General features: G+C 38.0%; 4 protein-coding genes across 13 annotated transcripts; 3 read left to right on the top strand and 1 right to left on the bottom strand.

Moving 5' to 3' along the window:
• Positions 1 to 11,970: 11,970 nt before the first annotated feature.
• LOC112198729 (proline-rich 33 kDa extensin-related protein-like) lies at positions 11,971 to 12,444 on the top strand. Its single transcript, XM_024339850.1, has one exon. The coding sequence runs from the start codon at positions 11,971 to 11,973 to the stop codon at positions 12,442 to 12,444; it is 474 nt and encodes a 157-aa protein (XP_024195618.1).
• Positions 12,445 to 16,093: 3,649 nt separating this feature from the next.
• On the bottom strand, positions 16,094 to 17,356 carry LOC112198728 (protein ALP1-like). Its single transcript, XM_024339849.1, has one exon. It carries the CDS (start codon positions 17,354 to 17,356, stop codon positions 16,094 to 16,096), a length of 1,263 nt encoding a protein of 420 aa, XP_024195617.1.
• A 10,451-nt stretch (positions 17,357 to 27,807) lies between these two features.
• Positions 27,808 to 28,815, top strand: LOC112200516 (MLP-like protein 28). 3 transcript variants are annotated; one of them, XR_002936344.2, is made up of 2 exons: positions 27,808 to 28,148; positions 28,283 to 28,815. XR_002936344.2 is itself a non-coding variant. In XM_024341555.2 (2 exons), exons 1-2 carry the CDS (start codon positions 27,967 to 27,969, stop codon positions 28,570 to 28,572), a joined length of 435 nt encoding a protein of 144 aa, XP_024197323.1. In that variant the 5' UTR covers positions 27,808 to 27,966; the 3' UTR covers positions 28,573 to 28,815. The 3 variants fall into 3 exon arrangements, 1 of the variants encoding a protein (XP_024197323.1); XR_002936345.2 differs by having other exon boundaries at positions 27,808 to 28,157; XM_024341555.2 differs by having other exon boundaries at positions 27,808 to 28,111.
• A 14,684-nt stretch (positions 28,816 to 43,499) lies between these two features.
• On the top strand, positions 43,500 to 47,063 carry LOC121052910 (release factor glutamine methyltransferase-like). Of its 8 annotated transcripts, XR_005810202.1 has the most exons (6): positions 43,500 to 43,940; positions 44,468 to 44,578; positions 44,650 to 44,767; positions 44,856 to 44,997; positions 45,243 to 46,060; positions 46,575 to 47,063. XR_005810202.1 is itself a non-coding variant. In XM_040518941.1 (4 exons), the coding sequence occupies exons 1-3, from the start codon at positions 44,957 to 44,959 to the stop codon at positions 46,046 to 46,048; spliced, it is 360 nt and encodes a 119-aa protein (XP_040374875.1). In that variant the 5' UTR covers positions 44,714 to 44,956; the 3' UTR covers positions 46,049 to 46,060; positions 46,575 to 47,063. The 8 variants fall into 8 exon arrangements, 4 of the variants coding, with proteins under 4 accessions (XP_040374875.1, XP_040374876.1, XP_040374878.1 ...); XM_040518941.1 differs by lacking the exons at positions 43,500 to 43,940; positions 44,468 to 44,578 and having other exon boundaries at positions 44,714 to 44,997; positions 45,243 to 45,477; positions 45,965 to 46,060; XM_040518942.1 differs by lacking the exons at positions 43,500 to 43,940; positions 44,468 to 44,578 and having other exon boundaries at positions 44,714 to 44,997; positions 45,243 to 45,477; positions 45,965 to 46,060; positions 46,540 to 47,063.
• Positions 47,064 to 63,342: the final 16,279 nt, after the last annotated feature.

Genomic DNA, 63,342 nt, shown 5'->3' with positions numbered 1-63,342 from the left:
CTCACACGAATTGGGTGAAGTGGACGCCAAGAATGAAGGAAAGTTGGGAAACTTTCATGGTGACCGTAAGTAATTCTGCGTCTGATGGTGTATTGTCTATGGATACCGTTAAGGATAACATGCTTACTGAAGAAATAAGAAGGAAAGCTGTGGGCATAGACAATAGATAAGGAAAGCTCCTTATCACAATGGGTAAAGACAAGAATTCAGGTCGAGGGTTTAATGGCACGTGTCACTATTGTGGCAATATGGGCCACATGAAGCGGATGTGTCGAAAGTGGAAATAGGACAAAAAGAAAGGCAACTACCAAAATAAAGGAGATACTGACATTATCTTAGGAGATGTTTTTACAGTTCAAGAATGTCTATATGTTGGTGACAAGGGTCACGATTGGTTCATGGATACCGATGCAAGTTGTCATGTTACTTCCAACTTAGAGCTTTTTTCTACATACGAAGCATGCGACTTTGGGATGTTAAAGATGGGCAATACAAGCTACTCCAAGATTTCGGGAATGGGAGATATTTGCATCGAGACTAATCTTGGTTACCAGATGACATTGAAGGATGTGAGGCCTGTTTTTGATTTTCTGGTCAACATATTGTCTTCAAGTGCTCTTGATAGATAAGGTTTCCACCAATATATTGGTGATGGAAAGTGGACGCTTATAAACGGGTCGCTGGATATTGCTAAAGGAGAGTTTTGTCATTCCCTGTACAAGACATATAGCTTGGTATGCAAAGATGTCTTGAGTGCAATGGGTGATACTTCTTCACACATATGGCACCACAGCGAAGGCCATATAAGGAAGAAAGGTGATCTGGAAAAGAAGTCCCTAATTTCCTTTTCTAATGATGAGTTTTCTGACCAGGGAGAAGATGGTCAAGAATTGTTCCACTAGGAGGGACATGGTGATGGTTATTTGATCAGGGGAGCTACATAGTCCAAACATAAAGTTCTGCATCAAGTCAGCTTGAGCAGACTCATGGAGTCACGCCGGTATTCCTCCTTCATGGTCTGGAGAGGGAGATTGTTGGGTTTCCAGCGCATGAGTCTTTCCTAAGACAATTGTCTTAGAGTATGAGAATTGTTTACCCAGTAGGTTTTAGATTCCTACTGATGAATGGAGTTCCAATAAGGAAGGAAAATCCTTATTGATGTAGGATTACCTATAATCCTTGTTGATTACAGAGAAGGTGAAGACATAATTGCCTACCACCAATAGGAATAGGTTTCCTAATCGATTAAGAAAGCTAATATCCTTATGGCTATATAAGGAGGTTATGCTTTAGGTTTTTAATCACAAAGACAGAGAGCAAAATGTATTCCATTCTCCGAGTTAGAGAGTGAGATAGGGCAAAGAAGAGAGAGATAGGAAGAGAAGAGAGAGTCCTTGTTTTCTTATTCTTTCTGGTTATACCCATTATAAATATAGTCGAAGATCGTTTTTCTGCCCGGTGGAAGTAGGCAAAAATTTTACTGAACCACCTTAAATTTGTGTTCTTGTGCTCGTATCTTTATGGTTGTTTCTCTTGGTGTGCTGTGCCTATTTTTGTTTTCGACTTCACATATTGACCGATTCTCAACAACATCCAATGGCTTAGATTCCCCTACTGTGCTCATCATTGCGCTCTTCTTCACTTCACCGTCTTCCTCCTCTCTTCTCTATCTCTTATCGACAAATAAAAGAAAAAAATGGCTACATTCATTTGGACCATCCCAGTTCTTCCTTGCTCTAAATTCGATCCTCATAAAATCAGTTCTTTCCAAATTTCTTGTGACCCAAAATTTGAGTGAAAATCCCATGTGGGTTATTCTGCCTTTTCAATTGAAACCCAACTCAAAGCTTCAATCTTTCAATATGGTGTGGTTTGGTTTTTGTTGAATTAGTTTGAAGAGGAAAGAGAGAGGGATATATATGAAGAGAGGAGAGAGAGATAATGATGTTGGAACTACAGATTAATGGACGATGTGAGGAGAGACTAGAGAGAGAAGCCAGTCGTCGTGCGTCTAGGAGAGAGAGAGGGTAAGGCAGAGGAGAACAGATGCATCCGAGTTCCCCGCCCAGCGCCTAGCCAAACGCCCAAGCTGCCCAACGCCCGCCTAGGCGCTCATCGAAACGCAACCCAATTTCCCTTGTCACCTAGCCCAAAATCGGGGCTGTCACTCAGCGCCTAATAAACAAGTTCAACCATATTAGAACATTGACTAATATGGTCGAACTTGTTTATTAGTTGTATACAAAAGCATACCTTTCATAAGCAACAAGGTGAAAGAAATAGAATTTATCAAAATCTACCGTTGGATATTATCATGATAAGAAGAAATCGATATGGTTAAAATTTCAGCTATATTCGTTGTCGTTTGGGTCTTGATCTAATAGGTCAACCCTAAACCCTAAGTACCACATACATGAAATTAATATGCTCATAACCGGTCATTTGCAATGTCTTTTTTCAATCTATCAGCTCTCCTACTCTCACGGGTATGAGCTATATCAACCAATATAAAAATTTTAGAAAATTTATCTCCTAGTGATTAAGCTTCCCTTAGGAAAGGATAAGTGTATAAAGGGTTGGCCGCTTTGTTTGATGTCAAAATGATGACATATCAAGTTAATTTTTTTACATAGTACGTACTAATACACTATAAAATAGACGGTTAATGTCAAATTTATTGATTTTTAGTTCTGAATTTTTGGATGGCACAAATTCCTTATATGCCTACTAATATGGTCTAGGGCTAAATACAAATTACTATCATCTGGTTCAGGTCCAAAATCAATTCAGTTCTGAACTTCTAATTTCATCAAAAACACCCCTGCACTTTCAATTTTGATCTATTAGGTCTAATTTATTAGTTTTCCGACAATTGAGTTATTTAACTTGTTAATGTGGCTCATATATGGCCTATGTTTTATGATGTGGTGTCGAGGTGGTCTGCATAGTCAATTTAGGAGTGAGTCCTACTATTAAAAATAAATAGTTTTTCAACAAATAATCCAACTATAACTTGAACCCATAATATAATATTAATGAATTGGACCTATTAGATCAAAACTGAAAGTGCAGGGGTGTTTTTAATGAAATTAGAAGTCCAAGAACTGAATTGATTTTGGACCTAAACCACAGGGTACTAACTAGTATTTAACCCTATGGTCTAACTTGTTTATTAGTTGTATATAAAAATAAAATCGAAAAGGTGGAGGAAATACAATTTATCAAAATCAACCATTAGACGTTATCATGATAAGAAGAAATAAATATGGTCAAAATTTCAGCTATTTTCGTCATCGTTTGGGTCTTGATTTATTAGGTCAATCCTAAACCCTAGATACCACATGAAACTAATATGCTCATAACCTGTGATTCACAACTTCTTTTTTTGATATGTAAGCTCTTCTACTCTTGTGAGTATGAGGTATATCAACCAATGTAAAAATTTCAAAAAGTTTATTTCCTAGTAGTTTAGCCCCCTTGGGAAAGTATAAGTGTATAAAGGGTTGACCGCTTTATTTGATGTCAAAATGACGCCAGATCAAGTTAATTTTTTTTTTACATAGTGCCTATTAATACACTGTAAATAGATAGATAATGTCAAATTTATTGATTTCTAGTTCTGAATTTTTGCAACGCACAAAATCCTTATATGCCTACTAATATGGTTTAACTTATTCAATTGTTGTGCGCAAAAAAAGCAACAAGGTGGAGGAAATAGAATTTATCAAAATCGATCGCTAGATGTTATCATAATAAGAAGAAATGGAAACGGTCAAAATGTCATCTATTTTCGTTGTCGTTTGTGTCTTGATCTACTAAGTCAACCCTAAATCCTAAATATCATTTGAAACTAATATGCTCATAACCAGTCATTTGCAACTTCCCTTTTCGATTCATTAACTCTCTTATTCTCGTGGGTATGAGCTATATCAACCAATATAAAAAGGGGGGTGAAATTTGCACACCCCTAATTGCAAATGGCACACCCTTTCATTTTTTTAATACTATTTCATCTCACAACTTTTTATACATCCTAAAATACCCTAAGGTCAGATTTTTTTTTTCTTCCTCTCTCTCTCTCTCTCTCTCTCTCTCTCTTCTCCAAAACCACGACCATCTTCTCTCTTTCTTCTCCATGTACGAGCCCAAGTTGGGTTCCTTTTTCTAGCTGCAAGGTTAAAGAACAGAGACCCATTTGCAGAGCCATGGATTCGAGGGCTGCGCAGACGGTGTCGATTTGGGCGAATTCGACGTATCAAAGACCTAGGGAAGTTGATTTGGACACCCCGAATCCTCTTTCTGCACCCGGACTCTTCTCTCTCGCATCTGCCTCTTCACGCACACTAGCCCGTGAGTTTAATTCCGCTGCCACAAGTCAACAATCTTGGCAACTCCTCTCTTTGATCTGTCGGGTACCACCCAAAATTGCTTCTCTCACATTAGTCGACAACCTTCGAGCCCACCGGTGACATGAGGTAACTTCCAAACTTCGATTCCCTGAAATTCCACCACTACTAGTCAACTTGGCACGTCCGGGAACAATGAGCATTGCCCCGGCCACCGTCGCCAACCTTGGCCTCGGCTTTGACTTCATTGGATGCCCCGTCGACAGCCTCAGCGACTTCGTCTCCCTCACCATCGACCCCCAAGTCCTCCCCCTAGAGATCTCCATTTCCGAGATCTCCAGTGACCACAACTCCAAGAAGCTGAGCAAGAACCCCATCTGGAACTACGCCGGCATCACCGCCATTTAGGTCAACGGGGCCTTTTTTTTCTTTTTTTTGGCCTGTTTTTTCTATTCTGGGCCGCAGGCCTTGTTTCTTTTTTTTTTCTTTGTTTTTTTTTTCTCTGGGCCGCAGGGTATTTTTTTTTTGGGGCCAGCTCTTTACTTTGGGCCTGGTCACGTTTTGTTTTGTTTTTTTGTTTTTTGTTTTTTGTTTTTTTTTTTTTTCCGTGTCTTCTTTCCTCTCTTCTTCTTCTTTTCTGGTTTGCAGATGGATGGTTGCAGAAAAAAGAAACTCGTGCAGATGCCGGTCTGAACGAAGGCGCGGGGCTAGGCAGGGGCATTGGGGTGGGGCTGGGACCGGTGCTAGAGACTAGCGGATCCTGCTGGCCAATCCATGTGTTGAATCCAGCGACGGAAGATAAGAAAGTGGTTGGAGTTGGCGGTAGAGATGATCGGAAGGTGAGAGAGGAGAGCAGATCAAGGTTGCAGAGTTCAAGGGGTGTTGGGCTGTGACTGCAAACACCGGACTTGCAAGGCGGAGGAGCTGCTGTGATGTCCAGGCAGAGGCGGAGGCGCTGCTGCAGCAGTTAGCTGGGCGGTGTTGCAGTTCACTGGGTTGGGCTGGAGTCCCTGTGTGGGCTGGCGGGGATGAAGGATGAGGCCGGTTTGGATTGGGTTTGGCCGGCTGTGGGCTTCGCGGCTGGGAGGAGAAATATTATTTTTTTTTTTTTTTTTTTTTTTACAGGAAGAAGAAAGAAACTAGAAAACTAGGGTTTTTTCTTAGCTATTTGCTCTGAGCGTACTGATAACGTGTAAAAGTAAATCGAGAATTGGAATTGGTCTACTCATTTCATTTCATAGTCCCTTTATATAGGGAGAGAATTACAACAGAAATATAAATTACAATGATGACATTAAATGCTAATTGATGGCTGTTAATCGCTAATTCCTTAATTCCCTCTCCGTCAGTCACTTTGATGAAGGCACATAATGTGTTTTTCCTTTAACATTTTAGACATTTTAGCTGAAGCAAATAACTGTTATTGTTTTTTTTTTTTTTTTTTGAAAGAAGGGCTGGTGCAGCTACCCTCAAGCCTTGATTAATGAAACTGTTGAATACAAGGGGGGGACATTGAGCCTAAACCTCTGATTACAATAAGCAACTAGAGTATGTCCCAAGATAATATCAGGATCTCTACACAATACTTATATTATAACAAGCACCAACTAGTAAAGAGCGCTCTATTGGCTGCTCCATTTGCTTTGAAATAGCAGTGACATAATGGAAAGATAACTCGATATGTAACACGATTACAACGTAGCATAATTGCCAGCTTTAGCACAGCTTTCCTACTATGTTGCTGCCAGATGATAAATCTGACAACACTTAGGGGGGTGTATTCAATCTAGATTTTAAATGATTTTGTCTAATTTTTTATAATCCGTGGATTCTGCAGACTCCACGAGAATCCACGGATTGTTTTAATTCCATATAGATTTTAATAGATTTTACTGTATTGTATTAACAAGATTTGTTTGGATTTTAACAGATTCTACTATATTGTATTAGCAATTTTTTTTTTTTTAACTTGTTACAAACTCATATTACGATATCTTATATCTCAATTCCCAGGCGTAGTTCCCAGGTGTTTTCTTCATATTAAGGTTACATTCCAAACCTATTCATACATGTATGGATTAGTAAAGCAATTCAACTTTGAGCGCCATTGAGTAAAAATGCAATATTAAACACCCTAATATCCGGTAAAGCTCCAGCGACGGAGATCTCCATCCTCAATGTACTCAAGCACCATTTCCACATGATCCCTGTCCTCAACTTCTAACAAACTTGCATCCATTCCCTAATTTCAAACAAAACCAAAAAGAAACTTTATCTGAAACATCCCATTCACCTATACCTAAATTGCAAGTGAAAGACTCAAAACTTCAACTTACATCATTGCATTCAATATCAGCAAGCTTAGCAGATTAGTAATCATACACAGCACCAAGAGCTACTCTTTTAAGGACATCTTCTGGAATGGACTCTGACCAAGGCAGATAATTGGCCATAAGTTTATATACTAGCAAGATTTGCAGATCGACAATAAATATCACATTTTCAAAAGATTTGATCTTTATCAACTTATAACTTTTATTTTCATTGTAGTAACCCAAAGCAAGTAACCAGCATACATGCATGACTTTATTTAGTACATCCATTTTCACATTAGACATCGGGTTTCTTAGAACAAGCTTGATTAGACACTGCTACCATTTTCTCTAGGCTGATCCGGCGTTGCAACTATTGGTGATATGCTTGCGTGTATTTCATTCTGCATATGTCGATAGCTTCCCACAGCGACTCTCATAGATTCATATCTGCATAGGAAAGAACTCCAATTCAACAACTGAGAGATGCAATCAATAAAGTGTGTAAAGAAACATGAGATTCATCTGTTCTGTTTCCCCGTGTAAGTGTAGAGGAACTCCTTTGTGTGACTCATATCTCCGTATCTCCATGCATGATCATATTATTCTCATTTTCAAGGACATTATGCATTCAAATTATAAACAAATTAAGTTCCAAAAACATCTAATAGTGTGAAAAAATTTCATTGCTTGTACCCTTTTATATTGAACCCCAAAAGTCTCTTTCCGCCAATCATTTGCGTCGCTGCTCAATGTGAATGTACCAAAATCACAGAAGCAACAGAGTACTGATTAGCTTTTAATTCAGAGTAATTTTAGAAAGTCACTAGTTAGACAGCATCATATAAACAAAAACTCTACTATTTCTTACCAATTCCTCCATCCAGGAAATACTATACAAGTCTTCCAAACAAGTACCGAATTCTTTAGAAACATGAGGATCACCATGACAATGTGTTGCATAACTACTCTCTTCTGAATTTGCTGTTGTAGTAACATAAATGTTCGTATTCTTTGGAAGCAAACCCTCAAACATACTCCCAGACTCACAAGCTTCAAGGTAAAACACCTTTTTCTGAGTCAAAGCGTAAAAAAGTTCTTAAGTTTATAATTCAACAAAAATAATAGTTGAAACCTATATTGAGGCTAGATTGTATATCAATTACTACTGAAGTGAAAACTCTCACCATGCTTTTGTAACCTTTAGCAGCATGCTTCTTTTTCAGCACATGTATTAGATGATTTAGATATTTAGCATAAACAACGTCAGTACGTCACTGTCACTAAGCATCCTTAACTGTGTAGAATTGAAAGACAACTAAGCTTTAATAACATGTGATCCCAAAGGCATATGTGGAGCACAATAAAACACACATATGCTCAATCTATACACAGTTTTGACAACTAAAATATACAAGTTGAAACTCTATGAGTCCATGATGCAAATCTTCTGAAAATTGGAATGGGAGGTTGTACAAATATTGGTATATTCATCCATGCATCACTTATCAGCGATCCTTACCCACCCAATCCTAATCACCCAATCAACGATCCTTACTCACCCAATCCTACCAATACAAAGCCAAACAAAAGTTTCAGCTTAAAAAAGAAAAAGCCCCAAAAGAAGTGAATCAGTATTTCAACCATCAATATCAATCCAAATATTCAGAGTCGAACACGTAATACGCAGACTTGGTACATGAAATTCTTAAGTAAATCAAAAACGTTCTTTCCATGTCAAAAGAAGAATGATCTGTCCACATAAATTTTCTAACTTGATCAAATAATCAATATGCAAAGACAAACGTGATTTACTAATCTGCCTAATCAAGCAATGTGGTTTACAAATCTGCCCAAACTAGCAAAACAAGAATACCTGACAAAATGCATTTAGAGGCCAAAATAATCTTCACAAGTGTATAAAATATCACTGATAAGGTATAAAATCACTTTGACATTTGAATTATAGTTATTGTTCATCACATGATCAAGTATTAGTTACTTATTTGCCATGCTCCGTTTTGTAGAACAGATCTAAATAATGGGATCGCCCAGATCATTGAGCATACCACTAAAGACAAAAAAAAATAGCATACCTTCAGCCAGAAAAGCACATAGAGCAAAAGAACTGCTGCAATGCCAACATGGAATGGAATACCAAAGGTGACTACAACTGCTGACGTAGGGAACTAGGGAAGTTCTTCAGATTGACTCCTAAGCGCAATAGCCGTTTAAAACATAAATTAAGGTTAACAAAAAATTGCCCAATATCACAAGTAAAAACGAGTAAAATTAATATAGTCCTCTCCTACATCTCTTATGGTCCTTTTATATGTCAGTGCATAACAACCAATCTAGGTACCTCTTCAGATCATCTTGGATTTTCCAAGAGGTTTAAGCACAAGTTGTAAATAAGTTTTCTGAGCCAAAGAACAATAGATTAAGGATTCACTTGACTCACCCCAACCAAAAATCCAATCAATGGCAAAACCACTGCAATTAACAGTGAAGATGTGTATCAAAAATACCTTTTCAACAAGTGATAATTTCCCCCAAGTTTCACAGGTTGAGGTCACTTCGAGGTCAGATGTCGAGGTCAGTTCATCTTCTCTCTTTGGCGTCTTTTTCATCTTCAGAATGAGAGAAAAATGAAAGACGTCAAAATCTCACGTCTAGAGGGTGGATTTCTGATAGGGTTTGGTATTTATACCAAGCATTTTAAAATCCTACAACATCAAGTATCTAATAAAATCCTTCAAAATCATTAGGCTTTTGAATACCATTAGAATTGAGAGGACTTTTTAAAATCTTGAATGAATACCTCAAGATTTTAAAGGACTTGTTAAAATCTTGATTGAATACCACAAGATTTTAAATGACTCTTAAAATACAAAACAATCCTATAGACTCCTAATTGAATACACCCCCCTTAGTTTCATCCTGCCACTAGGCTGTAGCAACCATTTGACAAAGCAAATAACTCATTGCCAACCTAGAGCAACTAAGGCACATTGAGTGCATTCACAGGCACAAGGCCCTATTAGTCTTACACAACAAGTGTAGACACTTATTTCACGCCAAAAACGTGACCAAAATAAATAATTGTAGTAAATAAAAACAGAAGTAACATAACTAACCAAGACCAGGCCCAAAAAGAGGGCCCAAGCCCAAGCAACAACCCAGGATAAAGGAAGCTCACAATATGCCAGCCGGGTCTGGCCCAAATCCACTACAGCCATCGCCTCCGGACCTTGCAGAAGGTCGCCCCGCAGCTTTCGCCAAGCCACCGTCAGCGATCTGTCACCCTAGATCAGAGCCAAAACCTGCAGAGAAACCATCTTTGTCACACCATGGAGAAGCCATGTGGAAACCTGCCCACCCAGATCGGGATCCAAAGATCCGAACCAGATCGGGCTGCTCAGATTAGCCCCCGGCCAAGCCTCGCAGAACGCCTCACCGCCGGATTGCCTCCAAATCTGAGATTGTATCCGTCGAGTAGACCATCAAAGAGAGAAACCAGAAGCCAGCAGCCGCAATTTCCCCTCCCTCACTGACATCCACCGTAATCTCACTGATCGGAACGAGAACGTTGATCGAGAGACCCGGCCTCACACCCAACTCACGCGGAGTAGGCAATGGCCCGTCCGACGACGGCGTAGGGGCACACCGCCAGACAGGGGGGAAGACCTTGGTTCTTGCTCTCAGGCGCGTACAACGCGTTCAACAAGTCATCAAAATCATATATTAGAAGGGGTAAATTAAGATATAACTGTTATTGTTAGAGATGCTTAAAGGTACCTTTCTTCTACTAATTCAGAGTCCAACTTTAGCTCTTTAGCTGAATTTTATTTCCTTTTTCCGCCAAAATTGGGATTAAAATGTCAGCTAAGCCACCGACCCTCTTTAATTTCTTTCATCCTCTATTCTTCCCAAAAACAAAGTCCAATTTAGTACTTTCTTTCTTTCTTTTTTTTTCCGTCTTTTTTGTTGTGAAGGGGTTAGATATATAGCTATGATCAATCACAATTAACCTAGGATATGGCTATTTTTTCCACAAGTATACATCAAAGTCACCAAATCTATGTGGGAAGTCAAGAATGACGGAGATATTCAACAGTTCAAGACAAGGGTTTTCAACCACATAAGACGACTTAACCAGACACGATAAAGCAAATCCTGGAAAAACAACGATTTTCATGACCATTGCTCTACACTTCACATATAAAGAAAAAGGAATGGAGACAAAATATTACCAAGATGTGTTGTCGATTTTGTATTTTCCCAATTTAGTTCAAGATCTTCGCAAGGATCTGCTCCATGCGCATATGTAATTAGTTTTGCAAAGAAAGCTAAGTAAAATCACTAATTTGGAAATCTGTCAAGAGCCAGTTTATGTATTCATAGCAGAAAGAGTATAGAAACATGACACAACGGGAATAATAGCTTTAAATGATGGGAAAAAAAGGTCAAATGTCCAAATCATTAATGTCAAAACTTTACCAATAATATATGAACATATAATCTGGATCTGATTGGTATCTACTATTGGCACTAATCCACTAGTTGCGCATCACAACCCGGAAACAAATAATCTGATCAAGTAAAAGTTAACTTAAAGTTGACATGAAACTAAGAGAATAAGATAATTACTCATCTCTAATTTAATATAAAACAGTCGACAATCTTTGTGAAAGATAAGAAATAGGATCTACTACTACAAGTTTTAGTACTGTTGATCTAGTACTGTATATATATGTTGAAATTTTTTGGTTTTGGAGTTTGAGAATAAGTACTTTAGGGTTTCAAGATAGTGGACCCAAGTTGTAATTGAAGGTGAAGAGTCGGCAATCAATACATTTCATGATGGCTCCGATGATCCTAGTGTTGAAGGGACTGTTCTTGATGTTTTACTACCAAAATTTCAGAGCTGTATCTGATTCTGACAGCATGTTCGAAGAAGAGGCAATGATGTGCCAGCCATATTGCGCAACATGCTTGCTCCTGTTGATGGTTTGTTTGGAAAATGGCACAGTTTAGCTCCATCTTATTTCTCATGGTGTAATAGTGAATTACTTCTTGTTAATTCTCATGATCGATGTAATAGTCATGGTATATGTTTCTAGATCTACTACAACTAATTAATAAATTTATCAACCACATGCACGGTGCACCATTTGAAAATCTTTCCTTTGACATTTTATGTATGAACCGAAATGAACTAGATGTCGACACCTCTTCTACCGACGGAGTACGTGCTATAAATAGGTGCCCGAGGCCCTTATAATTTGCACCATCTCTCAACTCCAGAAATCATGAGTTACTCAAAGTTGCTTCTGCTCTTGTTTGGATTTGTAGTTCTGATCACTCCATCTCTCTCGGAATACCATGACCAACCTAAGCCACCCACCAGCCCCACTTACAAGCCCCCATCAGCTCCCGTTAAGAAACCACCACCCCCAATTTACACACCACCACAAAACAAACCTCCAACCAAATTACCACCACCCCATTATTACAAACCAATTGTGCCTCCCAGAGAATTGAGGAGCCCACCGCCTTATAAGAAGCCATCACCGACTCTGCCACCTCCTGTTGTCGCCAAACCACCACCTCAACACAAGCCAACACCAGCTACTGGTCACTATCCGGGACACCCTCCATCGAAGAACCCTGAGCACAAGCACAAGCCGGAAGGAAAGTTTGTCCCACCTTCGACTCCATACAAGAAGCCGCCAAGAGCATACAAGCCGCCGCACAAGCCCCCAACTCCACCTAACCATTATTGAGCTCATCGGAGTCAGGAAGAATGAGCTAGCTAGTTAGTTGCTTGAAATTAATAAGAGCTTGTATCAGCTTCTCGATCAGCAACTCATTTTCAGCTGCATGCTTCCAATGTGACCTTATTATATACTTCATATTAGTAATTATGGAATGCTCCTTATATATTTGTTAAGTTGTGATCTTCGGTTGTGGCTGATGATCAAGCACGTTCAAATTTCGCTTCTTAGGTCTTACATGCAATATGTGTCAATTTCTAACTGAACGATGAGTGATATATTTATTATCTATATATCTTTCATTTTCTTTTTAATAATGCCTATTATTAAAGCGAAACGAACTGAAAACTCCCAAACCTAAGTAGTATATACAAATATACAGAACAGAACGATAGAAGTAATATATACCTTTGTCATGTATAACTTTAGAGTCTTACTCAAACAAGAGTACAAAGCATAAAATTTAATTAGTCACTCAATGATTATATACTAGGTACTCCGCCCACATAATGCTGCGAGTTTGTGTTTTTTTTTTCCTTCAATTTTTTATGCAATTGAGTAGTAACTACAATCTGAAAAATATAACCAAATATCATATCGTTTTACATGTTATAAAAGCTGGTATCATTTTACAATATAACTTCTAGATGTAAAGCCATATTCTAAAAGTAAAGCAACTGTCTTAAAGAATAACCAAGTATGAACTTTGGTAGAACCAAGACCTTGAGAGAAGTCTAGTTAGTTTGGATGTAGGTTTCTAAAAACCTGTCCTGCCAACTACTTAACACTGGAATGGATGACTCAGTTGTGAAAACATAATTTTGTTCAACCAAAATAGAATCGTTGAACAGAAGATCTAGGGAGTTGCACCTGCATAAACACAAATTATTGCGGGTAACTGTTCAAATGCAACATTTTAGGGTTGAGACAGTGTTCTTCCTAGTAGGGAAACAACTCTTACGTCTCAGCAACTAAATCATAATAGTTTAGATTAAGGGAGCAACTACTTGCATTCTCCATCTCAATGTGCTCAAAACCAGTAGCTCCATTCTTTGAATAGTTCTAGCCTCGAATACATATTTTGACTCACCACCTATGTGAGAGCTCAAATCTTTAGGACTCGAAACAACTAAATCAGAAAGTTTGATAAAGATCAAATTAAAATGATACCAAAGATTGACCTGTAAATCAAGGGAGAGTGGGACGTTAATCTCCTCCATTTTGGCCGCAAGGGAGAAACATGCCACAGCCAACAATTGCATAGTCCAAGTATTGCCATTCTGCATATTGGTTTATGCAGAAAATAATAAATGCAATCATCAATGGACTTTGATGCAATAAAACAGACAATGAACTGAGGCAATTTATTCCGCACTTACAGGTATTTCTTAGGCCGAAATGAAGCGATCCAAGTAGCCTACAGATAGATGTTGACACAAAGGTCCAAAGCTGAAATGGGCATTTGCCTGTCAAACAATGTAACCAATTCATCAATAACTTGCCTATAATTTCTTTGAATCCCAAAAAAAGTGTGAAGATCAATACTTTTTCTGACCAGAGAATAGAGGAAAGTAGGACAGAAAAATAAAATAACTACTTTCTTATAGAATTGACCCAAAGAAAAAAAAGGTTCTTTAGGGCAACTCCAACCTTGGGACTAAAAATCAGAATTTGATCAAGTTTGAGACTTTTCATCTCCAACCTTGATTTTTAGAGGGGTTTGGTCTCATAAAAATGGGACTTGGGGCCATTTGAAGTCTCAAAATTGAGACTTTTCCAGGACTGAGACCGATGAACAGTGGTCTGGGACCACAAGCCCGCCTGACCCAGCCCAAGAGAGAGAGAGACGCGCTGGAGATTGAAGAGGAGAAGGACGCGCGGAAAAAAGAAGGGGGGAGGAAGAGAACGTGCGCAGACGCGCTGGAGAGAGAAAAGTCAGATTTTATGCTTTCTGCTCCAGTGGGCCCACCATGCTGGGCTGTCTGCTGCCTACCGTTGGGAGATGCAACGGTCAAAACACGAACGGCTGAGATCGCTCCATTTTGAAAAAGGACGGTCTGATGTGCCTTGAAATTTTTTTTTTTATTCAAACGGATCTATTTTCAATCTGATGGCTCAGATTTGAGGGAAAAAAAATTTATCAACGGCTCTTATTAAATGAAAGGTTATTGTGGCCTATTTGTTCCAAAAAAAATTAAAAAAATGACCAGAAAATTGTGGGAAAAAAATATATCCGTTGGAACAGTAAATTGTAGAAAATTCTATAAATACCAACCCATTCTTTTCTATTTCCTCACACCAAATATACTCCATCTCCTTTACAATTTTCCATTCATAAACACATCTTCTTGTTCTTAAATATATCTATATATATTTTTTTTGTCTTGTGAAAAATGGCTCCAAGAGGGGATTCATGGAGACACAATGAAGAAGTTATTCTTTGCCAAGCTTGGATCACCGTTGGGGGTGATGGTGCTGTCGGAAAAGATCAAACGTCGGAGTTATTATGGAGTCGTGTTTCGGAGGAGTACAATGCTCACAAACCGGTAGGTTGCATGGAGAGAACAACTTCTAGTTGCCAAGCTCGTTGGAAGAAAATAAGTCCGGCATGTATGAAGTGGCGCCATGCTCTTAACAAGGTCGAACATTTTCAACGAAGAAGCGGCGAAAATATGGAGGACGAGGTAATTATATTGAAATATGTTCAATAATAATTATTTTTTTTATTTTTCATGTAGTTGTTAAAAGTAAAATGTTCTTATATAGTTTATTGATCGATTTATACTAAGCTAATTTTTTAATTAATATTTTATTTACTTAATATTATATGTAGCTCATGAATGTCAAATCAACGTACTACGACACAAATGGTTGTGATTTTTTGTTTGAGCATTGTGGGAGAGAGTTGAAAAATACGGAAAAGTTTGGGAAAATTCCATCAATGGAAAACACCCCCTTTAGTGTTCCTAATCATGTTGACTTGGATGACGATGGAACACCCAATACTGATGATGAGCCGACTCCATCAAGGAAGGCACGTCCTCAAGGACAGAAAGCTCAGAAGCTAGCTAAGAAAAAAGGCAATAAGCAGGATGCGGATGGCCTACGAGTTCAAATGCAGAAATGTTATGAACAAACAGAGCGCGAGTACCAACAAAGGCAAAGACAGTTTGAGGAAAGCCAACTAATTGAGCAACGCGCTGAGGATGCTCGCACGATGCAGGTGGATCCATCAATTTTCACCCCAAGAAAGAGGAGTTATTGGGAGAGGAAGCAACAACAAATAATTGATAAGGAGGCAGAAACTTCAAGCATCCCGGAACAATCTCAAGATCCTACACCCTCTGGAGGAGACAACACAGGCTTGGCCACTTATGATTCACTTCAAGAGACATCTTGGATGTAATTCATATTATTAACTTGAATTGTTTGTGTTTTAATTTATGATAATAAAAATTATTCCACTTATCAGTAGATCATCTTCATAATAAAGCATTGAACTTTATTTTCATAATAAAGCACACCACACAAATTAAAAGCACACAATACAAAGTAAACGCATACCACACAATACATAGTAGGCCATGACCACTTATCATGACTACATGGCCACTTATTGAAAGCAAAAAAAAAAAAAAAAAACACCAAGGCATACTCCTCACTGGTGGTTCTGATTAGCCTGTAGCTTCATGGTCCATAGATGATCGACTAGATCATCTTGGAGGTTTTTATTCATCACTGGACATCTAAGCTCCCTATGACGACGTAAGAATTGATTTAGTTGATGCGGATTGCGATGAACATCGGTGGGAATTATTGGTCTGTCATATATCTCTGCTTTCTTGGGTCTAGTTGGGATATCATTCGGATCAAATGGCTCTGCTGCATCTTCATTATGCTCGTCTTCAACAATCATATTGTGCAAGATAATACACGTCATCATGATGTATTGAAGGTTCTCCTTACTCCACCCACGAGCTGGTCCTCTTATGATTGCCCAATGAGCTTGGAGAATACCAAATGCTCTCTCCACGTCTTTTCTGTATGCTTCCTGCATCCTTGTGAAGTCTTGTGTCTGCGGCGTCCTCGGGTTTCGGATTGCTTGTACAAATGACCCCCACTTAGGGTATATGCCATCAACTAGGTAATAACATTGACGATAATGCCTATTACATACCTGGTAGTTTACTTCAGCGGTTTCACCAAGGCATACGTCATTGAACAATGGTGAACATCCAAGAACGTTAATATCATTCAGGGAACCTGGAAGTCCGAAGAAGGCATGCCAAATCCAAGTATCGTAGGAGGCCACCGCCTTTAAGATGATTGTCGGTTTCCCTTTGTGGCCAGTATACTGCCCTGCCCATCCGGTGGGACAATTTTTCCACTGCCAGTGCATACAATCAAGGCTACCCACCATCCCCAGGAATCCCTGTTCTGCAGCTTTGTCCAGCAGCCGTCGCAAATCCGCTGGTGTTGGTCGGCGGAGGTAAGTCTCATGGTACACATTCCAGATTGCTGTTGTGAAGTGCTCCAAAATCTCAATGGCAGTGCTCTTCGCAATATCTAGGTAATCATCGCAGAAATCAGCTGTGATGCCATACGCGAGCATTCTCATGGCGCATGTCAGCTTTTGTTCAGTGGATAAGCTTAGTCTCCCACAAGCATCTCTTGTTTGAACAAAATATGGGTCGTAGTTAGCCACGTCGCGCATCATCCTGTCAAAGACCCAAAGTTGCATTCTATATCGCCTACGAAATATGTTTGGTTCATACCTGCACGGATCAGTGAAGTATTGAGCTATGAGTCGAAGATCCATCAGCTCTCGATCCCTGGCCTTATAGGTACGACCTTCTGAAGAACCACCCCATTGTGAATCCTCATCTTCCAGAGTTTGGATTTGCAAGGCAGCGGCAGACATCATCAAGGCTCGTCGACGGCTTCTCGTGACGGCCTCTTCTTGATCTTTCTGCAACCATTTCGTCAAACGATTCATTGCATAAATGGTTTGACAAAATCAAAACGGAAAAGAAAGAAAGATTTGTGTGGTTTGGATATGAGAAGTGTTTGTGAATTTGTGAGAGATGAGGATGACAATGACCCCATATTTATGGACGGTTTGAGTTCATATCATTAGATAAGATATGACACGTGGCGGACAAAGATTCAACCGTAATTTGGACAGCCAATTAGAAATTGACACGTGGCGCTGAAATCACATCGAAATTCGGCTGTTTGGCATATATGTCGACACAAAACATCAAAATATCTTCTAAATAGTTAGATTCTTTGTCGTATATGCCGACACAAAAAAAAAATTCAAAACTTTTTTTAAATTCATTAAATAATAAAAATAATTTTTAAATATTATGATAAAATGTTAAATTATTATTTTTACCTTATTTAATTAAATTAACATATTTTTAATATAATATTCATCAAAATTATACTCATATTATATTTTAGTCAAGAATAGTGAAAATAGCACCCCCATATAGCACCTCATGGTTGGAGATGAGAATTGAGTCATATATGAATAGTGCAACAAGGGGTGCTAAAATGAGAATAGCACCCCCAAATGGTGCCCATGGTTGGAGTTGCCCTCATAGGGAAGTCCTAAACTCAAAGACAGAGTTTCAAAAGTAATAAACATGAGAGACACAATAACACTATATATTGAATTTGCTTAATACTTTGAAACTTCAGCCCTATCTCGGTATGATTGATCAATGACAGAGAGAGGAAACACGCAATGTTTGAAGAATTCAAGGACAATAACCAAAGAATTCCTCAATATCTGAAGAAGCAACATGTAATGTTGCAGTGAAAAAAAAAATAAAAATTAAATACAGTTTACTCCCTGAACTTTTACCCAATAAATACTCCAATCCTTGTCTTTCTAATTTCACACCAGGGCCGGTCTTGAAAATTAAGAGGCCTAGTGCGAAAATTTAAGTGAAGCTTTATTAATTAGTATAAATAAAACAAGATCTCAGTTGAAGAATAAAAAGAATATTTAGTATAAATAAAACAAGAAAAGAGTGGAGCGATAAAAACATAACAAAATAAAGACGGAAAATGAAAAAGGAAAACAAATAAAAAAACGAGATGAAGATAACAGAAAAGGAAAAATAAATAAAAATAGAGAGACCTTACTAGAAGAAACATGGAACGAAGAAAGACAAAACAAATGAACAGAGAAGAAGATCAAAGAAAAAACATAAAAATAGAAAGGCCCAAGGGACTCAAACCCAAGACATATCAGGTCAAATCAAATAACTACAATGATTCATCATATACTTTTACACTTTTAATTTATATATATTTACATAAAAGGCATTACCAAGTTAGGAGGCCTTAGAAAATCAGAGGCCTTGTGCACTTGCACCACATGCACACCCCAAGGGCCGCCTCTGTTTCACACGTTTACTCCATATACTCTCAATTTTGGACCAATAGGTCCATTCCGTTACTCTACTTCCAAAAACTACGTTAAATAGTTGATGTGGCAGTCTTTTCGCGGTAAAATGTTTATTCTACCCTCGCTTACTATTTTTTGTTTTTTTAATTTAGTTTCTTCTTCTTCTTCTTCTTCCAACTCTTCTCCTTCTTCACCTCCTCAATCTTCCTCACTTCCTCTTCTGACAAACCTTCTCCCCCACCCTCAGTGTCACGCCCCGAATTTTGAAATAAGGATTCAAATCCGAAACATGACTAAAAACAATACAAATAACATTCTGAATTTTTCTCTCAGAAACAACCACTAGTTTACACCTCTTAATATTACATAAACCAAATCCTCGAGCTACTTATTACAGCACACTCTCACCAAATCAAATTGTAAGCTCAAATGAGTATAATTCTCCTCACAAAAAAAACAAATGCTGTAAATCTAATACTAATACTCTAAACCGCACGATCACTGCCCTGATTCTCCTGACCTGTGAGATTACCCGCTACACAATTTGAATAGTGTACCGGGAATTGCAACAACACAAAACCCGGTAAGCTTTTGACAGCTCGTGAGTAAACAAGAAAGAACTGTTGATTGATTAAATTGCAATTATTATAACTCAGGTAAACAATCAACAAATATTGCAGCATTAATATGTGAAATAACATTTGAGCAACACATACTTGATCACAACCAACAAATATTGCAACATTAATATGTGAAATAACATTAAAGTAATGCATGCTTGATTTTCTTTTCACAAACACCTTCACATATTCAAAATATATCATAGATAGATATTTGATCAATTTCACTAACACCTTCACATATTCAAAATATATCATAGATAGATATTTGATCAAAATAACATAAGTATACTTCTCTTTTTAGTGAATTTTCGGATTAACTGGTAACAGATCATAAATCCACGTGCTAGGGTCCATAATACCAAAGCACGGGTAAGCCGCAGCATACCAAGGCCACTGCCAAGGCATGTATACTCAAAGTAAGCACCCTTCCTAAGAGTATAATAGTGCACTATCTGAAGGGACTAGAGCCCACAGCTTCCACGAAGCACAACCACGAAGCATAACCACGAAGCACAACCACGAAGCATAACCACGAAGCACATTTACCAGTAATTCACTTAAGCACGGGGTTGTTGTAATCACCCGGCTTCACAATTATACTTTTTAGACATAATCAAATTCACAACATACAATCTTTATAAATTTTAGATTGTAAATATGCATATGTACACCCACATAAGAGACATATTATTTCAAGACTAATCTTTACTTCTTAAAATAATTTCCACATATTCACAATTGGCCATATAAAATAGCTTTCACACCACATGATCAACATTTCATTATTCAACAATTAAATGGGAGATTAATAGTTTGAATAATATCCAATCAATTCTCAATCATTTCATCATACCAATCACACGCCAATCAACATATATATATTTTACGTAAATATATATATACGTAATCATCCGCTCAGGAATGACCACTAATACCAACTATAATTCAAGTATAAAAACCGTGAAATTCATTTGTATAATAAAATCATTTTACTTACCTATGGACCGTAGTTGATCAAGTCCATATGAGTTAAAACAAATATTTATTCCACAAATATTTTCACATAATTGAGATATTTTCACACAATTGCGACAAAAATAAAGTAATTAAATTTATTCGGTTCGTAATATGAACCATGTGAGGTTTACTCACCTCTAATCCAGCTGCGTCTTCTAAAAAGTCAAATATAACGATATTCCAAACGCTCGTCAACTCAAACCGTCAAGTACCTGGAGCTAAGTCTGGTTCGGCCGAGATCGTCCTAGATCAAGCTTTGAAGTTGGATTAAATCTCGGACACACGATCAGATCATGGGGATGATCAGGGGGAGGAGGAGATCACGAAAATGGGAAGGATCGGCCCGTGCATCGCCGGCGTCGAGGTTTTCCGGCCGGGTCGGGTTTCGCACGGCTGAGCTTCTTCAATCCGAGCCTGGGAGCAGCGGCGGGGCACGGCGACACCAGAGGGAGGCTCGTCGTGGGCCGGCGATCCCAGGGGAGCCCGGGTCCGTGGCCGGAGGAGGCCGGAGGGGCCGTGTTCGGCCGGGTCGGGTCAGAGGGTCGGCGGGCCTGGGGAGGGTTTCGAGCGAGAGAGAGAGAGAGAGAGCGGGGGGGGGGGGGGACTGTTCAGAAAAAAGGAGAGATTTTCGTCCTTATGAAAAAAATCAGAAAATTTCCCCATTTATAGAAAATTCCCAATTTTCAAATATTCATAACTTATTCATACGAACTCCGAATATTGCGTTCCATATATGCACGCGATCGTATCGACGAGCTCTACAACTTTCATGAAGGAAGTTTTCCCAAATTCCATACGTATAAAAAGTCACTTTTTGAGATTCCCCTAAATAACGTTCGATTTCGAAAATAAAATCGTTCGAACTACTTCCACAACTTCTCCAAGCTTCGTACTCGCTCCTAATACCGAGAAATCAATTATAAAAATCCATGGAATTTAATTTGGATTTTTCGGGGTATTACAGTCAGACCCAATTCCTTCAAATCCCCCTTTCTGGATTCCTCACTTCCCTCCAAGCCCATTATATCAGTCTCCATATCAAACTGTTATATCCTCTCACAAACATCATCACACCCATCATCAGCACACAATTACAATGAACCCAAAACCTCGTCAATCGGATTCTCCAACTTTGTCCGGTCCAACCCCCGATTCGATCGCTTCAAGGTCAGCCGCTTTCACCAAATTGAGTACCGACGCCACCCTCCGCTTCTCTTAAGGCCTTGGCATGCCTAGGTTGCGAAGTCTGACCTCTCTACTGGAAACCAAACCCACGCCTCCTATCTCCTTCGCTCCTCTCTGAAGACGATGACAGAGCGTTTTGGTTGATAGCAAATCGGATCTCCATTCCAAGCAAATCCAAATTCCTCGGATCCTCTCTTCATCATCAACCTCGTTGTGGTCTTGGATCATTCATACATCGAACGAGGAAGAAGAATCGAAGTACGTCAAGTCTAATGAAGAAGATCGAATAGGTTTTTGATTCTGTGTTTCTGAAAAACTCTGATTTAGATTAATGGTGTTTATGTTTGGATTACTGGTTTTGGGGTTTTGCGCATTTTGGATTTTGATTTTGGGGCATGGTAGTGGTGGAAGAGAGGGTTTGGAGAAGATGGTTGAGGTTTTGGTTTAGGGTTCTTGTGATGAAGATGAGAGAAGCAAAATGGTGTTGCTTCTGATAAAGCAGAGAGAAGCCCAATTGGAAGTAGGAAACCAAGGATTGAATTGCAGAAAAGTGGTGGTGATTTGGGTAAGGATGAAGGAATTGAGAAGAATTTGGGTCAGCTGAGGAAGGTAAAATAAGAGTCAATTAAGGGAAGTGATTCTTCTGGCAATGCAATTCAATTGAGGAAGGTGAAATTGGAATCGAATAGAAGGAGAGATAGACAAAAAAAAAAAAAAACAAAAAACAAAAAACAAAGAGAAAAAATTTTCAAAAATATTAATTAATTAATTAAGAAAAATTGAGGGTAGAATAGACATTTTATCTCGAAAAGATTGTCATGCTAGCTATTTAACAGAATTTTTTGGATGGAGAGTAACGGAATGGACCTATTGGTCTGAAATTGAGAGTACAGGGAGTAAACGTGTAAAATTAGAAAGACAGGGATTGAAATGTTTTTTAAGTAAAAGTTCAGGAAGTAAACAATATTTTACCCATAAAAAACTAGCCCGCGTGACATACAATTTTCTATTCTCAGGAAGCAACATGTTGCATACCAAAGTATTTACATAGACAATTACCCGCAAAAATTTGCAATGTATTTACTTCTTCCTTGCTTACACATTACTTATTGGGCATACTTCATGGCTTATTTCATCAAGTGTCTTTTTGGGTTTTTGATGTAACCTGAAAAGAAAATGTAAAATTTCAGGACAATTTTAATATTTATTGCTTTCACCTTGTTACTGGAAGTAGAGAGAAATGGTATAACATAAGATTTAAAAGTTGCGGTCAATAAAGTGGATCATCAAAACACCAAACCATCCACTGTAAAGACGGTTTTCAATGTTGGTACGTTATCCATTTACGAAAGCGACCCCTACTTGGGATCTTATGAATGAAGACATGGTCTCTCTGGTTCCCATTCAATTTCATTCGGAGGAGGAACCTTATAAGGATCGTATTGATTATTATCAAAAAAATACATGATTAACTGATGCTATTCACCAGAATCCAATGACTTGCTTAATATGCTTGAGTTCATCCCAAGCTGAACCTACATACTGCATTTTCGTTTATTCAGTAAGAGTTTATAATACAATAAGGCAAAGGTAGAAATAATTTCAAGGTACTTCATCTATTGCTTTATAGCAACAATGCTCCAACTCAGCCAAACTAGCTTTTACATATTCCCCATTACTAAATGAACAGCACTCTCGTTGTAAAGAAGGCTACTTAGAAATATAAATATATGAAGGATAATAAAAAAAATTGTATTTGTATTAAACAGTATACCAATCAAGGCAACCTCAAGTATGAGCATAGACTTGATACCTACTGAACAATGATGAAGAAGAAAATCTGTGTGAATACCTTTTGAACTAAAAATGGAGGTATCTGGAATAAGGAACAAAAAATGTGTGTGTGACTGTGTAAGAGTACCATGATATAAAGGTTGAGTTTTTTTTTTGAGGAAATAGTTACTTTCATTAATATATCCTTGGCTAGAAGGCACGTACATCAGATGTTGTCTCATACCAAAATCATAAATGATATGAGCAAACTAACAAAAGACAGGTACCCTCATTAGAAACACATTCACTCACTTATTGAGCCTAAAAACAAGAAACAAAACCCTCTCTACCAACCTCTCAAGAAGCAGTAATCTAGTCGCCTAGAGACCTCAATTGGTGTACAACTAGAAAACAAAGATGAAAGTAGTAGAAGACCCCACTTCTAGCATTAGGCAAAAAGGAAAACCATGAAATTAAAGTTTTCCTTTGCCCTTCTCTCTAGGGCTAGAAGCAGATCCAGTAGGTGGAGGATAGGTGAGCTTCAGAAGACTACCCTTAGTCTTCTTACTAGTGCGCTGAGTCTTATTCTTGCTGCCAAGAGGCCTACCAGTCTTCTTCTTCAAAGTTAGCAAAACAACATCACTGTCATCTTCAATCAATCCCAATGCATCAGCCTGTAGGGTTGGAACTTTTTCACCCAATATAGTTTTGAATTTCTTGGGGGAAGGGTTACCCACACTGTTTCGATTTCGTTTCTTAGAAGACAAACCAGCTTCTTGAACCAACTGCATACCTGCAGAACCATCCAAATCAACAGTCTCTATGGGAGGTTCGACCGTGGGACTCTGATCCTTCTCCAACTCGTGCTCCAAAGGAGCATCAGTCTCAGTAACATCCCCTGCAAGGACCGAAGGAGAAGTAGGGGAAATTGGCCGCTCCAATCGATGAATAATGGGTTTCCTCTTCAAACGGATGGAAGAAGAGGCAGTGAAAAGATCAGTCTTGTCCTTTGCCAAGAAAGAGAACGAACCTCTAGATGCCGATGGTCTAGGAAAATGCAAAACCGTAGGAGTAGAGTTTGCCATACACGGTTCCGCACAAGCAATTCCGGCATGAGTGACAAGTCCACACTGCGAGCATCTCCCTTGCAGATGTTCAAAGTGAAATTGAAGAATCGGTTCGACACCAACATCCAAATAGACTTTGCGTTCAAGCAAGATTGGCTTGGACACATCATGGGAGAATAAAATCCTATTCAATCCTTTCTTAAACTCCTTCTTATCATAATCCAAAAAACCCCCAAGGAGGTTCCCAATCAGTGTGAGATTCTCAGACTCTTCATAAAGAGGTGGTATTCCAGAAACCCTAGCCCAAACTCAGAGATGCTTGAATTGGACTTCATGCAATGGTTTGACTCCATCATACTCTGCAAAACACACGGAGGCCCGATCATAACACCAGACGCCTCCCCGTAATACTTTGTTATGATCTCGAACATATTCGAAAGAGAAGAGGAACATATCCCCCACCCTCTCCTGGATCCTGAATTCCTTGTCCACCATTCAAGTTTGGTGGAAGTGAGATTTGAAAGCCTTCGGATCAACCTGCTTTCGAGTTAATGGTTTGCCAAGAAGAAAAGATTGGGATGACCTACGCACAGGACCACCACCAATTTTCCCCATATTAGGGGCGCTACCGCCCTCAGCAAGAGCAAGGGAGGCAGCAAAGCTTGCTGTGACTGCATCAATGGAAGCCATGGAGTGAGAAAAGTGGGAGAGAAGGGTAGAAACGTTGACGGTGGAGGCAAGGAGGCCGTAGACTAGCTAGGGTTGAGAGAAAGTCTCACTAGGGTTTTTTTTTTTCCAGGTTTTTTAAAGGTATACTCATGATATAAAGGTTGAGTTAATATTGATGTAAAGGCAGATATTGAGATAAACTAACTTATTCAGACGTGGCCATTGACCCATGATAGATTATAAGCAAAACCCTGTTAGGGATCACCTAAAAGAGGATGGGATTTAAGTTGATTCCTCCAACAGCTGATATCCTCTCACTCAGTCATGTATACTATAACAGCACCTGGTCGTCCTTTAAACATATATGGCATAAAACCGCTTCAATAAGATTAAATCTTATGCTTCAAAATCAAAATTTCCTGAAAAGTAAAATACTGAAAACTTTTAAAATCTTACACAAAATCAAACCAGAAAAGTATAAGTCAAAACGATAGGGAGAAAAATATTAGCGAGTAATAACACATATTAATCATGGTTTGGCAGAGCAAAAGGGGATTAGATCATCAAGTTATATATAACAATATATATGACATTAAATATGTATAACAGTGAACATTTAAAAAGGCCAGGCAATGCCATTTACAGACAAAAAAATTATATAATAACCAACTTTCTCCCCAACATATCTAGATAATGTTGTAACAATTGTTTAGACATTGCTGGGTGTTGTTACGTGCAACACAGAATACTGATTCAATTTCAACCGCGCGGGAAGGAGCCAGCTAGGCTAGTATGCCTTTGAAAGGTACTGTGTTTCAGTTTTCAATGTACACATAATAAGCAAGTACTGTATTTTATCTAATGTATTATACTTGCTTAGTCCATAAGGACAGTCTTTCTGCAATGCGAAGACCAAAATATGGAAATCTTAGCAATGAAAATGACTGTAAAGATTAACATTTAAATGTTTGAAGTTAATTTCATTTTATGCATCTCTTTATTTTCAAGGGCCATAGAGTGCCTATTTACGATTTCCTTTTCATTGCATGCATTTAGGGGAAACAAAGAACAATACAGGAATGAATACAAACAAAGAAACCCAGTTCCAACCTTTCTGTAATCCACATAAAATCTCTGTGCAGAATAACCCAATAACCAAATTTGCAAACCACTAAAGAAGAAAACCCTAGATACCCGATCCCAAATTAAAGCCCCAAATACCCAAGCGAGATGAGATTCCAGGCTCCAGAATCCAAATTGGCAAAAAGTCAAAAACATATGCGTATCAGCAATTAAATTGATGAAAAATGAGAGTGGCTACTTAACCAGTACCGCCATTACTTTCTCCCTACATATAATCAGCATAAACATATCCACAAAACTGTCAATGTCAAATAGAAAATAGAATAGGAGCCAAAGAAAGAAACGATTACACAGTAGGCACCAAAAGAGCAGAGTGAAACAGAGCAAAATGCCTAGCATTGTTCAAAGACTCGCACACTTTAGTCCAATTCTTTGAATCCAGTCCTTCAATTAAGTTCTGGTCTTTCAAAAAATTCAAAATTCAAAATTTATTGGCTATACTACCATGAAAATTATAATCAGATCCTAGTGTGCATGAACTCATAAGGAGTTGGATTCATTTCTCTCACATGAGAAATTTTTTGGACAAACCAAATCTTCTTCAACTGGTTATGTTTCTGCATTCTTATATATGAAATTAGTGGTGTCAGCCCATATAGAAGAAATTTACTTATTAAAACTTCGTTAATTTGCAGATCATCAATTTCTATATTTTGGTTTTCTTGAATTAGCATCCAAGTTTTTCATGATTTTCGTGGTCAAGTGATTGGAGCCTTTTGCTCTAGTATGAATATTCCTAGCTCCATTGTTGATGAAGTCATGGTGGTAATAAATGAAGAAAACCAGAGAGAGAAAGCTCAAAGAGATATTTTCATTTCATTGCTCAAATCTGTTACAACTGATCGTATTTATACTCAAAGAATCTCAACTTAATTCCTGAAAACTGGGAGAAGAATCTTTTACAAAACTCTAGAAGCTATAACAAAAATACTATGATTTTCTAGAGAGGGCTATAACAGAATGGCTAGAGCTGTGATTCACGTTTTCCTCGCCTTCATGAAGAGTGATCTGGTGTGACTGCAGCCTATGATCAATAATAAAAGACATTGAATTGGCTTAGGTTTACAAGTGGAAGCATGTTTTGTTAGATGTCAACTTTGCTTTAGTTAGATGTCAACTTTGCATGAGTAAATGATTTTCGATTTGATTTAATTATTTATAGAGATGAAATATAAAAAGAGACTCATAATTAAATCATATTGAAACGCATGTAAATGAGAAAAAATTTGCATCGATCCCCTTTACATCATATTGGTCTATCGTGATGATGTGAGACAGGTCATGTACGTGTCTCATCAACTAAGACCTCAACTTCAAACTGTGTACTCTACGTCTCTAACTCTCAATGTGCCACCTAATTATGGCCGGCCGGTCACTAACCTTGAGCTTATCTCCACTGAAGCAGACATTCGCCAACCCAGCTCGTACTATTAAAGCCGAAGGCAGCAAGTTTTTCTTTAAATGCAAGGACAAAGCTTACCTCTCTCTTGGAGACTATCTATAACTTTTTCTTTAAATGCCAGGACAAAGCTAGCAAGTTTTCTTCAAAAACACCAGTATAGTGCAGTTGCTGGCTTGCTGCTCCTCCTGTCTGGCCAAATATTATTCCAGCTAACAAGTTTTAGGGGGACCAATGTCGTCATCTAGGTTCGGTAAGCAGGAGGTGGATATTGAAATCAAGGCTCCTGCTGAAAGATTCTTTGAATTCATAACGCCGAAAACACACATGTTATCGAATACCAGTCCTGATAAAGTTGTGAGTTGTGAATTGCTTGAAGGTGACTGGGGAAGTCATCTCCTGGAATTATGTTCTAAGTAATTAAGGTTTTGATTTGATATATCCAAGTTAATATTGTTCAATTTTGTCATAAATCAATTGCATAAATTAAATAAATAGAACCCTAGCATTGTTTATAACTAATTATTAACCTTATGATCGAAATTTGCAGATGGGAATGCTAGAGCTGGCAAGGAGTTGCTTGAAGCCGTAGACATCGAAAGAAATTCGGTAACTTATAGAGTTATCGATGGATACTTGCTGCAGTATTACAAGAGCTTCAAGAGAAGTTGTGAAGCCACCACAAAAGGAAAAGGAGAAGAAGAGGGAACCCGTGTTCACTGGACTCTGGAATATGAGAAGCTGCATGACAAAGTTCCGGAGCCACATACCAAGCTCCAGCTCATACTGGATCTCGTCAAAGATTTTGATGTTCACCCTAGTAGCCAAGAATATCTATAAGCGCAAAATTCTTTTTTTATTTAAACAAAAATAAATAAAATAAAAAATTACTCCTGTGTGTATGTGCTATACTAATAAAATATTGGGTCCATGCATGTGGAAGTAATTAAGTATGGAAATTAAACCTTGGATTAATTGAAGTTTGTAGTCTTTCTTAAGTTTCTTTAATAAAAGGTTTCTACCATGGAGATTTCCTACTACTTATTAAGATAATAAAGGAAATTATCGAAATTCAAAATTCGATTTGCTGATGGGTTTTGTTGATGTTTTATATGATTTTGGGATTTGGATTGCAAAGTTCTTGTGTTGGGATCTGGTTTGGTATTCATATTCTGGAAAGATTTGGCCGGCTTCTCAATCTTTGGTTGCAACTCTCGTGACGTTGTTGTGTCACGCGGTGACTCGATTGTTGGCGGCAACGACACAATCAGTCTCCCATTCTGTTGGGTTTTGTAAGTAGGCTGGTTACAAGCCCAATGACTTGTTGCTGGGTTTTGTTATTTACTTCCTTTGCTTATGTAATTTTGGCCCATATTTGGGTATTGTTTTTGTAAGTTTATGTTTGCAATTTAATAAAAATCTTTTAACCGCCAAAAGAGAAGTTTTAAATACACACCCCTAATTACTTAATACACACTCCTTACTCAATATACGTACCATTTAATTTCTCATTCTAATATTTTACTAAATACACAACCTTAATTACCTAAAATATCCTTAAACTAAAAAACCATGAAATATACTATTATTTAACTACATTAAGACTGTTTTAGGGAAACGATATTTGAGAGAGGATTGCTGTGTGTTCTCATTGATAATAGGGGCTTCTTTATATAGAGGATTACAATGCATAGAATCTAAATCGTACAAGGAAAGGTATCATACAATGAATGAATATCTCTAAGATATTCTCCGAGATTATCTCTAATTAAAACCCTATTACCACTAGGTCAAGTAACCTAGAGTTTGGGGCAGACACAATTTGGATTTACTTAAACACTCCCCCTTGTGTAACCCAAATGTGATGCTCCTCTCGTTGCCTCATTAAAAACTTTGCCGAGTAACAAAAACTCTGTGGGACAAAAATAACCTCGGTCGAAGGGGAAAAAAAGCACAACACACCCTTCACGTTTCGAGACCATATACGTACTTCCCCTGATGACTACGGTCATGGGAGCTCAGATAACTTCTGCAAATGATGCTACCAACATGTTTCTCGAAAGTGGAATTTAGGCAATAACTTAGTGAGCAAGCCTATGACACTGTCCTCAAATTGGATCTAGTTCACTTTGATCTTGAAGAGAGTCTGTTGTTGCTGATTATCCTTGGTGTTGTCACTTTTGATATAGCCTTGCTTCACTTATTGAAGATAAGCTGCATTATCCTAAATGCTCGTAGGCTCATCTGTGGTAGACTTCAAACCATAATTGTTCAAACATGCGTAATTATGAATTCAATCCATATACATTCACGAATCTCTTTATGAAGAGCAATATTGTTCGAAGATATAGCGACTATGGTCTATTCTGTAGACCTCCAAGATATCACGGTATTTACCCATGGTGAACACTTAAGCAGTTTGAGAAGACTTTTGTGTGGGTCAGAGAGATACCCAACATCAGCAAAACCTTCCAAAACACATGTCGTTTTGGGATGGGGATAGAGGACGCAGGCCATTGTTAGTGGCGTTCCTAGTGTGTGATGGGTCTGAATCCATCGTCTCTCTGTAGGGATAGAACAAACACATATCAATCGTACATCTCAAGTACCGAAAGATATCTTTTACACCAAGTTAATGGCATCGCGTTGGAGCAGAGCTATACCTTAGCTAACAAGTTTACTGCAAATGAGATGTCCGGTCTTGTGCATTGAGCTAAGTACAATAATGCGCCTATTATACTCAAGTAAGGCACTTTTGCCCCTAGCACATCTTCCTCATCATCCTTCAGACGAAGAGGATCATTTTCAGGATCAAGACTACGGACGATCATGTGGGTGCTTGAAGGTTTGACCTTGTCAAAATGCCTAAGCATCTATCAACACAATGCTCAAGTTCCAAATCGAGACATAATCGTGTTCTCCCAAAATTCTTCATCTCAACTTGGATTTCAAGTGTTCAGCGGTTTCCCCTAACTCTTTAAGGGCTTCCAATAAAGATCATGTCGAACATGAACCGCGATAGAACGTCCAAATCCAAAATCTGAGATTTTTGGATTCATTTTCTCATCCAAGAGAATGTTACTGACTTTTAAATCTCTATGTATCACCTTCACGTAGGAATCATGATGAAGATAAAGAAGCCCTCTAGCAACACCGTGAATAATATTAAAGCGTGTAGCCCAATTAAGCACTGCTCTCTTCATTGAATCTAATCAAATATTCAATGGACCCAGTTAGACTGGTAATGCTATTCATATTTCCTATGCCCGTAACAAAGAAACATTGATGATCACTAGACTTCTAACCTTAAATATAATTAGATTTCTACACTTTTTATTATTAAAAAATAGAGATATTTGTACGAAATGTGGTGAATACAAAATACAGATTTGAACTGAACATACAAACAAAATATTTGATAGTGGTGAGCATTAAACTTGCAGGGCTTAATGTCTTCCTCAATCAAACTCTATGATAATTTGTGACTTGGTAAATTTAGTTCATGTGAATTCTTCATAACTATATGCTAGAACTTTTCATGTATATTTATATTAAAAGGAATATAGGTAAAGATGAGTAACGTACTGCAGCTAAAATAAAACACTAGTGAAACTAACCATACAGAAAAGTATCCAAGCTTTTGTTTGCCATAAACTCGTAAATCAGTAACTTCTCATCCTCTTTTACACAGCAGCCCATCATCCTAACCAGGTTTTTGTGTTGAAGATTAGAGATCAACAACATCTCATTCTTGAACTCTTCGACACCTTGTCCTGAGCTAGTAGAAAGTCTTTTTACTGCTATTTCCTTCCCTTCTGGTAGCATCCCCTACACGATGTCCACAAATTAGTCATTGCATGCATGTCTATATCTTGAACCTTCTGAAGTGCTATATATGTTTTGCTTAGCAAAGAAAATACCTTATAAACTGGGCCAAAGCCTCCTTGCCCAAGTTTGTTTGTGATGCTGAAGCTATCTGTGGCGATTAGTATGCTATCAAAATCATATATCTTTAGCTCTGAGGGATCATGCTTCCCTATATATTCTCGAAGACCGTCTCTATGAATCTTAATCATACTAGTTGATCCCAAGTGTCGTGCTGTTAATTTAACGTGTTCTGATTGTGCAAATAAAACTATCAAACAGAGAGTTGGAACTGAACCAGAAGCAGCATTTGGGTAACAGATAATAAATAATGAATTCTTATAATGTGCTAAATTAATTGATCCCCTCATCTAATTCTCTTACGCTTTTGGTTACACGCCACCTGTGCAAACTGAAGACTATAGCAACCAAGATACTCATAAATCCAATAGCTGTAAGGCTAGCAATTAACTTTATCGCCTTTCCTTCACCTAAAAAGAAAGAACAAAATCAACTTACAATACAAATGAAAATTACTGGCATATGAGTTGTGCAAGAGCTATTATCATTTACCTAGTTCTGAGTGTGCTAGGCGGACATAAAGATCTTCTCCAAAAGATAGAAAATGCTGCATATCAATAAGGTCTTTGAACCACACCAAACACCCTATGTTTTCAATAAATGCATAAGAACTTGTTATGGAAACGCGCGGGCATATCCCTTCCCAATCAAGTAATCACTTTAGTGAGCGTTTCAATCTTCTTGCAAACGCGCTCCGTGGTCTAGAGCCACTTGACTTGGGTAAATGGAGTTCACCATGAACCTTCATGTATATTTTGTATCTAGATCCCCATAGAGGTACGTAGTGACCACATTTATAAGCTGCATGTTCAGTTATTCAGAAACTACCAAACTAACAGGGTAGTGGAGTGCAATGACATCCATTACGAGAGAATATGTCTCATTGTAGTCGATTCCAGGGCGTTTTGTGAGAAGCCTTGTGCCATAAGGTGAGATTACCATCTCTTTTTCTCATCACGCTTTCTAACGAAGACCCATTAGTCAATAGGTTTTATGTTAGGAGGTGTTGGCATCACTAGCTCAAAAACCTTCCTCTTCGTTAGAGAATCTAACTTAATCTGGATCGCATCTTTCCATTTAGGCCAGATTTCTCTACATTGATATTAATTCATTAACGGAGCGTGGTTCGATATCATCGGACTCAACAAACTCATGCGCAACGAAATGCTCAACTACATCATCAATTATGATGGAGTTTCTATCCCATGTCTCATGTACACCAGTGTAATTTTGATAGAGCTCTATATTCTTAGGAATATGTTTTAACGTTGAGGCGTCCCCCAACAATAACCATAATCAAGAAGATTCTCATGAAACGAATTTTGAGTCTTGATGATGAAAGGATTGGAATGTGCCAAAGTATCATTCGAACCCACGGGCCTCCTGCGCATCCTAGCTAGGGCCATGGCCTGTAACGCCAGAGTGCCACTTTCTTTGGCGTTGGCACCATGGCTACCTCCGTATAGAGTGGCGCTACATCCTCTCATAGGGACGTCCATCCTTGCAGGCATGCTTGCAGTAGATATGTGTGATCTCGTCACTTTAGTAGGGATCGAGATGAGACATAGTGGGGACAGACCACGACAATTTATGTCATTCCTGCTGAACACCTGTATTCTTATCTCCCCCTAATGACGGGAAGACTGTCTCATCAAAGTGACAATCCGCAAATCTAGTGGTAAGGAGATCGCCTTGCAAGGGCATTAAGTGGCAGACAATTGTTGGAGTCTCAAATCCAATGTAGTGGCCCATTCGTTTGTAAGGACCCATCATAGGGCACTGTGGTGGTGCAATTGGCACATAAATGACACACTCAAAGATGAGTAAGTACGATACTTGTACCCAGTCACTAGTTGTAACGCAGAGGTAGAGTGAGTGGCGGTGGGTCGTAGACAAATTAGCATAGTTGCATGCGATATTGGATCACCCAAGCGGATTTAAGGAGATAGGTGCGCATTACCAATATCCGCACTACCATCGTAGTCGTTTTCACGAGACCGTTTGGGTGTGTTCATGGGAATATGATGTCCAACATCAGTCCCAATGCAATAACCATTGAAAGTCTTCGATGTAAACTCTCTAGCATTGTCAAGTCCAATTGACGAAATAGGATGATCCGGGGAGTGAGCCCGTTGTCATACGATATGTGCTAGGAGTATAGCATAAACAACATTTACAGGTGGACAATGGCACAACACATGACCAGTGTGTTTGCGTGTCAACCAACATCATCAGATATTTAAATGTCCGCTAGTTGGTTGAACTTGTCCACAAAATCCCCACAGACTCTATGTAAGAACAGAATGAGTATATTCATTTCCTTGCCATAGGACGGTCTTAGTCCTAATTTCCCTGAGGAACAGGCTCTATAAATTGAGCGATAGGCCTTAGAAGCAACCAATGAGGATTGTGGTTGGGCCTGAGCGTCTGAAACGCTATTTGAAGCAAAGTTAGTGATTGAAGCATCACCTGGGGTGCCATCACCATGATGGATGCCATCCATGGCGTCATGGTTAGGGACTGTGCTAGCCCTAGGCTGGTGGTGGACGGCGGCGGTGCCAGAGGCAGCAGCGGCGGTCACACTTAGTCCATGAATCAACTTTTGATTCATGCTTCGTTTCACTCGAAACAATAGATGTCCGTGTGAAATCTTTAGTAGACAGATCATCATGACTAGGATGCCCTATCCTGTCGTGACAAAGCCATTATGTGTCTATATCCAAGAGATCTTCTCTCAAACTTTTATTGGATTTAATAGCTAGAATAGTGACATAGAGTCCACTAGAGAGACACATAAACTTCTCTAAGATGCTCCTTTGTTGGCAATCATTAGAGGTATTGCAAAGGAACATCATTTCCGTTCTCTACAAGCATTTTCCCATGGAATCCGTTGGCTATTCATAGGTGCGATTTGCCCTAGGAGCATAGAGAGTTTCTATGACAGTATTCAAGGTGCCATTTGGCAGGGGAACTTGGGCTATTCCATGTCCTTGAATTAATACTGATGGCCCAGCCATCGTAGTCACAAAGTAATATACTCGAATCAAAATGGAGTCATAATGAAAAGAACTCAAAATTTTATTCATAAGCCAATGGAAGTACATCATTGTCTCTTTGACTAAAGAAAATCTAATCCAAAATGCTAGCTAATGCAAAACAATGGTAGTCGTCTAACTGGTTCTTTCGGTAACTCCAAAATAAATGTGACCAGGTGATTAGAGAGATATCGGTAGAGCAAAGCTTTCTTAAGTATCTCTAATCCCAGAACCCTCCTAGACATCACACTTACTTTGGGTGAGTCTACTTTGAAGAAAGGCTAAACCATTGGCATCTACTACAAAAATATATGGCAATTGCCCATTACAGCTCTTGGAAAATAAAAAGACTTAATCAAAATCGCCAGTCTCTGGATCTTGGCCTTTGAAGTCTTCAACCCTTAGAGCGAGATCATCATCTTGATATTCTTGCTCCATGTAATTTGCTTCCCTTGCATGTTAGCAACATTCTGGAGTGTATTGCATGCTTTAGCCCAATGTCTGGATGCTCCACACTGAAGACAAGCATCATCATGGTTAGGCTCCCTTGATCGAGGCCCGCCTAGAGCTCGTTGGGGAAGGCTATGATCCTTGGTGGCGCCACCACCATAGCTGGAGGCTCTGCCTCTCTCTCTCTCTCTCTTTCTTCACACTTTGACCTCTACGGTTCCGTACAATCCTATCTTAGAAGTTTCCTTCCTCTTTGGGATGAGAATGTGGACCAGAATGTCCAGAATAATCCCTTTCCTTAGGGTTTCGCTCTTGGCCCCCTCCCATTGGGGCGCGACTATAATTAGACTTTGGAATTGGCTTTTCTCCCACGGGTCTAGAGTTATAGTTCTTCACAAGCATGTTGTCGTGCTTTTCAGCTACGTTCATGGCACCAATAAGCTCATGAAATCTTGTGATGAGTCCAGCATTAACATCAATCGGATAGTTCTTGGCTATCATCAATGCAGAGACGGGGAAGGTAGATAGAGTCTTCTCGATCAACATCGTATCAGTGATTAGAAGCCCACAGAATTCCATCAGAGACTTGATACGAAGTACTTCCGAATTGTAGTCAAGTACAGACTTGAAATCACAAAAGCGGAGGCTATGCCATCTCACTTCTAAATCAGGAAGCAGAGAGTCACGAACATTGCCAAAACATTGCTCAAGTTCTACCCATTGTTTTCTGGGGTCTTCCTCATTGAGGTACTCATTCTGGATCGGGTCATTCATATGCCTTGTCATGAGAATTATGGCTTTAGCTTCATTGGCCTCTCTCATTGCTCTATTCGCTTCAAAGGCGGAAGCTTGTTGAGGAGTAAGCACGTTCTGACTTGGCTCTTGGATCGTACTTAGGATCCCATCAGCCTTAAGATACTAGTACACATCACAGACCCACTTGTGGTATCCTACGCCCGTTGTCTCTAGTGGTGTGAAGCTCAACTTGTTCAGGTTACTCATCCTGAAAAACAACAAAAGATTAGGGTTAGTTTCACGTGTGAAAAGGCTACCACGAAAATAAAAATTTATGAGCTTAGTCGCTTCCAAGAAATTCGATTCCAAGAGGGGTTGGATTAGATCGAAACAATGATGTTTGTGGTCGATCATTTTATCTCAACAAACTCTAAGTTTGGAGGACTACAAGCTCCAAGCTTAGAGTGAGCACGAACCCCCACAGTTCGGCTTAATTTGGTCTCCCTTACAATGAAGAAAGGGGGGTAGAAGAAGGGAGGTTGCAAGTCCGAAAAATAAGAGAAAATGAATTAAAAAACTCTAAAAAAAAGGGGAACTTTTAGAAAAAAATATCTCAAAATAGGTTGCAGGAAAATTTGGCCAGAAAAGTCGCCAGAACAGTTGACCGGAGCTGACGTGGCACCGGTGTTGACGAGGCATGTGACTGCTGACGTGGCCGCTGACTGGGCTGGCTGAGGACTGATGTAGCTTGCTGACGTGGCAGGGGCTGTGTTAGTGGGCTTCTGTCGTTGGGCTTTTGGGCTACTCGCAGGGCTTCTGGTGTTGGGATTATGGGCTGCGAGCACGGTTTTTGACTTTGGTCTTGTAGACCGAGCGCAAGGCTTCTGGGCTCCGCTGCTGTGCAGGTGCAGGGAGGAAGGGAGGCTGACGGTTCACCAGCGTGCAGAGGTTCTGCCGGCCGGTTCAGGAAGTTTCCCCGGTTTCTAGCTTCTGGGTTTTGGGCGCCTCTGGTGGTAGAAGTTCACGGTAGAAGGCAAATTGCAAGAGTGTGAACCGTTCAGGGGACTCTCGTTATCTTCTTACGGCCGGTTCGGGCGTTTTCCGACCAGTTATGAACTCTCGAGATTGAGGGCTTCAATATATGTTGCTGTGGTTGCTAGGATTTGAAGGCTACGATTTTAGGGTTTCAGGGTTGGGGCTTCGTGCTGATAACGTGTTTTAGGGAAACAATATTTGAGAGAGAATTGTTGTGTGTTCTCATTGATAATAGGGGCCTCTTTATATATTATTTCAATGCGTAGAATCTGAATCGTACAAGGAAAGGTAATCATACAATGAATGAATATCTCTATGATATTCTCCAAGATTATCTCTAATTAAAACTCTATTACCACTAGGTCAAGTAACCTAGAGTTTAGGGCAGACACAATTTGGATTTACTTAAACAAAGACTACTATTTAATTTGATTAGTATATATTAACATATTAGTGTTTTATAATTGACCATATTAATTACTTGTGTTAGTTATTGGGAAATCCGTAGGGATGCATTATTGTTCCATTCAGATAGATGTTTAGAAATAGGTTTTGTATTATTTGAGTCCTCATCCACCAAACACCATATTGATCAAGTGTAAAAATTTTGAGTCGAACAGTTGAATCAATAGTTTCTCCACAATGACAGAACTATGAAATTGTCATTGGATGTTCAAACAAATTAACAATTACAAAATTTTATACCTGTGATGTTTTATATTAGATAATAAATTGACTAATCATAACTATAAAAAAAATGATTACTCATAACTTTAAAAAAAAAAAAAAGGAATTAAAAGGGGGAGTAAAGCGATTTATTTTAAAAAGTTAATGCCATTGATTTTGAAATTCTAAATTATATGGTTTCCCACCCCATTTAATTACAATTTATTTAAGAAAAATTTAAATTAGATGGTTTCTAACTTTATTATGATTTTAAATGGGAATTCATGTGTAGATATTTATTGTGTTTATAATTATAGAATCATATGAGGAAGATATGATTATTATTATTTTTCTTCTAATACATAGATACTATTTTTGTCATTTAGTTTACTTATAAAATCTTATTTGAAATATAAAATAATAGTGATGTGTATTAAGTAGTTTGGAGTGTGTATTTAAAATTTCTCCCACCAAAAACAAATGCTATCTTTTTGTCTTTTTGATAGAAGAACATTAAATATATTAAACCACTTTACAAGTATTACTAGGGCTTTCCTAAACAATAGCAGGTGCTAAAATTAACCACAAATTGTTAATATGAAAATCTAAAACATAACAAACCAAAAATTGTCTAAATGACTGTTGATCAATTACAAAGTTGAGGCTCACTTCATGGAAATAGAAAGAAAATGCGACTACAAATTTATGTAATCTATCCTTGTCCCAAAAAGACAGGCGGCTTTGCTTACTAATGTACTCAATTGTGGTGCTCACAATATAGCATTCCATCCAAGACTTAATGAAATGATGGAGAATGATCTCCATCAATTTGTAGGGAATGAAAATTAATTCTAATTGAAAACTTGACCCATCCTAGACGTCAAACCACAATGTATTGGGCCTCTAAACAAACTCTATATCCTTTATTATCAAACTATCTAGAATAAGGGCCTTCAATGGAACACGTGACCCTAAACAAATGAAAAATCTTATTGAGACACCCATGCTCTGATGCGGGTGACCAAAAAGAATATGGCTACCATCACTGCCACCACTAGCTCCTCCTCACATCTAGATTTGGTGAGACCAATTGCCATAGATACCGCCAGCATGGTTTGCCAAACCTGATCCAAGACAGATTGGCACTTCCAAGATCAGAGTCCGAGCCAACTTAGTGGATATCCGACTTCTAGACTAAACCATGACAACCCAAGGAGGCACACAAACCTCCAATAGACTATGACGTCTTGAGGCATGCTCTGTTCATATGCAGATTGAAACCTCCACTCATATCGTCAACATAGCCTAGATCTAAGTAGAAGATGGGATCCGTCTCCACCCAGCAAAGCTAGAAAATTTTCTTACATAAACGACCCAAAATAGTCGTGTATGAGAGCATTAGATGTAGCAATGCACCAGAGAGGAAGACAGACGTCGTCCATCAAGGAAGGCCTGCCAAAAAAGTTAAGTTAGCAGCGCTAACCCGCTTGTTCTCAATGACGACGTGGTCGCCGTCACGCTGCTAGGGTTTTCATACAAAATCAATTAAACGTAACCAAAAGTGTCTCGTAACTTATCATTGTATCAATATTGTCCCAACTTAACCACCTATTAACTTTTGAGTTTTAATTCAAAAGACCTCGATACAATTGGGTGTGAGCAACTCACTTATAAGTTATATTTCCTTTTGTTATTTGATTGATCAAGTCTCCATTATAAGACTTTGTGTCCTAATTTTTAATGTGGGAATTGATTTGTTAATTGATTAAACATGTTATGATACCATGTTAAATAACAAAAAACATGGCCCGTGGCTCACCATTGAATCAATATTGTTCAAACTTAAACCACCCATTAAGTGGTGGGTTTTAACTCAAAATAATTCGGTACAATTGATAGGACTCACAATGCCTAGTTCGCAAATCTACTGTTCTGCAAGAATAGGAGTTGAGGCATAGTATCCACCATTGCCGTCATTTGCTTGTAGGTTACCAGTTTAACCTACTATGTTGTATTTTCATACTATTTCGTCAGATTGCTCTGAATACCTTGAGATGTTGTTTAAATTAGAAGTTGCCTATTTAGAGTATATGACCCAACTATGAGACACTGCTAGATTTGTATGAGTGGAATTTGTAGAATTGTTATGTTGGACCTTTTATGTTAATAAGAGTTTGGATACTGAGATATCTTTATTGTGGTTGTGGAGATATTTTTATAACAGGAGCATGTAGGTTCCAGGAGATTAGGGTGACTGTTGCTTAGAAGTGTTGTTTATGATTTCTAAAGATTTGGGTTGTCCAATTTTAGGGAAAGTTTTGCCGAATTTTCAGTAAAATTTCTCAAAAAGTAGGCATTGCAGGGCCACCTCGAGTTTCAGGGTGAAATTCGGGGCGAGTGCTGTCAACAATTGGCTGTGAACTACCCACTTATAAATTATATTTTCTTTTATCACTTTTCTGATATGAGACATTTCCTATTCAATGATTCTATCGTACATATTCTTGGTTTTTCTTCATTTTTGGGACTAATTGTAAAACTTCACAATCAACTTGCACATCTTCACCTGCGTGCAATAATTTGAAGAGTGGCAGGACCGGGAGTTCTTTAAGTGAAACCTTGTCTGAAACCTAGGACACTAAATAATGTTCTAAAAGCAATAAATAGACATTTTATTAGCAGGGTATTTGGGTTCCATGGTATTTGTAAATAGCATTCTAGTTTTTCCAAATAACTTAATAGAGCAAACGACCTTCACTTTCAAGGGTGTGTGACAATGTAAACCATATGATCTCCGGGAGTCCCAAGTTTTCAAGGAATACTACGTTATGATATTTGATACATCTTTACTTAAAGCACGGATATCGTAAATAGGTTAGTCAGAACAATCGGTTAATATCATATCTCTCTCAACTCATATGCCAAACATTTCTCATGCCAAACTTCAAATTCTCCCTGTGGTTTCAGTCATTCTAACATGTATTGGACTTACTAGACGTTCTTTGAATGATTTTGTAACGATACATACTATTTATTTTTGACTAAATTCAGTTTGTTTCCTCTAATTTTGGGACAAACATCAGTTTAGTTCCTAATATTTATTTTTAATCACGATGATCCCTGCACTTCTAATTTCCATTATTCGAGTCCAAATTTCAAATTTGGCTCCAAACATGACCTCACAAGCTGAGCTGACACTGACATGAGGGCCCACTTTAATCTGGTTTCAACACACAAAGGGAAAAAGGGACTGCTCCACTTTAATATGGGTTTCAGTTCGTCTCTTTCTTCAATAGAGATGATCAACCTCTTCATATGTCCGTCTCAGCTCCCCAACATATCTCTTCAATTACCAACATCCTACAAATTCCTTGAATCCCCCAATACCCAACTAGACCATGAAAAATAGGGCTAGGCGTCCGGACCCGAAAGACCGGGACCCGACCCGAACCGAGGAAAAAAGCCAGATTCGGTTCGGTTTTAGTATAGAAATTTTCGGTTCGGTCCGAAGCCCGACCAGAATGTATATTTTCGGTTCGGTCTCGGTCTTCATATTTTCAGGGCCCGAAAGTCCGAACCGACCCGAATATTTAGCATATGCCACATGTCGCTCCATAATTGGGTGTTATAATAATATGTTAAATATTAAAAAATAAAAAATAAACAACCCTAAAAGTCTAAAATACTCACGCGAGTCACACCACTCCAGTCGTCTAAATCGACCTAGCCTCCCTCAGTCCTTCTCTCGATGGTATCGACGATCTCAGCCCCAAATTATCAAAATCTGAAAACCCAGATTTGAAGCTGAAATCTCCCTCTCAGTCCCTCCCTCACCCCTCTCTGAGTTGTCTATCTCTCTCTCTCCGTCCATTACCGGCTCCTGCTCCAGTCTTCGTCTCCGAAAATCAAAATCCTCCTCGGCTCCTCCGCCATTGGAGGCGAAGGTTCGCCGTCGCCGTCGATTCTCCCTTAGCCTTGATGGTCTGCAGTCTATACTTCGCTCCTCGCAACTCATTTCAGTGAGTAATCTAGATTCTAGGGTTTTCAATTTGACTTTTTCAATTTTCAATCCTCGAAGCTTTTTTATATATCTGGTGCGATGCTCTTTTTTTGGCTTGTGTTCGTTGTTCATTCTTCATAATTTGTTTAGTTGCGAAGAAAAATCGGAAAATTTAATCGAGTTATGGAGTTTTCTTTATTTTATTGCTGAAAAGGTGGAAAATTTATTGTTGGGTTTTTGCTTTGCATGTAAGTTGAGCAATCCCAAGTCCTCAATTGCATCTCAGAGGAATAGGACCTTCACTTTTGGGCTAAATTTTACGATTTGGGGTTAAACAGATGGTGCCCAGAACTCCAGAAGTTGAAAGCATGAATTTTTTTCTTTTCTTTTTCTTTTCTTCTTTTTTTTTACATTTTTACTTTAACTTTTGTGTTGCGTCTTTTAATTTTTGGGATTTTGAAATTGAATATTAGTATTGTGGATCTCTCTTAGATGGATAAAGGTCAAGAGGCCATGTTACTTCATGTTCTCCTTATTGGCTGTTTAATTAATTTCTGAAGCTGTCTTTCATTAATCAAACACGTTAAAGAAACCTCTTAAATTTCAAAGGGACTAACTGTCAACATTTAGTGACATATTATATTATGCTGAATCATGTGAACTGTGAAGCTCTGGAGTATATAGGTTTTTGTTTAAAAGAAGCATCTCCATTTTTATGCAGAGGCTAAACCTGAGCTTTTAGGTGAATAACTTTAAGTGATAGTTACTTCTATGATTGGATACATTGATAATTGTTTAAGTGTGAATTGGTTTTGAATTATTAAATTGGCAGTAGCATGCTTATCAATCCTAATTGTTTACTATTTGTGCAGGCCATTGTCAATTGAATTTAAAGTTGTTAGAGGTAGCCAAATTGCATTCAAAATCTGATCCTACAGTTCATCCCAAATTTCATGGCTTCTCCTCAGAATTCATCCCACAGTTCCGATTCCAATTCATCCCAAAGTTCTGCATATTTTAGATCATTATACATGTTATTGCTTTACTTTTTAACTTTGTATAATTGTATTTGTAAACTGATCAAGTTTGAAATGTGAATGCACAGAGTTGCAAACTTACAGATTTGTGCAATTGTCGAGTTGTCATGGAGGTATGGACTTGTGGAGCAAGGCAGCAGGTTGAGCAACTATAGCCTAAAGGCCTAGAGCAGTGCAGCTTCAGTTATTTCTTAGTTGGACACTTTGACTATTTGTGCAAAACTGCAAATTGTGTTTATGTTTCTGTTGGACAATTTGGATTGTTTTCTGTTGGACAATGTATTCTGGACTCTTGAGCTTGTGTTGTAAACTGTAAACTATGGCTAAACTTGATTATTGCAAATTGATTACTGTTATGTTAATGAGTTTATTTCACAGCATTATAATTTGATATGCATTCCAGTCTTCCAAGTACCAAAACAGGCAAAACAGGCAGAACTGGCATTTTGGGCCCGAAAAGCCCGAAAATTGAACCGGCCCAAATGGGTTCGGTCCCTGTCGGTTTTCAGTTTACAAAAAGCCCGAACCGACAGTTTCAGGTTCGGTCTCAGTCTCACTAATTTTTGGGCCCGGCCCGACCTGAGCCCAGCCCTAATGAAAAACCAAATCTTTTTTAAGTTGAAATACACACATCCTGGGAAGCATGCCTAAATCTCATATCTCAAAACAATAACAATCAATCCTATTTCATGAAGAAAATCCATAAGAACATAGCCCAAATTAATCCAAAAAACAAAAAGAAAACGGGATCCCATTCAGCTCCAAGCTTCTACATCTCCCTCTTCTATCTCTCCAGCATCCCATTCCAATTCTCTCTCTTCTTTTTCTTTTTGACCCATACCCATACCCATACCCATACCCATACCCATACCCATACCTCAGTTGTTCTCCTCAACCCCCAATCTTGTCTTCAAGTCCCACAACCTCCACTTTTCGAGCACTACAAAAAAAAAACTCCAACGGCTACGGCAGTCTGCAACGGCATGGATTTGCCATCGCCAATAGTCCCATTTTGGCGACTGCAATTGTCGGCGTCGCACTAATAGGAATGGGATGCGACGGCATGGCGTGTCTGTGGCGTGTTTTTAATATCAATAGCGACGGAGAATCAAATGAGGTGGCTAATAAACCTTGAAATGCATTTTGAAAAAATAGAAAAACCATTTGCTTTGGGAAAAGAAGCAAAACAGATCTCTCTCCTCCCCCCCAAGATTTACTTTCTATCCTTCTCTTCATCTCGTCGACAACTAACCGATTATGTGGAGAATCTCTCATCACCTCCTTGATGATTGTAGCTTCTCTCGGGTAAAAACCTCTTCATCTTCCTCTCTTTCTATCTCTACGACTCGGATCATTCTTGGGCTAAGGTTGTGAAGTTACATTTACAATAGACAGCTTTAGATAATTAATTTATGTGATTTTGATTCAATTATAGGGTTGGGGCTTCTGGGTAAGTGGGTATTAAGGCTTTGTAGTCGATCAATTTCAGTTTGCTAGATAAATTTATATCGTTAGGTTATTTGGGTATTAGATAGTCGGGACTCCGTATCCAAATTTCCAGGTAAAGTGGAGGATACACTAGGGAGCTTCTAGATCGACCAGATATATCCTTGGATTGTAGAACCTTTTGTGATTTTGATTTGAATTTTTGAGATTTATGCGAAAATGTGGATAGTACGAATTGGTTTAAAAGTTTTTGATTTGCTGTTTACGCTATTGTATCTTCGCAATCAATCCCAATTCCTCAGTCGTCAAATTCTTTGCCATATATGATGTGATTTGTGACTTTAGTCCAATGGTAACTGAACTACTTTCGGTTGATGTTATCACAGAACAATGCTCCCTCACTTTCAGAAATGAACTTGGGAGTACTGGGACCAGTTGTTCTACAATGATTGCATCAAGGAAGCAGAGACTTATCAGGGCAGAAATGGTCATATAAGGTCTATGAAATTTTTTCCGAGTTAGTTGTGTACTAGAGAAATGCCACAACTCAGTTTGTTTCTTTTTATAGGTTGGGCTAAAATGAGAAGCCATGAATCTCGGTTCTTCAACTTCCACCTCTATCTGAACTGAATTGGAGGAGGGTGTTTATAGGGACACAAAATCAACAGCCATTGACTTGGTATAAGGTATGAATTGAGAACTAGAAATATTGAGTACCAACTAAACATTTTCATTCTTGTTCCTTTATTATCATAAAGCAATTTTGGATAACAGTGATACTTGAACCCTCCTGCCAATTCTGATGCACCTGAAGAAGATGAGCCTTTGGCTTTGGACATGGGGAGCATGCATGGGGAAGGGTCAAGTATGATTCAATGGGGAGAGCATTGGAAGATACTGGACTATTCATGCAATGGTAATTGGTGATTTTTTAGCTAATCCACTTGGATAAGGGAATCGTTACAAACTAAATCTATTAGCATGCAATCCACCAGTTCAATATATTGCAAGGTTGTTCTTCATGAATATTTGGGTTCAAGTTTCATTGGGATTTGTCCTGATTGAGTGCTAGTATATATGAACATATATATTCTCTTGATTTCTTTTATAAGCACATACTTGTTTGATTTCATAATCTCTTGGTGCTATATGTTCAAGTAGGGTTTCGATTCCGAGGCCAGATACTGAGCTCATTTTTTATTTGGTGGGTGATGTGGTGAAGGATGAGGAGGGTTTCAGAGAGGGTTTGTGGGCAGATTTGGGGATTGGGAGTGGGACTATTGCTATTGGGATTGGGAGGGTTTTGGGGACTGGTGTCAGAGTCATTGCAACTGATTTGAGTCTCACTGCGATTCGGTTGCGGGTTTTAATGTGGAGAGGGAGGTATGGTTTACAGGTTAGTGTTTGGCATTGTGCTTGTAGCTTAAAAGTGACATTAAAGTAGTTGTGTAGACATGCTATGTTGTGTTTTGAATTTATGTTGAGATAGATAGAGAATGCTATAGTTATAGCTTTGTAATGGATTGGATTAGTTTTGGAGAATGAGAATGTCCACTAATAATATGAGTTGTTAAATGAAAATGCAAGAAAAAGAGTAGAGCTTTATCACCTTGATATTCACTATTTGACAATTGTTGGATTAAGTTGGGCAAGAATTTGAGTCCATAACATTGATGGTTTTGGAAATTTAAATGGGGTTTTGGTATAATACTTGCAGAGACTAAGGTAGAGTGTTTGAAAAAATATGACGAGAGGAGTAGTGCCCGAGAGTCTTCAAGAGCATGCAAGTACCTAAATTTGGACATTATTGAGAATGTATTGTTTTGTTGTTGTGTTATTATATACCATTTTAATTCTTGCTGCCTTATCTAAAATTATTGCAGGCTGGCCCATGCATTACAACTGACCCCTTGCTTGTGTTAGTATACCTTTGGGTTGAGCATGAATTAAACGCAATCAATTTTTAAAGTTTCTATAAGGTCAGGTTTGCTTGGCTTGTGTTAGTTTGTTTTCCATTGTGATACTTGGTCTTTTCCACATCACAAGCAATCGTTAAAGGAAAACTCTCTCTCTATCATTCAATACTTGGGTTGTTGTTGCATAAGAGGTAATTTCCAATAACACAAAGCAATTCATCAAATACTTAGTATATCATTGTCCCGTGTTAGTTCAAGTATTTTACAGATTTTGATGTTTCAGTTTCAAACTCATTCTATGTGAGAACAAAATCTAGCCTTTCAGTATTCAGTCTAGTCTTTCTTAATAGAGATGTAGAAAAAGTTATATCCATTATATTTGGCCATTTTTGTTCAGTACAAGAGATTGGGTTGTTGATGACTTAGGCAGGCAGCATTATTTTATTTTATTTTTTATTACAGAAGGGAATTGTTATTGAGTGTCTAAACTGCTAAGTGTTCTTTTCATCATTTCGCCCTTTGAACTTTTTATACTCTTGAAGGTGCCAAGTAGTAACATTGCTTTTATATTCATCAGCATGTATTTGAGCCCTGGAGAGGCAGTAATTGTTGCTCAGGAAGTTATCAATACAATCGCTACGAAGGGATATGATCTGGGACAAGATGCATTAATCAAGGCCAAAAGCTTCTGATGAGTCCTACCAAGTATCAGCTACTACAACAACCAAGGTTTACAGTTACTTCATAAAACTATATTTTTCTCTTTACAGAGGGGAGAGTTATCAAGGGGACACCTCCATCGATATGAGCAAGCACCATATGCCCAGAATGTAGTTGAGATAGAGAAAAAAAAAGCTTTCCAATCACCAAGTTTGTATTTCAATGTATATTTTGCATATTACACATGAGCTTTTTGTATTTTAGAATTTTGAACATTGCTCAGATGTATGACCTTCGTTTCTTTAAAGCTTAATTATCTTGTAAAATTTCGTATAACCTTCATTTCTTTTGTAACATTCATGAATGTATCATTCCCTTTTGTATAAGTTGCATTCATTTTTGTATAGCTTTTATCTATAAAAAATATAAAAAATTGGCATGCAAAATGCATGCCAATATTTTTTTTTTAATTTAAAAATACTACCTTTGTGCCGTCGCAAATTTCTTTTGGCGACGGCAAAAAACTTGAGTAGCGATTGGCGGCATCGCCATTGGTATTTGCGACGGTATTTTTCAGTCGCAAAATTATTACGACGGCAAATGGTTTGCCGTCGCTAATAATCTTGCCACGGCGCATTTTCCGTTGCAAATACTATTGGCGACGCCACCAATTGCGTCTGAAGCATTGCCGTTGCCAATGCTATTTTGCGACGGCAAAAGAGGCTTTTGCCACGGCATGGCGCTGTGGCTGTTGCAATTTTTTTTGTAGTGGAGACTCATGATAACATCATCGCGCGGCAGCTGGATCTGAAGCACCGGCTCAATGACGCAGTTTTGCACACCGAGTTTCAGGTTAACGACGAGACCATGAGTGTGCTGGGGTCGTGGGAGGGCGTCTGGGCTTGGGTCATGCCCGAGAGGCGATGGGTCGAGTTTTGGGTCTGGTTGTGATGGGCTTGCTGATTGAATTTGTGTGAAGGGATTTTAGTTTTGTACATGGTTTGATTCAGATAAGGTGATAGCGAGATGGAAGAGAGAGAAACTAGATCCTAGTACATCCAATCAAGGCCAGAAACTAGATTGTGGAATTAGATTGCAGAGACCTAAACTCGAATTTGGAGAAGAACACAAAGACATATTGGGGATTTGAGGTTGAGATCTATTGGATGGTAGAGATTACTATTTAACTCTGCACTTCTTCAATTTCGTTTGGCTCGTCTTCTAATTCTTGTTATGGATATATATGATGGGTTCACCTCTTGCATTGTATTTAGGTTGTGAAGCTTTTGGCTTTTAGACTTCAGAGGAAATTGAACTTAACCCCATTACCAGAGGTAGAAGACGAATGAGGTGGAAGGTTGAATGAGGGTGGATTGGAGAAAAATCATAACAAATGGTGGTTTGGACATTTTGTCCAAACTGAGGGTCAAAATCTAAAAAGTGGGCCCTCTTGTCATGCCAACTCACCTTGTGACGTCAAGTTTGTAGCAAAATTTGAATGGACTCTGGTGATGGAAATTAGAAGTGCAGGGACTATTGTGATTAAAAAAAAAATCATAGACCAAATTGATGTTTGCCCTAAAGTTAGAGGCGGCAAACTGAATTTAATTTTTTTTTAAATTCTCTTATGGTATTATTAATTGCAATGATACATACTTTAATCCTTAAATAAATAGAGGATGTACTTAATTACGATATTGCTTTTTCTTCCAACTCTTAATCTCATAACAGAATTTGGAAAAGCACTTATCCACCCTCCCTGAAAGAGATATTAAACGGCTTGTAAATAAAATGCAATATACTTTACATATATGCACTACTACAAAAGTGGTCTATAGCAACTATCTTTTACGCACCTATTGGATAATAGTGACAACCTTCTACACAAAGTAAAATACAACCGGGATGTATGGAAGACCCATTATTGTATGGGACTCATGGGCTCACTATTGGTTTCTAAGGATTTGCTTTAATTTCAATTGTCGATTTTTAAGATTTAATGTGTCTAAATGCTTATTTGCCAGTGATTCTGGTTTTTTACTATTTGATTCCTTGGATTATTTTGTCTCATATAGTTGGTACTTGGATTTTGCCTCATCTTATGGATGGTTGCGCTTGTAATGATCATCAAGAAAGATAAGCACTTGAATAAGGTTGATGCTGTAGATGATGGAGATGTGCGCGCATCTGCTTAGTGTTGCCCTCCAAGGGATAGGGGACGAATTAGAGGAGCAATTGAAGGTTCTGTAGCAGCATGCAATTGAGTTGGAGGCGAAAGCCGTTGCCTTAGGAGGCATTGGAGAGGGAGAAGATTATGCTGGAAGAGGATGTGAGCAAGTTCCATGAGATGGTTGATCTTGACAAGTATGTGAAGAAAGTGCAAAAAGTTTTGTTGGGAAAGAGAAGGCATTGGAGGCCAAGAGGGAAGAGAAGAAGCGGATTTTACAGGAGAATGAGGAGTTGAAGAAGAGAGCATGATCACGGAGTTTTAACAAGAGGAATGTGGAGAGAATGAAGAGGGAATTGCAGGCTGTGGAGAGGGACATTGGGGAAGCGGAGCTGCTAGGAATGTATGGGAGAAGAAGGTTTAGGATTTGGATAGCAAGCTTGGCCCACAGGTTAAGGAGGTGTTGGAGGCTTTAACCATGGAGTGCAACCAAATCATGAGGAGGTTTCTCATCCCTCCTTATAATTTGATTTTTCAGTTTCCATTATATTTGCTTTGTTGTGTGGTTGGTTGATTTTTTTTTTCCTTTTTCTTATGATTAGCTTTGATGAAACATGTCATTGTAAGTTAATCCAATAGCTCTACTCATGAAGCCATTAAACTAATCATGTACCTTTGTTAGTGCTTTAAACTTGCTTTCTACATCTTCTCAATGTAAAGAAACCTCATGTAATTTGTATGCTATACAAATTTCTTTATGTTCAAGGTTTATAGCGTACAATTCAAGAAACTTTGATCTCTCTCATGAAATTGGTATCTTTTTTGTCGTAGCAAGTTGAAACTATGTAATAGCTTTCAGTATGTATTGAATCCTAAGGGATCAACAACTGCTGAGGTGACAGGGTTACCAAAATGGCTTTCAGAATGACATTACCAATTTCTTGTTCGGTTATTCAAAAATTAGTGACTAAGCAACTAAAAGCTATCTAACTACATACTACAATAATAAATATAGAAGCAACCGAAATTGTGATACCCTGTAAAGTCTAAATCCTTTCTAGAACTTTTACTGAACCTTTATTTCTTTGTTTCCCCGGAATTCTCAGCTACCAAAACCTTTATTTCTTTATTTCTTAAACTTGATGCAGATGTACTTTGGGGATGCGCGCGCATCTGGTTAGTGTTGCTGTCATAAATGGTATTAATACTTTTTTTTTTCCTTTTCTTTTTTTCTTTCAATTTTACTATCTCTATTGAGCTTTTTAGTGTACATATATAGTTTGCAATATGTGTTTTGAGTGTTGTAGTATTTCACTTGGATCGAGTTCCATCAAAATTCTGAATGCATCCTAAAGATAATGTACTGAACTCTTCATTCAATGTGGAGTTGCTGATCCTCTTCCTTTTCATTGGTACTTTTATGATTTTGATAGGCATGTTAAGATAAGATGAAGTTCGCTGCTAGGTGAACCCAAGCTAGAGATGTTTCAAACATGAGCTTGTAATTTGTAACTTGTTCAGTTATCTAGATGATAATTAGTGGTTAATTTAAATGGGCAATGATATAGGGCCTCAATGAGGCCTAAGATTTGTGGCCTCAAATCCTAGGTGTCATGCCATGTAAGCAAATATAAATTTTATTTTTAATTTTACATAATATATCTTGCCACATCATACTATTGCAACACCAACTCTACCCTTTTATACTTCCTTTTAGATGTTAGGGGGTGAATTACTTACAATAATGAATTTAATTAGGTGACGAAAAAAAAAGATAAGCAATTAATTATGTATTAATTTAAGAGATATGTCTACAAATTCTTTGACCAATATTTTTCTTAATTTAATTAAATTCTTTCCTATAATTTTTCTTTCCAAATAGTATTAATATATTGAATTAGGTGTCAAGAAATAAGCATTAACTTTTCTTTCCAAACATTGATTAATTTCATCCAAAAAACTAGCATTAATAAATTGATTTTGGAAAATACGTATGTCTAAATTAAGAGATAAGAAAAAATTTCATGTTAGTAGCAGCCATTAATTATCATCTACAATCTAAATATATGGGGGAAAAATAAAAAATAATAATAAACTCAAATATAACATTTAAACCCTAGCTACATAAAGAGAAGAAATGAACAAAAGAATATATATATATATATATATAATCGTATGAATATGTATTTTTCACACTATATATATTCTCAAAATTTACAAGAATCCAACAAAGGTTGAATTCATATACATGTGTTAAGCAAATCTATTGTGATCGAATGTATGTGCAAATCCATTGACTGAATTACATGAAATTTTTCTATTCTTGATTGGAGAAAAAATTTGTTATTGAAATCTAAGCATGAGTATAATGAAAAGAAAAAATGCAACAAAAAAAAAACTAAAATATTTTTTAGAAAGCCAAAATAACAGTCATTAGATTTTGGAATGATAAAATGGTATTTTTCTCAAGAGTTACATAGCATGATTTGACAAATAGTTGAAGTGTGTAGGTGACGTGGCATGACACCTAAGATTGAGGCCATAAATCTTAGGCCTCATTGAGGCCACAAATCATTTTCCAATTTAAATCCCTTTGTTCCTTTCATGATGTCTTATTTCACTTTGTAATTAAGTTGTAACTGTTTCTGACAACAAAGCATAGGCATGTTGCACATATTTTACTTCACTCAGTAAGAGGAGCCACATAATACTCCCACAGGTAATTTCTTTATCCTGGTACATAATGATGTGATTGATCGATGGAGTTAGTAATTCTGTTTTTCTTTTATTCTATAACTTTGTGATGAAAGAAAAATGTTAATGTTTGATCCCTATTAGATGATATGTTTGCATGGCTACTTTTAGATAAAAAGAGTTGCCTATACAGGAAAAATGCTAAAGGAAAGTTGTAAATCTGTCACATTTGTAAGTAATCAAAACTATGGACTACTACTTGTGTCGATCATTCTTAGTGTAACTTGTTTGCTGGCTTTGTTGGTACAATTGGAATCTATTTCTTATATTCAATCTGTACGATATATCTTTTGGTTCCTAGTATTTCATTCGAATTAATTTTATACTGTCTTTTTTTTTTCTTTTCATGTTTTATAACTGGCACTCAGCTGATGATCTTTTTTCCAATTAATTTTCCCAAGTTGCGCTTTCTCTGACAATTAGTTTTGATCTTACATCAGGTGATCAGAGAAGTTCGCCAAGAGACATAAATTCAAATTGTTAGAAGGCTACCCAGGATGGAACGAAGGGCACCCAGGATTTCCTGTTATGATTTATGAAGGCTGCCTTGGATTTTACTTTTTGGCCACAAGAGTGATCGTTGACAAAAACAATTTATCTTAATTATAAATTTTCATATTTTTTTTGGTTAAAATATTGGTCTTTACCTTTGTTCAAGTTGGTGTGTATCTATTAAAATAATAATTGAATGAAGTCACCAATTGCACATCTGATTTGCTATCTTTATGGGACCAAACAAAGGTGTGTATTAGGCCAATTGACACCATGCAAAATGGTGTGGTTTGCCCACTTTTGTAGTAGTGCATAACTCCGTAATACACGCGCATGGAACTTCTTTAATGTGATCATATTATCTTTGCTTGATTAGTGCAATACTTGCAGGAGCTGGTAAAAATTCAGTGGTAATCTAACTAGATGGAAAGAACTGAAGACCCTTTGACAAAATTAGTCCAGCAGTTAATAATGAGAATCTTATCTATTCGTAACATCTCTCACTGTTCTTGAAATTTGGCCAAGTTCAATTAATTAGGATATGATTTTTTATTTTTTTTATTTTTTTTTTATGGGAAAGAGGATCAAATTAAGGATTTCACTCCTACCCACATGATGACTCGAACCTAAGACCTGAATCCTAGGTAGTGAGCACTCTAACCATTGACCTAACACCACTTTGTCATTAATTAGGATATGATACTAAAACCTTCGTTTATCCCTTTAACTGTGACTTTCCACTGAAGTTGATAGAATGTATGTAATTAATTAGGACTAATTTCCTGGTAAATGACTTCGAAACAGATATTAAGGATTGAATGACTAGTTTGTTGGTTTTCTGACTCCTAACCAGGTGTTCGACCCTCCACCTTTACCAGGTGCACTTGAGATTTCCGTGTTTTATGGTTAGGAATTAGGATTCACGTTTGTACTGTGATGCCCCGGAAATTCGTATTTATTTTCTAAGAATTTTTCGGAATCTAAATTGTGATTATTGGAGGGTTTCGTGGCTCGTGGATGGAGTGGAAATGTTTCGGGCGAATAATTATTCGAAGAATATGGTTTTAGGGGGGTTGAAAAGGTTGACTTTTTATTCGTTGGGATTCTCTAAAAACTTCCTTCATGAAAGTTGTAGAGCGCGTCAATACGAGTTCGTGGATATGTGGAATGAAGAAATCGGAATTCGTATGAGAAAGTTATGAGCGTTTGAAAATTTAGAAAGTTACTATATATAGGAGTTTCCCTTTCGGGAAAGTTACTATTTTCATTTTCCCCACTTTCCATTTCCGGAAATCTGAAACTCTCCATTCTCTCTCCTCACCCGCGTCTGACCCAACCCGAACCCGTGATCCGACCCGGATTTTCCGACGGTCTCTGGCCGTGAAACTTGGCTAGTGTGACCTCCTGAACTAAGGGTTACCATAAATTGTTTTGCTTGTTTTGAAATGTGATTGCTTTGTTTCTTCTTGATTGTATTGATTGATGGTTTGATTTATCTTAAGAGCCATAGTGGTGACTAATTGTACTCTGTGGTGAGGATAAGAAGGTGATTTATTGATTTTCACCTTTGATGTCATATTGATGACAAAAGGCTTCCAGTGGGGAGGGAATGAGTGTGATTCTGGAATTGGCCATAGGGCGTTAGGATGACATCAAACATTGCTTGAGTAAGTCTTGTTTGACTGAAATTTGTGTAATTAGATGCTAGGATTAAGGATCTAAGCAAGAGGCTTAGTCACCAGTTGACTTAAGTAAACATGACAGGACCCGCCCCGGATTTCACCCTGAAATCCGAAGTGACCCTGCGGGGCCCACCTTAGAAGAAATTCTACCAAAAATTTGGTGGAACTTCCCTTAAAATGGGCTACCCAAACCTGTAGAAAACATTTACACTTCTTAATCAATTCATCCTTATGCTCCTGGAGCCACCCTGCTCCCCAAATCAACATCAGTCTCCAATTCACAAAACGCACATCTCAACTCGAATAGCATAAATCCCATAGGTAATCAGAGCAATTCTAACAAAAAGATATAAGAGGAAAACCTAATTCAAAGGCAGATGCGGAAGCCATGCTGTGGACTATGCCTCAACTCCGTGTACGCCCGACCTCAACCAATTCGCCTGCAAGCTGGGCATTTGAAACCGAAGGGCCCAGGAGAAAGTACATAAAATACGTTAGCGTGAGTGGACAAAAATAAACAATTTTTAAACCAAATGGATTTTACACTTTCCCACATTTATTTCTTTAAAAATTCCCGATGCATGCAATGATTAACAAAAAAATAAAATAAGAGGAGTTCCGCTCATGAAAGCCGACTAGCCCCGCTAGTCACAAACGAATAAAAGGAAAGGTTGAAACTCTGGTACTCAAGGAAATAAAACCAGCCCCGCTGGCTAAAATAAATCGGACTAGTCCCGCTAGTCGAAAATAGTATAATGAGTAGGGGAAGACGATAGCCATACGAGTGAGCCTCCCAGGCTCGGGTGATAGCCTCCCAGGCTAAAATACTCCCATTACTCCCGTAATATACCCTTACGCCACTAAGTGTAGCGATAGGATACCGGGCTACAGAATTACTGTCACAGAGACAGTAACCTACGCCACAGAGGTGGAGGGCTACGGTGATCCCATCACCGCGCCACAAAGGCGGAAAATCAATGCTAGCAATGATAAGTCACCCAAAGTATGGCAAAAGAAACCCGAAAACCAAGTAAATCCATAAGTACATAAAGCTTCCCCATCTCTTAAAAATGAATTTCCAATGACGTGTCCCACACGCCAAGAGTATCCCAAATCAAAAATAAAAATAAATATAAAGATTTACTCCTTCGAAATCTCATTTCGAAAATCTTATAAAAATCTCATATCACCGAATATAAATATAATATAAATAGTATAAATCCGGAAATCACATCAGAAATAAATAAATAAAAGAAAATAAGCATAATCCAATGACGTGACCCCGCACGCCATAAAACCTTCAAATAAACAAATATCCAAAACCATTCCTGAAATTAACCATATGTTCGGGAAATTAATACGATAAATAAATTATAACCTCGGAACCAATTAAATAAATGCATGCATCATTCGTTGAAAAATAAAAGTCCACTCACAGTACTATTCCGACGATCACGCATTCGTGTTGCGTTATCGAGCAATAACTCGGTATGTCGTCCTGTACACAATTATATTCCGTGAATAATTCTTCAATAATTTAATACAATTCCTAAAATCAATTCCTCATAATTTCACCTCCCAATTCTCCTCGGATTTAGCCCAAATTATACCACTAATACCAATTCGTTAATTTAAAGGTTCCAAGGCAGAACCGAGAGATATCTGACGGTCGGATTCTCGTAATTCGATAATCGAAATCCTAAACTTCAAAATTCATAAATAATTCCAAGTTTCTCCAAAAATTACCAAACTTCACATACAAGCTCTACACAATTTATAGGATTTAATGGGCTAAAAACCAGAATTAAAACACTGCCTTATGCGCCTTCACGCGCCACCTACAGTGGCGGCGCGTGGGGCTCACGCGCCGGTGGCCACCACCTCCAATGGTCACCAAATTTCAGCAGCGCCACCTACTCATCAGACCCAACATTTTTCTCAACCACAACACAATCCAATTTTACCTTTAAAAGCTCCAATTCATCCGGTGAAAAATTTCCAGAAAAATCCCAAACCCTAGGATCGGGCTTCCTTGATTCTCCTTCCATGCTGCAAATCGCGGCTCAAGGCTAGGGGGGAAATGATCCTTGGCAAAACCCCACCTTCGACGCCGGTTTGGTGGTCGGAGACGGCCGGAAATGGCTGAATCGCCGGAAAAGCTCAAACTGCCCCCGTGAGGTTCCTTGCTTCGATCCGGTGTTTTCCGGCCAAATCGCTGAAACATAAGGGCACTAGTGTCAAGAGGAGGAAGAGGCGATCACGTGGTGGCCGGTTGCCCACCGGTTAATGGCCGGACGGCGGCGAATCGAAGGGGAGAAGAAATCACCCGAAGAGGAAAGGGGAGAGATCGGGGGAGAGGAGAGAGAAAGGTGGGTTTCCGGATTTGGAAACCTACCACAGTAAATTTTCATTATTTATACCAATTTCTACCATGAACAGTAATTTTACCTTTTCTCTGATAACTTTCGCATACGAACTCCGATTTTTACGTACCACATATGCACGCGCTCGGTTTAACGCCCTCTATAACTTTCATGAAGAAAACTTTCTCAAATTTTGACCCGAACAAAAGTCAACAATTTAGGGCCACTAAAGTTACCGAAAAAGAGTAAAGGTAAAACAAATTGTCGTTCACTGTCCAACAACTAGTAAACCGGTGAATTTAGATTCGGGACGTTATAAAAAACGATAAGGAAGGATATGGAATTGATGGCTGTAGGTGTGAGATGTGTGCTTATCGTTGTTTAGGTTGAGGTGACTTAAGAAATGTGTTTTGTTTTGTGGTTTTGAGTTTACTCATACGGGCTTGCAAAAGCTTACCGGGTTTGTTGTGTGGCAACCCGGTGCACCATTCAAACGGTGTAGGGGTTAATCTTGCAGGTCAGGAAAATCATGGCTGATGCTGAGGTAGCGTCAATTGCAGCTTTACGGTAGGAAGCCATTTTATGACTTTACCGTTATTAAGACTTCCGCTTGTGGTGAGCTCTGAGGAGCATTTACGTTTTATTTTGTTGTTGACAATTTAATTCGTAAGCTTTTGTAATATATGACTCTACGGTGCGGGTCAATCTTGACATAGTGGGTTCAGGGCATCATTATTTATTTAGTTTAAGGGAAAAATGTTTCCAGGTTTTTGTTATTGATGGCTGAACGATCATGCATGTATAATTATGGGATTATATATCGATTTTTATTTGTGTTAAAAATCAAGGGCGTGACATGTACAACCAGTTTATTAAAAATAACTATATTGATACTTTTGGTAACAGTTTTTAGTATAAAACGTGAATAATATACATATAGATGTATTTTTTTTAAAAAAATATATGTGTACTTCGTAATTTTAAAGATGACTCATTAAATTTGCAGTACTTTTGAACCCAAAAATACTATACATGTATTATAAATGACTTTTACTTTCCTGTAAATTAAAAAAATTTATTAATTTATACACATATTATGAAACAAAAATGAATATAAATTAATAAATTTTTTCAATTAAAAAATAATCTGTTAATTAACTAAAAATATTTTGCCAAATTTTTCAACAAACTATTACATGAAATGTTCATATAATACACGTATGTCTCAGGGACTATTTATTGTGCATAATAGTAGAATAAATTATAAGCCTAAGTACATATTCAAGTGTGGAGCTACTTTTATGGTAAAAATTTGGGAAGTAGCTATAGGAAAGTTTTTTCAATTCAATCTAGTTTTCTTTTTCTTTCTAACAAAATTAAAATTTGGTTAGTTCAAATGCTTATCTATCTCTCAAAAAACGAAGGGACAAATTATTCAAAAAGCAATCAATTGTTACTTCATTCAACTTTTTCTTATGCATCTTTAGAAGTGGGTTATTTTGTGTATTACTCCCCATATTTTTTATATCAGTTGTCGCTCAAAAAGTGAACTTCTCCATCAATATCCTATCTCAATAATACAATTAATTACATCTCTTTCCTGTTTTTTTTTTGAGAAAAATTGATAAGTTCATTGATTAGTCAAACAAAAAACAGAATATCTAAGGTTTATATTCTCTGAAAGAATTTGTAATTCGTTAAAGCCACTTGCTCCAAATTAGTTGGAAAGCATAAGTACACTAAGCAAAAAGTGAATCATAGATGTTATGTTATTGCATTTTTTGTTTTCAAAGTTAAACATGTAAATCAGTCTCTTTGATCGGTACACACACTGAACCAAAACAAAAGAGCTTATACACTATGAAAAACAAATATAATATATATATATATATATATATACATATATATATATACATATATATATATATATATATATTATCAACAAAAAACAGATAGAATAGGAAATACACCACTTTTATATTAAGGCTTTAAGTTCAGAAACTTACCTCTTTGGATTTTTTTGTTAGGGGTTGATTTGAACAGCTACTTGCTAACAGAGTCATGGTTTCTTTTTTGTTGACAACACCTTGGAGGATCTGGTGTAAAACAGTTTCATAGCGTGCTTTGTGTATGTGATGCCCCGGAAATTCGTAATTATTTTACGAGGATTTTCCGGAATTAATTTTATAACTATTGGACGGTTTCGTGGCTCGTGGATGGTGCGGAAGTGTTTCGGGCGAATAATTAATTGAAGAATATGGTTTTAGGGGGGTTGACAAAGATTGACTTTTTATTCGTTGGGATTCTCCGAAAACTTCCTTCATGAAAGTTGTAGAACGCGTTGATACGAGTTCGTGGACATATGGTACGCGAGAATCGGAGTTTGTATGAGAAAGTTATGGCCATTGGAAGAAATTTCCATTTTGGTATAAATAGAAGTTTCCCAAGTTGGAAACTTACTATTTTCATTTCTTCCATTTTCGGAAGTTTACTTTCTCTCTCTTCTCTCTCGTTCGCACCTTCAGAATCGAAATAATCCGACTGACCCGACCCGGACCCGGTCGATCCGACCCGACTTTTCCGGCCAACTGCGGCGGTCTCCGGCGACGAAACTTTCCAGATAGGATCGTCTCCTCCGTCTGGTCGTCCCTCTGGTGTCCTCTAGCACCGATTCTCCTCCACGGCGGCGCTGCAAGGCGGTTCAGTTTGTGGATTTCGGACCCGATCGGAATTCCTTGTTCCGACATCGACGAGGCTTCAAGTCTTCTTGGTTGAGCTCAGAGCAGCCTCGTTGATCGATCCTTGGTGGTTGTTTGGATCGATTCACGTGAAACTTCGATCAACTCGGATTGGATTACTGTTCACGGCTTGTGAGGTAGTTTTCGACCCCTTATGCTTGTTTTCTGACTTCGAGCTAGTTATGAGAATTCACAAGCATGCTTAGATGAAGAACTTTGATGTTGGGAGTTTTGTGAAATAATGAGTTTTGGCTGGCGGCGGTGCACCACCGTCTGTGGTGGCGTTCCGGCGGTGTTCCGGCCACTTAAGGAATTGGTTTTGGTATTATATATGTTCTACTCGTTGATACGAGCGTTTCGATATATAATATGCAAATTTTGGAGTTCGTATGGAATTGTTATGATTTTTGCAGTTTCATACCGATCGATTTATTCGATCCTTGAGGATTCGAGCGTCCGATCGACTTGTGGTTTGGTCACATCGATCGTGGACGTATTCCGAGGACTTTGGGAGGTCTCGGATGTGGTTTCGCCTCATTTGGTGTCACCTTGGGAATTTTGGTTCGATTTAGGGTTTCGAACGTTATTCCTTGTGATTCGTTGACTGAATGAGAGCTGTAATTCCTTAGGTACATGACGTAGTACTCCTTGGACGGCTATTTTGTGGATTGGCTGCCTTGTTCTGTATTGAAGACGCAGCGGGAGATTCAAGGTGCGTAATCTCACAAGATTCATTTGTGAACGAATTACCTTTATCGTTTGTTGGGGAAATCTCACGATAATTGTTATGAGTATGATCGATATGTGTTATGAGCAGGATCGATGTTTGTTATGAGTAGAATCGATATTTGTTATGAACAGGATTGATATTTGTTATGAGCAGGATCAATATTTGTTATGAATATGATCGATATTTGTTATGAGCATGACTACCCTATTGTCTTGGAGTTATTAGGTTAACTACGACTATAGTTGGTATTAGTGGCATTTCTGAGTGGATGACTATGTGTGTCTATATATATATTATGGGGTATATATATATACATATATATTCATGTATTAGTGACTTCGTGGTGAATCTTTGTGATGATTGACATGAAAAGTTTATGTAGGAATATTTGTGTAATGAATCGATGACATCAGTATGGTGAATCTTTGTGATGATTGTCATGTAAAGCTTGTATAGAAATATCTGTGTAGCTTGTGTAGGAATATGAGTAGGATGGTTGATATCTATGTGATGACTAGCCATGAAATCTATGTGATGATCGCTATCTATGTGATGACCAGCGAAATCTATGTGATGATCGCTATCTATGTGATGATCGCTATCTATGTGATGACCAACGAAATCTATGTGATGATCGCTATCTATGTGATGACCAGCGAAATCTATGTGATGATCGCTATCTATGTAAAGCTTGTATAGAAATATCTGTGTAGCTTGTGTAGGAATATGAGTAGGATGGTTGATATCTATGTGATGACTAGCCATGAAATCTATGTGATGATCGCTATCTATGTGATGACCAACGAAATCTATGTGATGATCGCTATCTGTGCGATGGGTGGCGATATCTGCGTGAATCTATGTGATGATCCTTGAAATCTAGGTGATGATCAGTTGGACGATGAATATCTGGGTGATGATCGGTGGAAATCTAGGTGATGATCAGTGTGATGACAGCTCGGTAGCGGAGTTGAATTGTTATTAAGTTAATAAAGATCGAGAGGACTGCTGTGATGGTTGGGGCTACCTACAGACGTCAGGGTGTGGGACTTCGATGACTACCTTGACTTGAATTGCTTGACTAAATGTGACCTCCTGAACTAAATTATATGCAGGGGTTACTATGATTTGTTTTGCTTGCTTTGATATGTGATTGCCTTGTTTCTTCTTGATTTTATTGATTGATGGTTTGATTTATCTTAAGAGCATAGTGGTGACGAATTGTACTCTGTGTTGAAGATAGGAAGGTGACTCTTTGATTTTCACCTTTGATGTCATGTTGATGACAAAAAGCTCCTAGGGGGAAATGGGAAATGAGTGTGATGTTGGAATTCGCCGTAGTGCGTTAGGATGGCGTCAAACATTGCTTGAGGAAGTCTTGTTTGACCAAAATTTGTGTAATTGAATGCTAGGAGTGAGGTTATGAGCAGGAGGCTTTTGTGAAATTTGTGTAATTGGTTTTGAGTTACTCATACGAGCTTCATAAGCTTACCGGGTTTTGTTGTGTGGAAACCTGGTGCACTGTTCAATGGAATGGTGTAGGGGTTAATCCTGCAGGTCAGGGAAATCGTGGCTGAAGCTGAGGAGGCGCTTTTGCAGCTTTACGGTAGGAAGCCATCTTTGTGAATTTACCGTTGATAAGGACTTCCGTTGTATAGTTACTCTGAGGAGCGTTTACGTTTTATCTTGTTGTTGACAATTTAATTCGTAAGCTTGTGTAATATATAACTCTATGGAGCGAGTGTATATTAACTTTGAGGGTTCAGTGCATCAATATCTGTGTAAGTTAAAGGGAAAAAGATTCCAGGTATTTTGTATTAATGACTGGACGTTCACGCATATATAATTATGGGGTTATATATATCGATTTTCATGTGTGTAAAATCAGGGGCGTGACAGTGTAGGTACAAGTTTTGACTAACTTGGTGTATTGGCATTCCCATACAAAACATTGGAGTATCTTACAAGCTGATCCAAGCAGAATCTTAAGTAAATGCATCCATGTATGTATGGTCAGTCCCGTGTGTTAATTAGTGGTTGGTCTAGGAAAGTATCTTTGGGGTTTTAATATTGTTTATTTAAAGATATTTTTCTGTTTGCCAAATTGTGTAATTGATTTCCTAAGTATTTTAGGCTTTGGTGTCTTTATTTGATTATCTTTAACACAAAAGATTATTTCCTTGTAGAAGTCGAATTAGGTTGTATTTTGTTTGATTGAGTATTGCGCAGCCCCTTAATATATATTTGTGGAAAAAGACAGTCAGAGAAGTAGAGACGCAAGAATAAGTTTGGTAGTCTTGCTTGCTTGAGACGGTTTTGTCATAAGAGTCAAAGACACTTGTTCCATGCTTAAGTGTTCTTGGTCGTGTTCCTCATATGCATAGATTCTATTGAGATCAGTAGTGAGGCTGTGAAGAAAGAAGAGCAATAGTTGGTGATCGTTCAAGTGAAGGAGTTCAAGATTGAAGACAAACTTCTCATTAGTTTTGTCTAGTGATTGTAGCCGAGGTAGTGCTACTTGAGTTTGTAAAGAATATATCCTTCATCATATGTTAATTGTTCTTATTTTGGGTTCTCAAGAGTAAGAGCCCCGCAGTGTTTTTAATCTCATATTTGAGGTTTTCACTGCGTAACCAAAAATCCTTGTTTTCTGTTTGAATTTTTGGTTTCTGCCTAGTAAGGATTGAAACGTGACTATCAATCCCCGTTTTCCAGAAAACACGTTCTGTTCTTGTATTTTCACTTCGTTTACAAATCCCTAAATACCACCATTCTATATAAACAAAGGAAGACATAGAATGAGTAAATCTTGGAGCATAGGGTTATATACATCCATTAATTGTATCATATAAAAGATGCAAGACATAAAAGATGCACACTCTTCTAAAACCCTCATAAAAGAGTGTACAGAGGATTGAGAGTATTAACTAAGAGTGGAAGTCAGAAGAAAAGGGAAAGCTTCTCAATATTTCATATGATATATAGGAATTTGATTCTACACCCAAATTCAAACACACCTTTTAGATTAAATCCATCTATAAGATTGTTTTAATATACACCCAAACATATTAATTAGGTTTACTTTAAAAAAAAACCTATTAAATAGGATAAATATTAAAACTCATTGTTGTCAAGAATTACTAAAGCTGCCACCATCCCCAAACTTTCTGCAGATGCAAGTCTTGAAACGGTTACCCAAAGACATTGCCCAGAATTAATCAACTCTTGATTTCAGCAATTGAAATCAATACCTAGGTTGGAGGTTATGTAATCTCCACATTCAAAAGCCTAATCTAAATCAATACCTGGGTTGGAGGTTATGTAATATCCACATTCAAAAGCTGGAATTATAGGTGCCTAAGTCATTCCCTAAATGATTTAGGTACAAATTGTGAACTCCCTGAATGATATGTACATAAATCATTTGCTCATGTTAAAACCCACACGATGTTTAACACCTGAATGATAGACAAAATTGTGCAATTTTACCAATGGTTCATTCTACCTAAGTTATTCCCTGATTGATAGTTACAAATTCTGAACTCCTAAATGATACCTAAATCATTTGCTTATGTTAAAACTCACATGATATTTAACACATGTACGTACGATAGGAAAAATTATACAGTTAAGCCTATGGTTTATCTAGAAGTACCAAAATTAGCAAGTGAAAGTTAATGACAAGGGTGTTCGATTATTCTATTTCATTTCCGGTAAATGAGGTGAACTGAATATTTTACTAAAAAGTCAACAATTATA

The sequence above is a fragment of the Rosa chinensis genome, chromosome 4 (assembly GCF_002994745.2).
Source record: "Rosa chinensis cultivar Old Blush chromosome 4, RchiOBHm-V2, whole genome shotgun sequence".
In the NCBI taxonomy this organism is placed as follows: domain Eukaryota; kingdom Viridiplantae; phylum Streptophyta; class Magnoliopsida; order Rosales; family Rosaceae; genus Rosa; species Rosa chinensis.
The sequence above is the reverse complement of the archived record's forward strand: the minus strand, read 5'-3'. Positions and strand labels throughout refer to the sequence as shown.

Coding starts and splice junctions, on each gene's coding strand:
- LOC112198729 (XM_024339850.1), top strand. CDS start 11,971: ATGAGTTACTCAAAGTTGCTTCTGCTCTTGTTTGGATTTGTAGTTCTG.
- LOC112198728 (XM_024339849.1), bottom strand. CDS start 17,356: ATGTCTGCCGCTGCCTTGCAAATCCAAACTCTGGAAGATGAGGATTCA.
- LOC112200516 (XM_024341555.2), top strand. CDS start 27,967: ATGTCGTCATCTAGGTTCGGTAAGCAGGAGGTGGATATTGAAATCAAG. Junction 28,112..28,282: donor GAGTTGTGAATTGCTTGAAG/GTGACTGGGGAA, acceptor CGAAATTTGCAG/ATGGGAATGCTAGAGCTGGC.
- LOC121052910 (XM_040518941.1), top strand. CDS start 44,957: ATGGGGAGAGCATTGGAAGATACTGGACTATTCATGCAATG. Junction 44,998..45,242: donor ACTGGACTATTCATGCAATG/GTAATTGGTGAT, acceptor ATGTTCAAGTAG/GGTTTCGATTCCGAGGCCAG. Junction 45,478..45,964: donor GAGGGAGGTATGGTTTACAG/GTTAGTGTTTGG, acceptor AAATTATTGCAG/GCTGGCCCATGCATTACAAC.